This window comes from Mytilus trossulus, chromosome 11 (assembly GCF_036588685.1).
Source record: "Mytilus trossulus isolate FHL-02 chromosome 11, PNRI_Mtr1.1.1.hap1, whole genome shotgun sequence".
Lineage (NCBI taxonomy): Eukaryota > Metazoa > Mollusca > Bivalvia > Mytilida > Mytilidae > Mytilus > Mytilus trossulus.
Window position 1 is genome coordinate 11795657 of NC_086383.1, and position 60948 is coordinate 11856604.

General features: G+C 31.8%; 1 protein-coding gene across 1 annotated transcript; it reads left to right on the plus strand.

Moving 5' to 3' along the window:
- Positions 1 to 22550: 22550 nt before the first annotated feature.
- Positions 22551 to 60548, plus strand: LOC134689726 (fibrinogen C domain-containing protein 1-like). The gene is made up of 6 exons (XM_063549692.1): positions 22551 to 23050; positions 26375 to 26526; positions 27107 to 27203; positions 29594 to 29758; positions 30382 to 30554; positions 60021 to 60548. Exons 1-6 carry the CDS (start codon positions 22612 to 22614, stop codon positions 60546 to 60548), a joined length of 1554 nt encoding a protein of 517 aa, XP_063405762.1. The 5' UTR covers positions 22551 to 22611.
- Positions 60549 to 60948: the final 400 nt, after the last annotated feature.

Below are 60948 nucleotides of genomic sequence, written 5' to 3' on the forward strand. Positions count from 1 at the left end.
ACATTTTATGATCGTGTTGAAATTGCTTTCATCGTTATAAAAGCACATTAAACAAAAGACTGTGAAAGCTGCCAAAAATATCGGCTATATCTTGTCTGATTACAGCATAGCTTAATGTTCATGTTTATATATCAAACACAATTGAAAAGTAGATGTATAACAATACGAAGGCATAACATTAAGATATATCTCGCGAAGTTATTTCATCTTTTCAGCAAAACAGCTTATATCAGAACGTACACCACAAATTTGATATTCACAGATAGGATATAACAAATTTGCAATGAAGGTGACGGGAAAATTAATTTTATTTGTGTTGATAATTATATTGTTGACGACAGTCACTATTATTGATTGTAAACCCTGTACACAGTCCGATTCCGAATGCAAACAAGTGAGAATGCCATTATTATCAAATAACATACAAGCCCCACTTGTAGCGGAACTTGACATAACCTCAATGAATAAGCAATTAAAAGCTTATATTGATGATGATATCCAATCTACATTTTCTGAGGAGGTTAGGGACATGGTGAAAAATGAGCAAAAACAATTGAAGACATCCATGATAGAAGATTACTATGCCAAACTGAACGATTCAAAGGAAGAATATGACAAAAAGATGTCGAATATAGTTCATAATCTTGAGGGCAAACAAGCAAAGATACATCTAGAAATTTCTGAAGTTTACAAAAATTTGACTAAAAGTGAATCCAATTTTAATACGGAAATAACAGATTTGTTAAGTGGGATTGAACACAAACATGAAACATTGAAATTGACAATGATTTCAGAATATTTATCCAAGCTTCAAGAATCACAAAACAGTAACAATAACAAAATAAATGATCTTGCAAGCGACCTTAAATCTCAATTTGTGACTTTATCACAAGATTTCAAAGAGGAATTAGCAAAGGTTTCTTCTTATTTGAAAACTCAAAAAAGGGAATTAGATGAATGGAAGACAAATCTTACTGACTCGCTAAATGGTAAGACTGTTTAACAACATTTAACCCCTTCATTATGTTTTTATTTTCACAATGTCGAGGTATAAAGCAGACCTATGTTTATTTGACTGCTTTGTAGATTAGATTAGAAGCGTAATATAGTAGCAATATGACAATAAGTCAGTCGCAATATAACGGATAATGGGGTCTAGAAGATAAGGGAAAGCATGATGTCTTTTCAGGTCTTTAAAAAAAAATATTCTAGCGCCATGCACTGTTGAGTCTTTGGTTAAAGAAACGCACTTCAGGTGTTTCAAATTAAAAGCCTGGTGTCTTTGATTAGATATTAATATTAGAATAAAATTGGTTCTTTTTGAATGATTGATTGATTTTTGTTTACGTATGCGTGTGGTCTATTAAGTGATACCTGAACGAAAAACACAAGGTTTTTTGTTCTACGACGACATACTGAATTTTGTGTATATACTGGTTACAAGATTAAATACTTAATGTTGAATGCTATACCCCTATTTTTACATGTGTTCCTTTCATGTGTGTTTGTTTTGTTCACATACTGTTGTCAACATGATGGAATCGTATGCGACTGTTATTCAAGTTAGATGTTGACCAGCTATTAATTCAGGTTTAATCCATCATTTACTACATCATGTACATGAAGAAATGCCTGTACCTATTCAGTAATATGACAGTTGTTTGACATTCGTTTGATGTGTTTGATCTTTTGATTTTGCCATGTTATAAGGAACTACCATTCAAAAAATAAATTGTCATTATCTAATTGTTTTTCCCCAAAAAAAGGCGATGACAGATTAATTATCGATGAAATATACGACATCATACCAACGCCATACAAATCATAATTTAAGGGCAGATTTTGAAATTGCATAATGTTGCAGGAAAAGAGTCAATTATATCGTTGGTTAGGTCCTTCCATGAAATATTCAGTATGTCATCGAAATAAAGAAATATTAAAGAGCAAATGGTTATTTTCGGGTGTACATTATTTCACTTCGAAAGTATGTATCAGTTTTTATCACTTTCTGTATTCGAACATGTTTTGGTCGCCTTCACGATTTGGTTGAGTATTATGAGTGCCCGTTTTACACATGGTTATGGATATGCTCTAATTGTCGTTATTTTGATCCATTTAGCTAAGACTGCATTTTACTTATGCGTACCACTCGATCATTCTTCTTACTTTTAGAAATTGCAACAGGCGCCGAATACGGAGTAGGAAATGTTTACTCTTCGGGACCACCTAGTTTCACTCAGTTTTTCTAATATTTTGCATTGTATATGTTTAAGGCAAGTCATTGGTCAGATATGGTCTTCATAGATTTTGTGTGAAATGACGTCTTATTTACCATATATCTGAAATATTCCATGGATCTGCCAGTGATGATTACCAATTTTATTAGCTGTTAGTCAAAAGACGAGATTTTGCATGCAATTTTGGGACATGTATGATAAATTGTATTATTCATATGGAGTAAAAGATTGAGAGCGCTTCTGTGCTATGTACCAGTACGACAAATAAGTTAGGAGAATGATGTGTCGACATTTATTCGTCAACAAATTAATGCACTGACATATTTTATGGATGCGAATTATTTGCATGAACAGATCCATACTTAAAAAATGTGAGATACAATACAAATATGGGTGATCATAGATGTGTAGATTTTGCCATCAAGACATAAGTTGTCTCATCGGCACTCGGACCACATATTCTTATTAAAATGACTTCACAACAAAAAAAAAGAGGTATAACATGTTCAAGTAAATTTAATCTACATTTTCATTCGAAAATAAGACATAATATATTTTTGTTTGTGTTATTATTACTTTATCAAGCAATTATTTAAACACAGATTCTTATGAAGAGAAAATAAGATACAAAGATTGCACAGAGATGAAAAATGATAGCTATCGGACGCTTGAAAGTGGTGTGTTCAACGTTTACCCAGACGGCAGAAAATCTGTCAAGGCCTATTGTGATATGTCTACAGACGGAGGAGGATGGACAGTACGTCATACTTTTATTTTTATTATTGTAGTTGAGATGAAAACGTAATGTTTAAGAATCAGAAAGTATAAAAATATAAATTTGCTCAAGTTGTACCAAGAAACTCGACATTTTTTATAACAATTTTGTTTACGATCTTGTATATTACATTTTGTAGCATATCACATTTCATATCAAAACACAAATCACATTGAATGTATAAGAGAATCAGTTCGTCGACGTCTTTACCAGTTCAACCGAAGTATAATTACTCCTTTAACAAAAAAGGTTGTCATCCTTCATTATAAACATTTCCCTTATTGAAGTGTTTTGCTAATCCTTCGAACAAACAGTATAAACGTAAACACTAAAATATTATAAAATCCGGTTTTATATCAATATTGAATACCTTATATATGCAAATTTGTTTCTATGTATCAGTTTAAAAAAAACATGTTTCAATACAGCAAGTGAAATTCTTTATAACTTTTATATGATATTTCACATTTCGTATATATTTATGTTATTTAGATTATTCAGAAAAGATTTGATGGATCAGTTGACTTTAATCAGAACTGGTTGGAATGTGAAAACGGATTCGGTAGCGTTCAAGGAGAATTCTGGTTTGGTATGTACTTTAAATTGTCATAGTTTCGCCTCGTTACAATATTTCTGTTTATATTATGTGATTGTTAAAAAATTAAATACATATTTTGAAGAAAAATTGACTGTAGTAATATTGCATATATTCAAAATAGTAGTTTGTTTTTCAACTAAAATATTATATGATATCAGCTTCATAATTACACACATAGGACACTGAAAATAATGATTGACAAGTACACTATGTTGATCTATACCATTGTAATTTGGTTTGTTGAGAAATAAAGATATAAGCTTTTGTTGATTATTTTGTGGTTCTATCTTGGTATTATGCACATTCAATTGTGTATAAAACACTCACATTTTTCTCTTAAAAATGTGTTTAAAGCCTGCAGAAAGCTAAACAAAAATCCATCTTATGTTAACATAATCATTTATTTAAACATTCACGAGAGACTATTCCTAATGCTGCAAGCGGACTTTCGAGTGAAGTCAACCTTGTGAAATCGAAAAAAAATCACAATCATAACAAACATGTTGATTGTATTTTTCAGTTAATAAGTCAATTGATCACTGATGAATTAGAATTAGATAAAGACATTTTTAAGAGTGCTGCAAATAAGTTCAATTTCTTTTCATGATTAAAAAATGGAAATTAAATATATATATATGTATTGCTTCACATCACGGTACGGAGCTATTAGTTTCAGTCGACATACACGCCATCTTGAAATATTTACTTACCATAATCACATTCTGATTGGTTTATTATTGATGCGATTGAACTATGGCGATAGCTATTGGACTAAATGAGATAAAGAATTACATACTTTTCTCGTCTCCGAATAAAACATCAAATGTCAGAAATTTAACTATGTGTATTACAGTTCAGATCAACTGTCATTAATTCATGTTAGATTCACTGTGCATATTTTGCACATTGAAATTCAGCATTGAAATATCAATTATTAACGCGTGTTTATTTGCTTTGTGAATCTGCAATATACACCATTGTTTAGCTAAACAATGTTCCTATAGAATTTAACAAATGCATTATCTATATTCTTTAACTTCCACAAATCTAGTCAAACCTCCAGAGAAGCAGAGTCATTTTTGTAAAATTGTTTTCAAAAGGTTAAGTGCACCTTTTTTTAAACGCATGGGTGTATTACGCACTCTTAAAGTAAATCTAATCCATACATGTACTAATCAATATCGATAAGATCCACATTTCCAATACTTAGTCAACAACCACACCTACACATAAAACATTGAACTAGGATAGAGCGAAGCACGACTCAGCTTTTTATAAAGCTCAAACTATTTCTCACAATCTTACTCGACATTTACTTTTCAAGAACTGTTGATTTGATTATGTAATCAATCATTTGTTCTCACTTTGTCATTGTCAAAATTCAGTTATGCCGTCCAATTTTCTATCTTTCCTCTAAAATTGTTTTGTGACGTCATGAAAACAAGTGACTATGTCTGATGACGTCATTAAAAAGAATACATATTTTTGAAGATCATTCAAAAAGAAGGATTATGGTGTTCTGTATAGCGTCTAAAAATTATAAACAAGCAGTTTTCAACGCCACAATCCCTGTAATACTATTTTATCCACTCTCGACAGTTACATTTGGTAAAAATATTTGAAAAGCTCAGCGAGCCTCACGTTTTAAAGTTTAACATTTAACTGTCTGTAATTGATACTGATCATATAACATTAAAACCCAGTAAAAACATAGGATCAGGGAAGTCGTACACACATAATTTGGAACTTGAAAAAAGGAAACTAATTTCGAAGGAACAAGCTAAAAAATAAACCGATGTCGGGTACATGTATCATGTTGATGTATTTCCAGAAAAACCGGATGTATGTATATACCACACATATTCAACAAACACAATCAAGTTAAATATTCAGATCTCAAATGTTTTATCGAATAAACAATTATGAGGTTGACTCATGTTATACATTCAAATTGTAAAGCAAATACTTGTTGTATCTAGTTAATTCTATATCTTATTGTAGTTTATCGAATAATAGCCGGATAATGCAACTGTCGATCAAACCGACATTTGTTACGTAAGAATGAACTTCGAATAACACTAAAAGATTTGCATCGCATTGTAAAACAAAGCAATCAGAAAAAGAGGTTCAACAAGTCGGGTTTATACTCGAAATGAAACCTATAGTTATATAATTCATAAAAGGTTTTTGCTTAAAAATATGAAATATTTGTTAAAAGAAAAATTAATAGCGAGCGGTTTTCATATCTAACACAAACATGTATTTTCCATTTTTTGTTTCAAATAACATGCAATTGAGATGATGATAGTTAATGTTGGTGATGACCATGGATTGTTGTTCAAACGACAATATAAAAAAAGAAGATGTGGTATAATTGCAAATATGACAACCATCAACAAAAGACCAAAATGACACAAACGTTAACAACTATAGGTCACCGTACGGCCTTCAACAATGAGCAAAGCCCATACCGCATAGTCAGCTATAAAAGGCCCCGATGAGACAATGTAAAAAATTCAAACGAGAAAACTAACGGCCTCATTTATGTAAAAAAAATGAACAAAAAACAAGTATGTAATTATGACGACTTCAGTATGTATATTAAAGAAATATATCCTGTTGAACTTACTTTAAATAAAGCTAATACTAACAATGATCACTGCCCTTTCCTCTATCTATATATATATATATATATATATATCACTTACGGAAAGCTGAATACTAAAATTTATGATAAAAGAGATGATTTTTCATTTCCTATCGTTAATTATCCATTTTTAGATGGTGACGTACCCTTGTCACCATCTTACGGTGTTGATATATCTCAACATGTACGATTCGCTCGTGTATGTAACACTGTTTTAGATTTTAACGAGAGAAATTTATGTATTACTGAAAAATTATTACACCAGGGTTTTCAATATCACTAGTAAAAACATTTACTAAATTTTAGCACAGGTATAAAGACATCATTCGTAAATATAGCTCAACATGCAGCCTTCTTATACGTTCAGGTATTTCAAATCAAATTTTTTATGGAAATATTCTTTATCAAGCACAAAAGTGCAGGTATTCCCCTCAGAAACTAACAAAACCTTTGAATAGACTTATTAAGAAGGGATATAGTTACGATACTCTTGTCAAGTCATTAAAGATTGCATATTTTGGCGTAAATATTGAGTCAGTGATAGGGTCTTTGCATCGGAACTAAACACATTTATTAAAAAACAGTTGTTGGCATCACACGGGTTATGTTCTTCTCATATATGTTATGATGGTATGATACTAAACCCCTAACGGGAAGGATTGTGCATATGATGAAATCATAATCTTTCAGTCTGTTTAATTTAAGTCTGTAGCTGGCATGTCAGTTAACTGCTAGTAGTCTGTTGTTATTTATGTAGTTTTGTCATTTTGTTTATTTTCTCTGGTAATATAGTCATCAGACTCGGATTTTGATGTGCGTTTTGTTATGCGTTTACTTTTCTACATTGGCTAGAGGTAAAGGGGGAGGGTTAAGATCTCACAAACATGTTTAACTCCGCCGCAAGTCAGGAGCAATTGGCCTTTGTTAGTCTTGTATAACTTAAAGTTTAGTTTCGTGTGTACAATTAGGAAATTAGTGTGGCGTTCATTATCACTGAACTAGTATATATTTGTTTAGGGGCCATCTGAAAGACCTCCGGGTGCGGGAATTTCTCGCTACATTGAAGAACGGTTGGTGACCTTCTGCTGTTGTTTTTTATTAATTTTTCTATTTTTTTTGGTCGGGTTGATGTCTCTTTGACAAATTCCCCATTTCCATTCTCCATTTTTTATAACACATAAACAAACGACAACCACTGAATTACAGGCTCCTGACTTGGGACAGGCACATACATAAATATTGTGGCGGGGTTAAACATGTTAGCGGGATCTCAACCCTCCACCTTGACCTGGGACAGTAGTATAACAGTACAACATGAGAGCGAACTATAAAAATCAGTTGAAAAAAAGGCTTAACTCATCAGATAGACAAAAAATACAAGTGGACGTGGCCGGGTACTTATACATCCCGACACAAAAAAAACACAATTAACAGATCTGAGAGTACTCGCAGTTATCTGGCAGCTAGTTCAAAGCCACTAACAACTAATAAAAAACATGCTTCTAAGACTAAAGTTATATGATTTGAATAATTGATTTTAAATGACAGAGCAGCAGGAACTAATTCTCCTTCCGGACCATCCGAGATTATCCCGGTTTCATAAATATTGTTGTTGTTATTATCAATTTTTCTACGACGTGTCTTCTAGACCTGGTCATTTTATCTCCTTTTTTTTTGCCTTTCGTTGACATGTTTTGTTGACAAAACGTTCTGTATGTCCTTTTGGTATTGTCTGCGTCTTTTCTTTATGTACTAATGAACAATGTATTTCTTGTTTACTATAGGAAACAATTACGTGCATATCTTGACAGCCAGTGGAACATACGAACTGAGAATAGATATGATTGACACAAATAACAGCAAGACATATGCTGTATACAAAATTTTCAGTATTGGAGACGCTGCTTCAAAGTACAGATTGAGAGTTGCTGATTATTCAGGAAACGCAGGTATAGTAATTCTAACATCAATATTTTATATTACAATAAATTCAATATGTTCATGTCGTTTCTATATATTATCAGGAATAATTACTTGGAATCAAAGGTTTGAATTACATCACTTTCTGTGTTTTCTGTTTTTAAGAATGTTGTATGTAATTACAATTTTTTTATTATCTTACAGGGGATCGGTTGAAACACCATAATGGATCTAGGTTTAGTGCTAAAGATCAGGACAATGACTTAGATAGTTATCATTGTGCCTCTCTTCATCATGGTCCTTGGTGGTATAAAGGGTGTTATTCTACAAACCTTAACCTGCCCTTTGGAGGATTATTTTGGCATAGTAGAGTAGTAAGATCTGTCATGATGATCAGGAAAATATAAATTGTGATTTTCCAACTATAAATGATAATATAAAGCTTTATTATGTGTATGTTTACATTATGAAGTCAGCAATATGGATTATACATGCATGAGACATCATTTAACAACAAGAATAACCATAAACAAATATGTTTTATCATCTTTTAATTAATGTCATCAACACATATCTTTTTGAAGATGTAACATCTTATTTGTCAGTTATTTTTTTATTTTTTTTGAAATAATATCGCGTGCACTCCTGTTAGATTTAAAACATGAAAATATAATTTGTAGGAATGCCGATTTACATGTTAGATTTAAACTAATCACATGAGACAAATGAACGACCCTGAAAATAAACACACCATCAGAAACGAAAAGGAACATCGCCGCACAAAAAGAACATACATATTACAGGACCACAGTACAGATAAAAGCGCAATTACTGTCCATATGAATACACACAATGTCTCGATAATTTACATTGCCGAAATTTACACGGATATTGTCGAGGAGAAAATTAACAACTTTGACATGTTTAATCATCTCATCAAAGTTTGAGTCATTATATTTGACATTAATATTCATCGTTTTTCACACACAAAAAAACAGAGGGGTTGTCGGGCCATTAACAGCTGCATATGTGGTACGGTTTTTACTTATTGTTGAAGGCCGTAAGATGACATTTATTTTTTTTATTTTATTTGTTGATTGGTCTTTTGTGAAAAGTTGTCTCATTCGAAATCATACTATTATTTTTTATGGTTATTCATGTTATCATGATTTGCATCATGATATGAAATTATCTAAAATATCAAAACAGTGTGATATATTCCTATGTGTTAAGTTAGGTGGATTGCTATTTCAACGGTCAGCTGGTATTAAGATTGTTTCTTACAATTCAGTTTCGGACTATTGTGGTTCAATGTGATTTTGTCTGTGTTTAGCGACTTCGTTTTATGCTTTGATACTGGTCAATGTGTCTTGAAACCATACTGTATTTGTCATTGTTTTAGTGGTTTTATTTTCAATTTGACCGATATGCAGACTAACCATATAATAGAGAATGAAAATGAGATGTGTCAAAGAGAAAACATTCATACCAAATTGCTTAAACTAGCCTTATGCAAACAATGGGTCTTCAATGTATCAAGAAAGTATTCATTCGGAGCTAGACATCAGCTGGCTTACAAACAATAATGTATACTAGTTCAGCAAAAACAAACTCCAAATCGTTCAAAATACACCATTCTCATTCTCAAAATTGTCAAAATTACAAAACCACAAAACACTGACATACTATATTGTAAGAAAAAGCATAAACAAACATTAATCTGTTCTGATTTTCATATTGAACAATCAACCTGTTCTGATTTTTTTCTCTATATCCCTGATGCTCACCATGTCCAGAAACCCGGTTCCACTCTTTAATACATTTTCTGATGTTTTGTTTTCTTCATTGATAAGATATTCTCATCGGTATGCTACTGTTGCCTATATCTCAATAAGTGTACATGATATTTCAGTGATTGCCTTTCATATCTTGATTTCCATCATAGAGGGTTGAGTCTAAGGGTTCCTAATAGTATCTACAATGCCTTATATTCAAAGGTTCTGATTCCTTCGGGCAAGGTAGAGCCGAACTATATTTCGCTATTAGTTTAATATCCATTTTGATCATCTTGCTTTTCGGTACTTATAGTTTTTAAGCTATGAAATTGACATTCTGGATAATATAAAGCATTTAGTCATCAAAAAAACTGATTAAGTAACATTCATTGATCGGTTCTTGAAAATCCATGCTGTAGTATATTCTGTTCATTAGGGTATCATCAACCAAGTAATCAACACGTCGGTGTTTGTTGAAATGAAAATCAATTAAATAAAATTGAGAATGGAAATTGGGAATGTATCAAAGAGACAACAACCCGACCATAGAACAAAACAACAGCAGAAGGTCATTTTTTTTTTAATTTCCTGTTTTCGAAAGAACATATTATGGATGTTATTATCTCATGCAAATGTAACAATAGCTGTATTTGGTACAACTTTTTAAAGTCGTACTTTTCTGGCTTTGTATCTAGTTTGATTTGAGCGTCATTCATAAATCATATGTAGACGGAACTCGCGTCTGACATATTCAGTAAAAAGCCTGGTACCTTTAATAACAATTTACACCACAAGGTCGATGCGAGTGCTGTTGAACGTTTCATCTTCGAAAGACCAAAACCAGTAGTAAGCAAGTGTGTGTTGATATACATTATATGTCCATTATTATAAATATCCTGCTCACAAAAGTTTATTTGGTTTTGGATAAACCTATGATTTTCTTATCCAAAGCATATATTAATTTAGACGTATTTGGCACAACTTTTTGGAATGCTACTTCTCAATGCTCTTCAACTTTGTGTAACGTGTTTGGCTTATGAACTATATGCTCGTATCCGTTTTCACAGAATCTGCGATACTCCACTATCAATCTTTTGCTTAACTCCAAAACCTAACTACAACTTGGAGGCTTTTCTAAAAAACTGCAAGACCAACTTTGAAACTTTGAAACTTAATAAAGAAATAGTATAAAAAAGAAGATGTGGTATGATTGCCAATGAGACAACTATCCACAAAAGACCAATATGACACAAACATTAACAACTATAGGTCACCGTACGGCCTTCAACAATGAGCAAAGCAGATACCGCATAGTCAGCTATAAAAGACTCCGATAAGACAATGTAAAACAATTCAAACGAGAAAACTAACGGCCTTATTAATGTAAAAAAATGAACGAAAAACAAATATGCAACACATAAACAAATGAAAACTACTGAATTACAGGCTCCTGACTTGGGACAGACACATACATAAATAATGTGGCGGGGTTAAACATGTTAGCAGGATCCCAACCCTCCCCTAACCTGGGACAGTGGTATAACAGTACAACATAAGAACGAACTATAAAAATCAGTTGAAAAAGGCTTAACTGATCAGAAAGACAAAACTATTTACACTAAAAATTTTGTAACAAAAAGTAGTCTGAAAAATATAACCTCAATTTATCCTTGATCATTTTACCGACTTCAAGGTCCTGACTGATTTGACAAACAATTATAATATAAACACTCAACCACTATTAACTATGAACAAGCTTTAAAAATCCTCGGTTTCAGAAACACCTAGTTTTGAGACACCTATTCCTGAAACGACTAGTCTCTGAAGCATCTAGTTACTGAGACAACTAGTTTTGAAACATCTCCGGAGCACTAAAGTATCCAGACTATTATAGACTTCCTGTTCGAGAGACTACGACCATTCCCGAGGGAAATTATTGAATCGGAAAAAACCGATAGCTTCTAATAATTGTAATACTGCGTCCCATAACGATGAAGGATCAAAGTATGATTTTATATGTAGTTTTCGTTACCGCATTGTTCAAACGGGTAATTTAATATACTGTGGATTCATTTCGTTTCGTAGGTATCAATTTTCGTGGATAGAGAAAAAAAGACGTTTCGTGGTATACGTAAATTCGTGGATCGCTGATTACAAAAAAAATCAGATACGTAATTCGTCGATTTCTTTTTGATTTAGGAGATCATATAACCTCCTTAGTGTGATCAAAAGTAAAACAGTTCATTGAAAAAGTTTTGAAACGTCAAAATCCTCGCTTGGTCATTTTAGGTTAAAGTGTTCATTGAAAACTTCTATTACAATAATAGACAAAGACAACTAATTATTTGTTTGTTTTACAATTTATAAATGCTTTTTGGGATTCTATAGGGCAATCAAAACTTTATGATTGAAAGCTCATTTCCCTAATCACGATATGATAAAGAGTCATATAAGTAAAAGGTGTGAAAATAAATGTTCCTGTCATAAACAATATTACCTACGGGCAATATCCTGGTACTTAATCCTTTTGATTTTTTTTTCACTAATAAACCAAACTATGACACGGTTATTAACAACTTGCAGTTATTTTCCATAAACAGTTTTAATCAATTTTAAAAAGTAAATTACCACAGATATTCGATATATTTATAATTGATTTAATTAAAATACTTGTATCTATGTGTAGTGCACTCTGATGTCGTATATAATCATGTTTACCCGAGTAGTTTAGATATATCAGTCTAAAATACAACAGGTTTCAAATAAGTTAACGGTTACACTTTTATTTTGATTCAAAACATCACGAAAATTATGATCAACTTACCTTTTAAATTAGACAAACTGTCTAAGGATTGTGAATTAAATTTATCCAAATCACAAAGATGATGATGGCAAAACGATGCACATTTATCTAATATTAAACAACACTATCGGACGGAAGTGAAATATTCTCCGGTAAACATGAAATCATTTAAAATATTGTAATATTATAATGTAACATCAATTTACTTTTATTAGATATTCTCCCTGGATACCTAATAACTAATATATCAGGGATACTTAGTGCAATGCTGTACACTAAGTAAATTGTTAACAGCAATAGAGTGCAATAAAGTATATTATCCACGTTAAAAAAAAAAAAAAAAAAATACTTGTATCTTCTTTCAATAAAAAGCACGTGTTATGTTACAATGTTTATCACTAGTCAACACTATACTAGAACTGCATAACATAACCGGAAATAAACATCCGATTCAATAAACATTTATCGGGATTATTCTTCGTTGAATTCTTAAATTCGCGGTTCGCTGTGACCCACGAAACCCACGAAAATTGGTATACCACGAATAAAAATTAAATCCACAGTAGATTATAATTCAACAATAAACTATAAATATTGCCTTATGCCTAAACTGAATGTTTGTTACATTTGTACTGCTTTGGCTATATAACTATTTTGATCTGATCGTCATTGATCGATGAGCTCAGTACAGACGAAACGCGCGTCTAACTTTTTAAGTTATAAGCCTATTACCTGTGATAACTAAACATGTTCTCAACTATTATTCTTTTGTTATCCTATATTATAGTCACATAATGCGACCGATTCGAACCTTCATTTGTTTCCTAGTATTTTCAAGATGGTTCTTACATCGTAACAAATCATAGCTTCGCATTTGCTAATTTAATTTATATTTTGTTTATTCTGTTACATGTGTCAGTATAAATCATTTGAGTTAAACAAAGGATATCACATGCCAGTGTAGTAGGATTCCCTTCCATATTCAGAGCACCAAATAACACCCCATTTTTTTAAAGTTTATTCTTGTTAATTTAATATGTTTTGTGGTTTTGCTGGACATTTTATTTGTAAAGAACATTTTATTTCTAACAACAACCGTAAAAACCCTATTTCTCGTATAAAATATATCAAACAGAAGTGAAAGAACTCGCCAAGGAATTTGTGTGTTGTTTTATTGCCAATAAGTTTTCTAATAATATCATTATTGTTTGTTGTAAATTTTACATTGAGGTTCTGCAACAGGTAATCACGAATCACCAACATTCCAATTAAACGCGCGTCGGGCGTAATAAATTATAAGCCTGGTACATTTGATAACTTTTCCAACAGACTCTATTTTCGGAAAATGACATCGGTAACAAACAAAAACTTTTGCTGCCTGACGGACTGACGGATTTATATATCTGGTGGTAATAAATAGATACAATATACTGCTGTTGCCCGACGGTCTGGTTTCGTTGTTCTTATGATAATTAATATAGAATGAAGGACTTTTTGGTTTTTTTATTCTGACTTTAACACAGTAAAATATCAGGTGACTATGAAGAGCGAGCCTTATATTTTCCATGATAAAGTCAGTATCCAAAACAAAAAATCCTTTATTCTGTTTATCGGGAATTCAAAAAATAAAATAAATAACCATAACAACCGGCGTACCACACTTGACTTCACAGGCTGATTACGTTATTTGAAATTTTATGACAGTGCAGTTAACATGGCGTTCTCTTGCACATAGTATTGTGAAGGAATTATTGCATGTGTTTCATTAATATTCTGCTTTGGACATAACTCTTACAATGCCAAATATGACGGAGGCATACCGGTCAGTCAATTTTCTTTTGTTTTTTTATGTTTTTGATGTCATACCACCAATTAAAAGTCCCTATCTGTTCAACCAAATTTTGCAAATTTCAGAGCTTTCTAAATATTTTACCTTAAGTTTAACTTCATAGAAATTAGGTATATCCTGAATCGTACAGATGTCACCTTTCTGCATGCCAATTTTCAGCATACATTCAAAATCATATAAGAGAGAAAAGAGCTTCCGAAAGGAGGTACCACTCAAAATAACCTCTGGCTTCTGGAAATCTTAAATTAGTATACGATGGAGCGCATTAATCCTCAATTTTTAATGCAAACTCATAGACAGGTAAATTTTGACTCAAAATGGTCTTAATATATTTCTCTTTTAACAAAAGTTTCTTTTCTGCAAATTTGTTGGTTAGTTTAGGTGATGATGACATCAAATGCACTATTTTTTGTCCGAGGAGACCTATTTTCACATACGTTCTAAATTTGTAGGAGTAATTTGTGGTATGAAACCTAAAGAGACATTTTTTTTCCCATTCAAAATTGATTAAACTCTGTTTTTATCTTTATATAGGAGTTATGAGTAAAATTCCAAGATTATTTTTTTTTCGATGAGCGGTTATTTTGAAGTAATAAAAGACTTTAAATCTAAAATTTCTTCACACAAAGTCTCTAAGCATTTATTGCAGTACTTAAACCTCTAATTACTTAAGCCAAAAAAAATATCAATTAAATTTTATTTCAATTTAAATTTGAATTTTTTGAGAAAAAAAATTGAAATTTGTCTTTTTTAATGAAATAAATAGGTTTCAGACTCTTAACTTTGGCAAAAGGCAACAAACAACAAAATTCAACAGTAATTTTATTCAAACATATTTTAGAAATCTTATTAATTTATGTCCCCAGGTCACATCTTTATCAGCAGGTATAATATCTTTGGATTTACAACTTCCACAGGGGGTGTAAAAAATAGCTATAAATAGTAAAATGTATCCAATTTCCTGTTTCTAAATGCATATCAAATTATAATCATGTATTTTAATAGCTTTCATAGCTAAAAATCTAAGCTTTAATTGTAGTTTAGGCAAATCTGTTGCAAGAAAATGGCTCGAAAGAGGAAGGCTCTATCTAAAAAAAAATTGGCTTTCAGAAAGGACACATCCCACCTGCCAAGGGTAAGAAATTAAAGTTTGAACCTAAAATTGAACCTGAACCTTTTATTCGGCGCCCATAATCTGTTTTGCAGTCTAGAGTTTCACATAAAAGTTCTAAAGTCCTTGAAGTTCATGATGTTGAGCAATCTGCCTGTCCTCCTATGCTGCTGCGGCCGCGTCCCAAATTTCCTGAACAGATTGATGAATATTTGGATCCAACAGTCCCCGATCCTGATAATCATACATATAAACAATATGTTCCATCTCTAGTGAGTGTTATGTGGAATTCTGCAATTAAAAAACATGCATTGGAGTATAATGGTTGTGATGGTGACCTAGATGTTGACTCCCATGCAGCCCAAAAATGGGGATTTGCATGGAAAGAGAGATTAAAATGTGTAAAATGTGGTTTTGTTGGTCAATTTCACAAAAAAAAATTTGAGGTAAATTCCCATGCACCTAGTAAAAAGGCTGCAACCATTTATATGGGCATACAGACAGGTTTAATGACTACAACTACTTCGAACAAGAGTTTTCGAGATATCACTCTCACATGTAATGTTATTCCCGCAAATTTATCAGGTATGCAAAAGCTGGCCAATAAAGTTGGATCAGTTATTGTAAATTTTAACCGACAAGACATGAAAGATATAAGGGAAAGTCTTGTCGCTGAAAATGAAATGGTCGGTTATGCTAACCCTGTCTTAGTAAATGTTAAACGGATGGGCGATACAACAACCCAATATATAATAATGATGTCACTGCGTTCCAAACTGGAACCCAAGTTGTACAAACAATGGTTGAGAATAATACTAGAGGAAAACAAATTGTTATTGTCTATACTGGTAATAAGCTTTGCCAAGTTGCATCAAAGTTAAAAAATAAAGGCATTGAGGTATTGTGTCCAGATCATGCGGGACATTGTTCGGCAAATTTAGCAGAAGATTCAGTAATCGGAAATGAAACTGAATATGCTAGACAATGCACAATTGAACTAAATGATAACCTTAAAATTGCTCATGTTACTACTGATGGTGACAACAAAGCTGTGAATGGTATTACAAATGCCCAATGTTCACATGTTTAAGTCCTTCGAGATGTGAGACGTCTTGGAAATAGCATGAAAAGGGCCGTACAAAACAGTACCTTTAGTTTGTCTATGTTCTCTGGTAAAAATAAAAGAAATCTGAAACACCGATTTGGGTTGGACCTTAAGGCACGGTGTACTGCAGAACTAACCTACGCACATACATGTAATTTCCTGTTTCTAAATGCATATCAAATTATAATCATGTATTTTAATAGCTTTCATAGCTAAAAAACTAAGCTTTAATTGTAGTTTAGGCAAATCTGTTGCAAGAAAATGGCTCGAAAGAGGAAGGCTCTATCTAAAAAAAAATTGGCTTTCAGAAAGGACACATCCCACCTGCCAAGGGTAAGAAATTAAAGTTTGAACCTAAAATTGAACCTGAACCTTTTATTCGGCGCCCATAATCTGTTTTGCAGTCTAGAGTTTCACATAAAAGTTCTAAAGTCCTTGAAGTTCATGATGTTGAGCAATCTGCCTGTCCTCCTATGCTGCTGCGGCCACGTCCCAAATTTCCTGAACAGATTGATGAATATTTGGATCCAACAGTCCCCGATCCTGATAATCATACATATAAACAATATGTTCCATCTCTAGTGAGTGTTATGTGGAATTCTGCAATTAAAAAACATGCATTGGAGTATAATGGTTGTGATGGTGACCTAGATTTTGACTCCCATGCAGCCCAAAAATGGGGATTTGCATGGAAAGAGAGATTAAAATGTGTAAAATGTGGTTTTGTTGGTCAATTTCACAAAAAAAAAATTGAGGTAAATTCCCATGCACCTAGTAAAAAGGCTGCAACCATTAATATGGGCATACAGACAGGTTTAATGACTACAAATACTTCGAACAAGAGTTTTCGAGATATCACTCTCACATGTAATGTTATTCCCGCAAATTTATCAGGTATGCAAAAGCTGGCCAATAAAGTTGGATCAGTTATTGTAAATTTTAACCGACAAGACATGAAAGATATAAGGGAAAGTCTTGTCGCTGAAAATGAAATGGTCGGTTATGCTAACCCTGTCTTAGTAAATGTTAAACGGATGGGCGATACAACAACCCAATATATAATAATGATGTCACTGCGTTCCAAACTGGAACCCAAGTTGTACAAACAATGGTTGAGAATAATACTAGAGGAAAACAAATTGTTATTGTCTATACTGGTAATAAGCTTTGCCAAGTTGCATCAAAGTTAAAAAATAAAGGCATTGAGGTATTGTGTCCAGATCATGCGGGACATTGTTCGGCAAATTTAGCAGAAGATTCAGTAATCGGAAATGAAACTGAATATGCTAGACAATGCACAATTGAACTAAATGATAACCTTAAAATTGCTCATGTTACTACTGATGGTGACAACAAAGCTGTGAATGGTATTACAAATGCCCAATGTTCACATGTTTAAGTCCTTCGAGATGTGAGACGTCTTGGAAATAGCATGAAAAGGGCCGTACAAAACAGTACCTTTAGTTTGTCTATGTTCTCTGGTAAAAATAAAAGAAATCTGAAACACCGATTTGGGTTGGACCTTAAGGCACGGTGTACTGCAGAACTAACCTACGCACATACATGTAAAGTGAATTATTTGCAGTGAAAAGTCGTATGCCAGTAGTAATAAAGGCAATTGTGTAATGCTCCAGTGGTGGTTGTGGTTTGTCGTGCCAAATCAATTCATATGTTTGTGCCGGTATGTCATCTGATCAATGGCAAAGGGGTTTTCTTCCAAATAAAGAGGCTCTAAAAATGACAAGTGATGATGAGGTTCTTGTTGAGAACTGCATCAATGTGATGTTAGGTCCAAAAAGTTTGGATCTTGTACGCTTTTTAACTTCGACTCAAAAATGTGAAGCATTTAATCGTACATTGCAAAGGTGCAATCCCAAAATGGTTACTCACAGTAGAAATTTCTCAGCTCGTGTTCACACAGCGGTCCACTTGATAAAACACAAATTTGGTAACTCTACCATACTCCGTACAAAGGTGCAGAGCTTACTCCTGGCTCATCTGTCATAAAGCACCTTAAACAAAACCAACATATTGATGTTTATAGCAGCAACAGAAAAATGTTAAAAGAAACAAAATGTCTCAGGACTTCAACACGTCAGAGAAAATTTGACCTGCATGCTGCAAAACATTACAAAATTCATTATCGCAGTGGGTTCAATCTGAGAAGATATAATAAAAATAGTAAAAATACATGATTTACATATGTGTGGTTTTCATTGTGATTATCTCCCTTTAATTGTTGATGTACTTTATAACTGTAGATATTGTATATATATTTAAAGTGTGTGCCTAAGGATTGTTTATTTTAACTGTTGTACCTTTTTAAAGCATGCAATCAGGGTATGGCAGATGTGTTGTACAGCGGACAGGATAAAGTCCACGGCATATGTGTCTGTCTTTGTTGACATGCTTGGGTTCATGTGATAGATGTTCATCATTGACACACCGATTATTATGACAAATGTGTGACACCTGCATGTTTGAAGGCATTTCAAAATTGTTTGTGTGAAGCATTAAAGCAAATCTATGGCTGTACATCGTCTTTTTCTGTTTATTCCTAGGAAAAGTCACGGTCAGTTTGGAATATGGTGCCTTCCCTCCCCCCAATTTGCACAAAAAACAGCCGAGTGCCCCATAGGCCTCATAATTCAAAAAAAGTCTTTGTTCTTGCTTTTCAATCCATTCATTGGTATTCATACTTGATTTAAATTCAAAGTAAAGGCAGAAAAATATACTTTTCAATGTCAAGGCTGCACGTGCGATTTCTCCTAAAGGTGTCATACCACCAATTAAAAGTCCCTATCTGTTCAACCAAATTTTGCAAATGTCACAGCTTTCTAAATATTTTACCTTAAGTTTAACTTCATAGAAACAAGGTATATCCTGAATTGTACAGATGTCACCTTTCTGCATGCCAATTTTCAGCATACATTCAAAATCATATAAGAAAGAAGAGAGCTTCCGAAAGGAGGTACTACTCAAAATAACCCCTGGTTTTCTGGAAATCTTAAATAAGTATACTATGGAGCGCGTTTATCCTCATTTTTTAATGCAAACTCATAGACAGGTAAATGTTGGCTCAAAATGGTCTTAATATAGTTCTCTTTTAACAAAAGTTTCATTTCTGCAAATTTGTTGGTTAGTTTAGGTGAACGATGACATCAAATGCACTATTTTTTGTCCGAGTAGACCTATTTTCACATACGTTCTAAATTTGAGGGAGTAATTGGTGGTATGACACCTTTTCAGAAAGCATTAGCATCCAAAATTAGAATGATACGATATGAATGAAATGAATCGGCAGATTTTTCATCGGTCATCATTTAAAGTTCTTTTTTTTTACAACAAATAAATATTCTTTATGTATATGTATGATGAGTTTATTTATTTTTCAAATTGCTTGTTACAACTTTACTTCATTGTCCAAGTTTCAATAAAGTATCCCTGTGGAATACTTTCTGAGTATCCAGGACAATACACAGAATATAATATCAATTAAATCATTTTTTTTTAACTTTATGAAAAATACATTTTGAGATACTGTTTTGTTCTCATTCATAATCTTTCGTAGCTCCTTTATAAACATAGCATACACATCTAAAAAATAAAGTTTTTGCTCGGATACATAGAAGGACTTGTAAATACGTAAACCTATTATTGTCAAGAAATAATCAAAACCGTTATACTCTTGATCTGATATTTTGAATCCAAATACTATATGTTTTGCTAATATTTTGTTCTGAAAATTCATTTTGACTAGAAGATAATGTACTTTCTCCCAAAAATATTTCAAAAATGAACATGTAATAAAGAAATGCAGATACTCTTTTTCTTTTGATTTATAAAAATTGCATTTATCGTTCTCAGATATTTTCCACTTTAATAGTAGCTGCTCTGTAGAAATAATATACTGAAGCAGTTTCCATCTGAAAACTATGAACTTATTTTCCTTTAAAATTTTAAATATAAAATCGTATACAAATGATATATATGGTACGTATTCTAATTTTGAATATCTTGACCAAGTGTTGATACCGTTTGGCTTTGTATATTGCTTATCTAGTAAATTTTTATAGAGTATTTTATTGTTGATATCTTTTGTTTCAATTTGATTGTGATGCCATCTTGATTTAACCTTACATATATTGATTATACTCTTAACGAAGTTTTCTTTTTTTTTTAAACTTGCATCCATTTTTCGTGGATTCAGGATATAAGTACCATTCTCTGTAAGAATCAGGCAATTTATGTAAAAATCGAAACATGATCAGAAAAAACCCACCGAGCTAATCATGCTATTTAATACTTACCATCATCCTGAGTTAAAAATTATTAGTCTTTCGTTTGTGTGTGTCTGGTATTATCAAATAACTCGGTTAGAAAATTGGTTAAAAAAATAGCAAATTACAGAGTTATCTCCCCTTATTCGTTAATTCCTTGTGCATTTCAACTAAATTGTATCTTATTTTACCACAACAGAACACGGAAATGAATGTTATTTTTGTGCATAACTACATATTATGAACTGAAATCATTGTCAAATTGGGTGGGTTTTTTTGGTCAAGTTTTCACCACTGCCTGATTCTTAGGCAGACTGACACTTTAACATCTTAAACTTTGCAATCCAGTTTGTTTTATTAATTTACTTTTTTAAAATAAAACTTTCGGATAAATTTCCTTTACGATCGAATATGTCGTTACTATACACCAATCCACTTTTAACCCAGTTCGGGAAAAACAAGATGAAATATATTTATTTCCCCAAATAATCTGTTTTCTAATATTAAAACAGTGATTAGAAAATGTTGATAAACCTGTTTTAACCCAATTTGAAATAACTTGTAAATAAAAATCTATAAAATAAAATTAAACAGACCTATGAAAAATCCAACTGCACGTGTTGGCTTAATCTATTTATATCTATTCATTAGTATATTCATGTTTACATCGCTTAAATGGCCATTTGCGGTCAACTCGGTATTTAATTAGATTGAGTCTAGACTAAAATATACACGAAACGAAACTACATATTATTGACCCTATGCTCTGTAAACTGTTTATTTCACACTTTGGATTAATGTTTCACATTGTTATAAATAAAATATGAGAATTTGAGTCAAATCGGTGACCATGAATTTGACAGGTAGTGCCCCTTTAAGTTACTATTTACAAATTATCAAGGTACATATTATATCATTGAAAAACACACTCTTATCAGTAGGTGTTTCCCCTTTGGATCGATCGTTTGGTGTAAACCTTAGATGCGTTTGATGATTCAAAATTTAATCGTTTGATATCCTATTAGCCGTTTGTATCATTTTCTTTTTTTATAGATATTATAATAACAATTGTTGTTGTTTTTTTACTATTATTTTTCATGCCTTTATGCTTATTAGAAAATTACAAATTTATGTAATGTGCAATATAGATATAATGTTTATTTATGTATGGAGAAGTCAGAACTAAGTTAACAACATTGTGTCTAATCCATTTGGTTTGTACAATAAAGTATGTGTTAAGTAATTTTATTAATATTTTAAAGTGTTCTCAGTGCAACATGTTCAAGGGCGCCCATAAAAAGAGGAAATGAGTAACAATAAGCATTGTGTAAGTTCAGATTTCTCATATATTTATATGAGGACAAAATATAATACAATGCATTAAGTGTAATATAATATTGCTCCTCCCTTTAAGTCATTAAACTATCGTTGGTTCATTTTGACACAAACATTTAAGTTGTCTACGTGTTCTTGAAATCTTGAATACATTTTCACAAGAAGACGTTTTTGAAATGGAATTCATAGTAGTACTGATATTATCTTCTTTGATATGTATCTGCAACGGTAATGTGTTTGGTCCTAGTACACAAAATTCTGTAGAGGCGGACAAAAGGGAGACAAGATACATCCAATCGGACATAAATGTGTTGAAAGACAATATGCATGAGCTACTTAAAAGAGTCATTGAAAACGAAAACGATATTTCTTCACTTAAAAGTGAAAATCAATATCTGACAAATAAACTTGAAAACGAACGGCGTCATTTTTCATGCGAAATCAACGAGTTACATGAAAACACTAACGAACAGCAACAAGATTTGACTGATACTAACACAGAGATTATTCACCTTAATCAAACTATAGAAGAACTGAGAAATGGTGTCGACAAGTTAGAAGAGTTACAAAGGCGAAGGTCCGAGGACACCATTACAGAATGTATTGACAAACCAGGTATGCTTTGTGATAAATTTGTGAGCTAGCATGATAAAAGAGGGCACTCTGATTATAATTCATTTATTGTTTTTGTACTGTCATGAATCACAATTTAAATGTATTTCCAACCGCAGCAACGCCCAGTTTAATTGCTGAATTCAACAACACTTACCGTTATCTTCATGATATTTTTTTCTAAATAAGCTGCTAAAATTTACCCAAAGAAACTTACCTCAAATAATTCAAATGTAAACGGTTATAACGGTCATGTCCTAGATTTAAATATTTTTTACTCTGGAAACTCCACTCTAATATTTACGACAAAAGGGACGATGTGTCGTTCCCTTTTGTTAATTTCTTTTTTATGGTGATGATTCTTTGGCACCATCTTACTCAATTGCTTTGCCCGTGTGTGTTGTGACGATTTTGATTTGAATGAACGTAATATATGTTTTTCTAGTAAATTAATAAGCCAGGGATTTAATACCCACAACTTACTTATAACCTCTACTAAATTTGTTCATAAATATAAAGATTTGGTTTTCAAGCTCGGTTGTACTTTTTTCATTTTTTTTTTCAAATATCAGCTATAACTGTGACAGGTGGACAATAAAAGCACACAAACGATTGCGGGAAATAGTTCACTCGATCATATATTCTCATTAATTTTTTTCTTTTAAATGATTGTCACTAAAAGAACGAATATTTTTAAATAGATGAGTTTCATTTTTTTCAACCAACTTTTTCATTAACGTTTGTAATATTTTGATTGGTTTTCAACTTTGATAGAATAAATTATGCTTAACTTTATAATGCTAAGGTAACTCTCAATCAATCATGTAAATATTACTTTGCTATTTTCTTTAATTTCAACAAGGATGCTAAAAAGATGATCTCTCTCGATAATTAACTTTCAAATGTTTGCTTTATATGTACAAACATGAGAAGATGTAATTGTATTCTCATTCGTAATGTCTTAACTCAATACCGACATGTGTTAGCAGTTAGAACTTTATGTACAAGTCATTCAATGTTATGTTTTACATTCGTGCATGCTACTTTTAACAAATATAAAAACGTAAATGCACTGGAGATCTACATATATTTTTTTGTGCACGTAAGGATCATATCCAAATGCATTACTTTCGATTGATGCAGAAACTTGTATTCTTAACTTTCATCACAATAAGGAATTAGGAAAGTAGTCAAAAGATAACTTACAAGGGGAAAACACCGAATTATTATGAAGTGTTTGATATATAATCTTCCACTTATTCTCTTATTTATTCTTAACTCTTTTATAGGCCCTTGAAATTATTTTCAAACAATATAAAGGATTAAATGGGTTGAGTCAATTAAAATTAGAAAGATTTACCATTTTCCTCACTATCAGTTTCGGTTTCAGTTTCGGTATCGGCTAATGGTGAATATGTCTAATACAGAATGTGTCATGGTTTAACTAGTTTGTTGGTGTCAAACCCTACCCTGCAAACATCGGAGTTGTTGAGTGATATATACAATGCGTTCATTTGAATGGTTGAAATGTTAGTCTTACAAATTTGCACCTACAAGAGTAGCTTTATGATTATATAGTGCTTTTAATAAACTGTGACTTTATTTTAGAATTGTAAAAGCAAGTAGCAAGTTATAATTATGCCAATTACATAGAAGTATTTTTCTATTTCCTCTTACCTCAGAATCAACATATGGTCGAGAAGATACTTACGCCATGTCAACTGTCTATGTATGCCCTTTCATAACAACATATGCACACTTTATTTCAAAATCTTGAAAAATAAACTTCAGTATCAAATTTATTTTACAAGAGTCATAATTTGTTATCCTGTTTGAATTCATTCCATGCAACAAAAAACATTTTGTTAATGTTACAGAAGTTTGGTATTCAAATCTTTTTTGTATACCATCTTTTCCGCAAGTTTATTGTGTTCTGTTTGGTATTAAATTAATAATCGAAAAGATCAACTTTGTTATATCTGGTGATCTGTTTAATTGGCAAACTGTAATGGCCATCGGTTGTATTTGAAATTTTAATTTTACACCAGACGTGCGTTTCGTTGCAAAAGACTCATCAGTGACGCTCCAATGAAAAATTTAAAAAGGGCCATCTATTAAAATGGCATGAAGGGAAAAATAATTCGAGCGAACTGATGAGTCTTTTGCTGATGGCGATCTATTTCCCGAGGGTATCACCAACCCAGTAGTCAGCACTTCTGTGTTGACTTGAGTATTCATTGATATTTTCATTATAATTATAAATTAACTGATAACAAAACTTAGAATTTTTGAAATACTAAGGACTTTCTACCTCAGGAATAGATAACGTTAGCTGTATTTGTCAAAACTTTTAGGATTTTTTATAACCTTAGCTGTATTTGGCAAAACTTTTAGGAATTTTTAATCCTCAATGCTCTTCAACTTCGTACTTTATTTGCCATTTTTAATATTTTTGATCGAGCGTCACTGCTGAGTCTTTTTTAGACGAACCGTGCGTCTGTCGTAAATATACAATTTCAATCCTGGTATCTATTATAAATTTATTTACAACCACTGGGTCGATGCCACTACTGGTGGAGATATATTTCCCCAAGGGTATCACCAACCCAGAAGTCAGCACTTCTGTGTTGACTTGACTTGTCATTGATATGTTCATAATTATAAATTAACTTATAACAAAACTTAGAATTTTTGACATACTAAGGATTTTCTACCTTAGTCTTTTGTAGACGATACGCGTATCTTTCTTAAATAAAAAAATTCCAATCCTGGTATATATGATGAGTTTATTTGAATGATTGATCAAATGTATTATTAATGTGCAGATATTGACACCAATACTAGATATAACAGATAACGAAGAGATGACAGAAATACGAAGTATGAAATTAAAAAGTAAAATCACAAAAATACTGAACTTAGAGGAAAATCATTTCGGAAATTACTAAATCATAATTACATGGCAAAATCAAATAACAAAACACATCAAATCGACAGAACAAGAACTGTCATATTCCTGACTTGATACAGGCATTTTCAAATGTAGAAAATGGTGGATAAAACCTGGTTTTATAGCGCTAACCCTCTCACTTTCATGACAGTCTCATCAAATTCCGTATATTTACAATGATGCGTTTACTAAACAGACACAATATATAAAATAGTAAAAAAATGGGTACAACAGTCATCAACGTGTACCAATTTTAAAAGCGTACGTTTTTTGTTCATATTTATTTTTCATTGTTTTTATTTCAAAAATACTACATTTTGTTTTAGCAACTAACCAATCATGATGCCATCGTGTGGTTTATTTTTTTTTAAATACAGAATCAAATCAAGAGAGAAACAATAGAGACTGCACAGATATACAAAATAACAGCAATCAGGCGCTGGAAAGTGGTGTGTACAACATATATCCCAACGGCACAAAGTCTGTCCAGGCTTATTGTGATATGTCTACAGACGGCGGAGGTTGGACAGTATGTCATACTTTGTGTCTAGTTTAGTATTTTACTTAACACGATTTATATAGTTACAAAGTCAGTTTTACAAAATAGAGACATGGATATTCTCACAATTTGTGCCAGGAAACTCAGCATGTAGACTACATTTTTGGTTTATAATCACAAATAATCAATTTCTCTACATATTAAATTCCATATCAAGCTACACATCATATTGAACAGTTTGTGAAAAATCGTTAGTCGACGTTCATACTAGTTCAACCGCAGTATAATCCTTCCTTTACCAATGAGCTTGTCGTCCTTCATTATAAACATTCCCCGTCTACAAATGTTTTAAAAGTGTTTGTTTTTCTAATCCTTCAAGAAAAACAGTAAAATCGTTGTTAACACTAAAATATTATAAAATCCTTATTGCGGTTCGCATTTCAAAGAAACTATAATGCTTAGTATACCAATAGTGATTACCTTATCTATGCAAATTTGTTTCAACTTAACAATTCAAAACAAACATGTGTTAACACATTAAGTGAAAATGATTGATGTATACCTATTATTATATAATATTTCACATTTCATATATATTCATGCTATTTAGGTTATTCAGAAAAGATTTGATGGATCAGTTGACTTTAATCAGAACTGGGTGGAATGTGAAAAAGGGTTTGGTAACATAACTGGAGAATTCTGGTTTGGTATGTACATTTAAATTTTCATAGTTTGACCTTGTTACAATAGTTCTTTTTCTATTATGTGATACACATTTCGCAGTGAAAAAAAATTAGTATTGCATGTATTCAAAATAGTAGTTTGTCAACTAAAATATTTTACGATTTCTTTTTTGAAAAAAAACAAACCATCTTTTATGGTAGGCTTTCAGATCAAATATTAATTATCAGTAACAAGATTAAGATACCAGCTTCATAATTTTATGCTTTATTTACTTACGGTAGTGTTTTCTTTTTATCTATTTACTGCATTAAAAGATCACACCGGAAATAATGCAATATGAATGATTTATACGTACAATATATTGATCGTTTTGTTGACCTATCAAGGTTTTATAACATGTTAACTTTTTTAATTGTGTACAACAAAACACTCACATGATTCTCTTACAAAAATATTAATTGTGATTTCTTTTATGTAATCAATCGTTTTATCTCAGTTTGTCATTTGTCGAAATCAATTATGACGTCCAAGTTTCTGTCTTTCCTTTGAAATTGTCATTGTGATGTCATGTAAAAAAGTGACCGTTATATAAAAAAGAACACATCTGTTTGCCGATCATTCATAAAGAGGTACTACAGTGTTCTGTATAGCGTATACAAACATAAGAGAAACAGTTTCCACCGCCACATCTTCTATAATACGATATTAATTCACTCTCGACAGTTTAAAGTTGAAAATTTAACTGTCTCGAATGGATACAGATTGTATCACATTTAATGTAGAGGTAGAATCTATATGTATAGTATATATAATAATGGTTTATTTTATATATACATATATAACAAATAAACAGTTAAAACATACGACCATGGAACTCGTACAATGACCATCTAGGACTTGAAAAAAGGAAAACTAATTTAGAAGCAACAATCTCAAACAAAAACCGATATCGGGTATTATGGTGTCAGACCACCAATTACTCCATCCAATTTAGAACGTATGTAAAAGTAGACTTACTCTGACAGAAAATAGTGCTTTTGCTGTCCTTGTTTACTTAAACTAACAAACAAATTTGCAGAAATGAAACATTTGGTGAAAGATAAATATATCTAGATCATTTTGAGCCAAAATTTACTTGTCTATGAGTTTGCATTAAAAATTGAGGATTAATGCGCTCCATAGTATGCTAATTTTAGATTTCCAGAAAATCAGGTTTTTGTTTTGGAGTACTTCTATTTAAAGGTCAGTTATTTTGTTAGAAGGCTTTAAAGGTATGCTGAAAATTGGCATGTAGAAAGCTGAAACATGTACAATTCAGGATATACCTGGTTTCTATGAAGTTAAACGTAAGGCAAAAATTTTAGAAAGCTGTGAAAATTGCAAAATTTGGTTGAACAGATAGGGATTTATAATTGGTGGTCTGACACCTATTATGTTGATATATTTCCAGAGCAACCGGATGTATACAATACATATTCAACAAACACAATCAAGTTAGATACTCAGATCTCAAATGTTTTATCGAAAAAACTGTTTGAGGTTGGACTCATGTTATACATTCAAATTGTTAAGCAAATACTCGTAATATCTAGTTAATTACATATATTATTCTATTATCGAATAATAGCCGAATAATGCAACTGCCGATCGAAACCAACATGTGTTACGTTAAAATCCAAAGAAGGCACGAACATCGAATAAAACCAAAAGATGCAGAGCAATTAGGCAAAGAGGTTCAACAACTCGACTTTATACTTGCTATGAAACCTATAGTTATCCAATTCATGAAAGATTTTTGCCTAAAAGAATAAAATATTTTTCAGAAAAAATTAATAGCAAACGGTTTTAATATCTAACACAAACATCGTTTTTCCAGTTTTTGTTTCAAATTAAATGGTATTCAGATGACGATAGTAAATATTACTGATCATAGATTATTGTTCAAACGTCAAGTTCGAAATTAAATTCTTACACTGGACAAAAATATGCAAATGTTAGATTAATCATGTTGTTTCCTGAGTCTTAAAAACGTTACGTAAATATCTAAGGGTAGGCAAGTTTGTTTTGCCTGATGGTTTACTAATTTGGTAAAGTCTAATGCCTACATAACAGAATCAAACACATTTGTCATTTCGTTTATACTACTAAACGCAAATGTTAGACACAAGGGAATAATGGATTTCAAATGACAGTGCAGCAAAATATACTTCCACTTCTGGAACCTCCGATATTATCCTGATTTCATGAGTATTGTTGTTATTATTATCAGTTTTTATTGGACCTGGTCATTTTATCGTTTTTTTTTTTTTGTCTTTGGTTGTCATGTTTCGTTGACAAAAAGTTCTGAATGTCCTATTGGTATAGTCTGTGTATTTTTCCTATTAATAAACACTGTATTTCTTGGTAAATGCAGGAAATAATTACGCGCATACCCTGACAGCCAGCAGAAAATACGAACTGAGAATAGATATGGTTGACACAAGTAATAACACGAAATATGCTGTATACAAACGTTTCAGTATTGGAGACGCTGCTTCTAAGTACAGGTTATTTGTCGGTGATTATGCAGGAAACGCAGGTAGAATAGTATTTACATCATTATTATACATAACATTAAATTCAATATCTTCGATCAACCAGTAAACCGATAAAATTAATCCCCTACAGAATTATAAAAGTGTTAACGTTATATAAAGATTATGTAAAACTAGATATAAGAAGATGTCACATCAGTCGTATAACTGCCAACGAGAAAACTTTACAAAAATATGTATATGACATGTAGATTAAGGAGATCTGTGATTTGCAACGTTCTCATTAATCGCGTGATTGTTTGTTGTTTGGTTGGGCTTTTTTTTGCTTAGCGTTTAGCTTTTTGTTACAAATCAAATAAACAAAGGTTAACAAATAGCAGAAACAGATGGTACTTTTTTACAGAGACGTGGCTACTCATCAGGTCAACCATTATTCTGACAGTTTAAAATATGCCCAATCTTACAATGAACAGTATTCAGTGGCAGCCATTTCATAAACGTACTTTGTCGACGAATAGTTTTTAACAGCATTACACACATGTCCATGTCATCTCTATATATCATCGAAATTATTACTTGGGATCAAAAGTTACATAATACCCACTCCTTGTGTTTTGTGTTATTAAGCTTTTTATATTTAAATCACAATTGTTTCATTTACTTTCAGTGGATTCGTTGAAATATCATGATAGACATAGATTTAGTGCTAAAGATCAGAACAATGACTTCCGTGGTAGTTCCAATTGTGCCTCTCATCATCTAGGACCTTGGTGGTATAATTTTAGATGTTATAGTGCAAACCTTAACCTACCTTTTGGAAAGATGGATTGGAGTGATACAGTATTAAAACGATCTGTCATGATGATCAGGAAAATATGAATTGTGATTCTCTTCGAATAAATGATTAAATGAAGATGTATTATGTTTATGTTATCATCATGAAGTAAGCGATATAATACATGCATGACATAGCAGGTAATAACAAGAATAACCATAACACATACGTTTTATCATCGTTAAATGAATTTCCTAAACACATATCTTTTTTAAGATGTAACATCTTATTTTTCATTTATTTTTAATTTTTTTTAAATAATATCGCGTGCACTCCTGTAAGATTTAAAACATGAAAATATAATTTTGAGAAAAGCCTATTCACATGTTTAATTTAAACTAATCACACCATACAAAGTTAAATACCTTGAATAAAAACACACCATCAGAAATAAAAAGTAACATCGCCTTACAGAAAGATTATACACATGACAAGAACAAAGTACAGATAAGAGCGCAATAAGTGCCCATATGAAGACAAAAAAAGTAAAATCACAAAAATACTGAACTTAGAGGAATATCAATTCGGAAATTCTATAATCAAATGAAAAAATCAAATAATAAAACACATCAAAAACGAATGGACAAGAACTGTCATATTCCTGACTTGGTACAGGCATATTCAAATGTAGAAAATGGTGGAAAACACATAATACACGGATAACTTATATTACAGAAAAGCACACGGATATTTTCGAGGAGAAAATTAAAAACTTTAATTAGCTCATCAAAGTTTGATTCATTGTATACGACATTAATATTCATCGTTTTTTTAATACAAAACGAAGTGGATTTCGGGGCCATTAACACCTGCCTATGTAGTACGGGTTTTAATTATTGTAGAAGGCCGTTAGGTGACCTTTATTTGATATTTGATTTGTTGATTGATTTCTTGTGGAAAGTTGTCTCACTGGAAATCAGTTGTATTCTTCATATTTATTCATGTTATCATGATTTGCACAATGATATGAAATTATCTAAAACAAATCCAATTATTTCATGTATTTGAAACATCAAAATAGTTTAGTATGATCATATTTTTGAGTTTAGTGAATTGCTATTCCAATGGTCAGTTGGAATAAAGATTGATTCTTACAATTCTTTTTTTGACTGTTGTGGTTTAATGTGATTATTGTCTGTGTTTTGCGACTTTGTTAATGTTTTGATACTGGTTAATATGTTTTAAACCATATCGTTTTTTGTTTTTTTTTCTTTTCTTTTCAATTTGAACAATGAAAGATATGCCGATTAATAATATGATAGAGAATGAAAACGGGAAATGTGTCAAAAAGACAAAAATTCGACCACAAATCCGAAAACAGCATACTGTCACCAATCTGTCTTCAGTTCATCAATAAAGTATACACCTAACTGACTCCAAACAATAATGTTTACTAGTTCAGCGAAAAAGGATGCAACAACAATCTCTGAAACGTACAAAATAAGATAAACATTCATATAGAACTATCAACTTGTACTGATTTTTTCTCTTTGTTCTTGATGCTCACCACGTCCCCAAACCCGGTATTCTTTTTACAGTTTCTCTAGTTTATTTATCTTCTCAATCCATGGATGAGATATTTTCATCGTTATGTTTATGTTGTGTAATTCTCACCAAGTGTATATGGATATTTAAGGGTGCCCTATATTGACTTCCTTCATAATGGGTTGCGTTCAATGATTCCTCATATGATCTAGAGTGTCTTCTTTTCGGAAGTTCTGACCCTTCAGTCAAAGGTGACTTTTATTTTTATTTTTATGCTTTGCTCTGTCATGAATAATATAACTACTGTTAAAATTTTATTTTCAATAAAACAAGAGAACAACGAACAATCAAACTGAAATTTAACTCAGATACGGAATGCAATCTGCAATATTCGCATAACTCAGTAACTAATTAAGGAGAGGACACTCTATTAAAGGTACGCTAACTTACCCAAAAGTCTTGATCATACTGAAATATATATACCCTCACCCCCCATTCCCCCACCCAGCCCTGAATAAATAATCATATCCCGTTTGTTTGAAATGGTGAAGGCGTTTTGGCCATTTAAAATCAGTCAAAAATCCTAGAAGCGTGACCATACTTACATCTTCAATTTACTACATGATCATCTGTCGTAATATTTGTTTTCATATTCATCTTCACTATCTTCTGCATATTTCACTATAAAATATGTAATGCAGCGCAAACTTGTATAAATGGTTACACCAGGAGAGACTTTTATTGACTCTATGGCAATGAAAATACATGTAAAGCAACACACTGGCATACGACCATTAGCAATAGGATATTTTTGGTATTGTACACCAGGTTCGTAATTACAAATGACTTATGATTATTTAAGGTGGTATGGGAGTCTAAAATAAAAATGATAGAATTTGTTCATACTTTGCCAAAACTTAGTATCTATTGATATATGTTGAAAAATATAATAAAAATGATAAGTCACCGTGCATTTTCTCAAGCTACAGAACGTGACAAAATGACAAATTTTGTATGTATTATACAGGAAATAACACCATTTTGTGATTAGAAACTAAACAAAATGATAGAATTGTTAAATACTTCAGGAAAAGATAGCTTTCAGACAATGCTTTGAGAATATCAAAAGAAAAGATATGGTCACCGTACGTTTTTTTCGGCTAAAATACAAAATAGGAAAATTTCATGTAGAATCCTTCAGAAAATGCACTGTTTTTTTTTAAACAACGAAAACTAATCAACATTTGCAAAAATATTAATATTTGTAAGTTATATTCTTATAAATTGGTTCTTTTAAATGAAAATAACATTAAATATCTGCATTCCCGCATCACATTTTGCTTACTTGATAGAAAATATGGACCTTTGGTTCTCTGTTTTTTACAATCCAAGATGGAGGAAGACACCTATACCACCTTAAACGCAGTAAATGCTTTTTCTATTTTACTTATTTGCAATATTTTCTTTTTATGAAGCTAACACAAGGACTTCATTTGAAAGTGAACTCTAATTCATATTTTCATATTCAACAAAATGAGTTTTTTATTTGCTGTAACTCGTTTAAAGCCTTTTTCTGTAACGAAAAATGAAAGTATGCTAGATACATTTACTTGAAATGTGAGGATATGATTGAAGCTTTAAACTTTCTGCTAGATAACATTTATGTACGTTTCGGCGATAAAGTGTATCGTCAGGTAGTAGGTATTCCTATGGCCACCAATTGTGCCCCTTTAATAGTAGATTTATTTCTATATTGCTATGAATCTCAGTTTATGACCAAACTTAGTAAAGACCCATCATTGTTATATTTGGTTGATACATTCAAAAATACCTACCGTTATCTGGATGATATTTGTACGTTGAATAATCCAGAGTTCTCTAAATATACTTCAGAAATTTACCCAAAAGAACTTACTTTAACTAAATCTAACATAAACAGCAGCAGTTGTCCTTTTGTAAATGTAGACATTTCAATTTCAAACGGGAAACTTCACACTAAAATTTACGACAAAAGAGACGATTTTTTATTTCCTATTGTTAATATTCCTTTTTTAGACGGCGATGTGCCTTTGGCTCCATCATACGGTGTTTATATATCCCAACTCGTTCGGTTTGCCCGTGTGTGTTCTGATATCATAGATTTTAACGAACATTATCAATGCATCACTGGGAAATTGTTGTGTCAAGGATTTCGATACCATAAATTACTTAAAAATTTTACTAAATTCTTTCATAGATACAAAGATTTGATTAGTAATTTTGGCTATACCTGTAAAAAACTTATCAAAAATGGTATTTCACATCTTAAATTTTATGGTAATATTGTACTTAAAGCGAGGAAATCACTTTGTGATCCTTGTAAACTCATCGAACCTTTAAACAAACTTATAAGAAAGGGTTATCGTACCAATATTGTAATTAGATCTCTGAATATAGTTTACATTGGCACTAATATCGATTTTGTCATTAGCAAATTAAAACATAACTAAATTTCATTATCTTTTGAGGCGAGATGTATAGAGACACAGACACGTTGATTTTTATCTGTATAGAAGTCGCTCCTCACTATCCTACTACATGTCGATACATTTATTTTTGGCATTGCACACGTCATGTCTTCTTTGACTGTTAATGACGTTAAAATACTAAATCCCTGGGATGTGTTTTAGTTGATTTTAGTCTCTGATGCATGATTTTTTTATTATTAATTGGTTTTGGCTTTTAACTAGCTGTCAGTAACTGCGAGTACTCTCAAATCGTATTTTCTTGTTAATTCGATCTGTTGATACTGTTTATAATGCTTTTTTGTTATTTTATATTTATATGGATCTTGTCTGTATACCAGCTTTGATTATTTGTAATATCTTCAATGTTTCCCTTATTCTTACTACATTTGTATAAACTTCGGTAAATAAAGATTTAAATTATTTTGTTTAAAACCGGTTTTTTTCTAAAGTGAATATTGATCAATATTTTCGAAGGGTTAAATATTTCTCCGTGGTGTCTTGCCATGGCTTTGTTTGAACTCGTTTGTTTGCTTTTTGGTCTTGAATGTTTGTCTCTAATATTTTATTAACCCTGCATTTGCATTCAGATATCGCAGATCAAATTTATTCGTTCATTGTGTATTAATATACGTTTTTTGATTGAGTTAAGTCTGCCAATTGATATTTTATCGTGTGTTTTTCTATGTTGTGATGTTATGCTATTGTTTCAGGAAAAAGGGAGAAGGTTTGGATCCATTAAAACGTTTAATCCCGCTGCAAATGTGTGCACCTGTCCTAAGTCAGGAATCTGATGTACAGTAGGTGTCGTTTGTTTATGTAATATATACGTGTTTCTCGTTTCTCGTTTTTTTATATAGATTAGACCGTTGGTGTTCCCGTTTGAATAGTTTTACACTAGTAATTTTGGGGCCCTTTATAGCTTGTTGTTCGGTGTGAGCCAAAGCTCCGTGTTGAATGCCGTACATTGACCTATAATGGTTTACTTTTTTTAAATTGTTATTTGGATGGAGAGTTGTTTCATTGGCACTCACACCACATCTTCCTATATCTATTAAAATTCACCTTATTTTTACTACTAAGTTAAATTCACTTCACTCGTGTCGTAAGACTGAAAAATATACAATTAAGATTAACACTTCAACAAAAACTCAAAAACAGTTATTAAGAATAAAAATATTCTTCATTATATTGTCAAGTAATTTCTTGTTCTCCTGGAATTTTTATTCACATTATATTACTGTGAGACAAATTAAAACATTATAACATTGTTCTTTTACATAATTCAGTCCTTCAACATGTTCAAATAATGGTGAATGTTCTACCCTCTTGTGTAATGCGATAAACACAAGCATTGAAGACCCATTGGTGGCCTTCGGCTGTTGTCTGCTCTATGGTCGGGTTATTGTCGCTTTGACACATTCCCCATTTCCTTTTCAATTTTCTGATATAAAAATCAACATTGTTTTAAAAAAACAATCTAATAACGTTAAAAAATAAAACAGCACTAGTCTACACATGGCGGTTGTTTGGGCTTCATAATATGGCATCTGCCTCTTTGTAGTTTATATGCAATCATGTCTACGATTAATGTATGTGGTGTGCACTTCTAGGTAATTGAAAAAATGGTCCGATGGTCCGAGTGCCCGAACATATGCAACTTGTATAGGCCTTAATGTAAATAATGAGCGCTATTGTCTGGAACTTTGCATGTAGACGGTTCTTTTTTAAGATCAACAATATGAGGTGAATCAATAGCATGCACAATAACAACTTTCACAAATAATTAAATAAGACGCCTGTCAAGGAGTGATACAAATTGAAACTATAAAATAATGCTTCACATATATAGAATAGTTATCAAAAGTACCAGGATTATAATTTTATACGCCAGACGCGCGTTTCGTCTACTTAAGACTCATCAGTGACGCTCAGATCAAAATAGTTAAAAAGCCAAACAAATACAAAGTTGAAGAGCATTGATGACCCAAAATTCCATAAAGTTGTGCCAAATACGGCTAAGGTAATCTACTCCTGGGGTCAGAAAATCCTTAGTTTTTCGAAAAATTCAAAGTTTTATAAACAGAAAATCTATAATGTGACCATATAATTGATATTCATGTCAACACTGAAGTGCTGACTACTGGGCTGGTGATACCCTCGGGGACGAAACGTCCACCAGCAGTGGCATCGACCCAGTGGGGGTCAATAGCCTTTCTTAAAATAGTAACATCGAGTCATTATCATTTCAAAAATAGTAACATCGAGCCAATATCATTTCTTAAAATAGTAACATCGAGCCACTATCCTTTCAAAAAATAGTAACATCGAACCAATATCATTTCAAAAATAGTAACATCGGGCCGATATCATTTCCAAATATAGTAACATCGAGCCAATATCATTTCTAAAAATAGTAAAATCGAGCCAAAATGATTTCCAAAAATAGTAACATCGGGCCAATATCATTTCAAAAAATAGTAACATCGGGCCAATATCATTTCTAAAAAAAGTAACATCGGGCCAATATCATTTTCATTATTATTTCTTTAGATAGTAAGACCGAGCCAATATTATTTCAAAAGATAGTAACATCGAGCCAATGTCTTTTTCAAAAATAATAACATCGAGCCAATTTCATTTCTAAAAATAGTAACATCGAGCCACTATAATTTCCAAAAATAGTAACATCGAGCCAATATCATTTCCAAAAATAGTAACATCGGGCCAATATCCTTGCCAAAAAAAGTAACATAGAGCCACTATCATTTCCAAAAAAGTAACATCGAGCCAATATCCTTTCTTAAAATAGTAATATCGAGTCGTTATCATTTCCAAAAATAGTAACATCGAGCCAATATCATTTAAAAAAAATAGTAACATCGAGCCAATATCATTTCCAAAAAACGTAACATCGGGCCAATATCATTTCTAAAAATAGTAACATCGAGTAACTATTATTTTTCAAAAAATGTAACATCGAGCCAAATCATTTCCAAAAATAGTAACATCGGGCCAATATCATTTCCAAATATAGTAAACTCGAGACAATAACAATTTTAAAAATAGAAACATCGAGCCAAAATCATTTCCAAAAATATAAACATTGAGCCAATATCCTTTCAAAAAATAGTAACATCGGGGCAATATCATTTCCAAATATAGAAACATCGAGCCAACATCATTTCTAAAAATAGTAACATCGCGACAAAATGATTTCAAAAAATATTAACATCGAGCCAATATCATTTTTAAATATAGTGACATCGGGCCAATATCATTTTCAATATTATTTCTAACGATAGAAACATCGAGCCAATATCGTTTTCAAAAATAGTAAAACCGAGGCAATATCATTTACAATAATAGTATTATCGAGCCAATATTATTTCGAAATATAATAACATCGAGCCAATATCATTTCTTAAACTGGTAACATCAAGCCAATATTGTTTCTGAAGATAGTAACATCGAGCCAATGTCTTTTAAAAAAAATAGTTACATCGAGCCAATATCATTTCCAAAAATAGTAACATTGAACTATTATCATTTCTTAAAAAAAGTAACATCGAGTCAACATCATTTCTTTGAATAGTAGCATCCAGCCAATATCATTTCCGAAAAATAGTAACATTGAACTAATATCATTTCTAAAGATAGTCACATCGAGCCAATATCATTTATAAAAATAGTAACATCGAGCCAATATAGATTCCAAAAATAGTAACATCGAGCCAATATCACTTTCAAACTTGCAGTATTCACAAATGTATTATGTACATTAAAGCCATAAGAAACCTCTAATTAGAAACAAAATATGCATATGTTTTTTATAACTAAATGGATAGTTTTCATTATACTACGTATGTACATATACTTTTTTCTGAGGAAAATTCTTTAATTTGTCCACATTTAGAAGAATTTTACTTATTTTTAATTGCTTGCTTCCAGGAAGCAATTCGCCGATATATTTTCCGTATGCATAGTGACCCGAGCGTAACCCTCCTCGTAAAAATCCGGTGACCATAATACGGATTGAACTGACATTGAAATAAACAAATATCAGATTATACATGTTAAACACGTGCTCAATACCCATGCTTTTTGTGATTTGTTTACTATAAGGTGACAATCGGCAAAACTCGGCTTCAAAACATGGCATTTAATGAGCAGCCATATTTGTTAAATTATAACAAACAGAGGGGGAAAATGACGATTATATGATATATTTGCGAAAATAGTGCACAGAGGAAGTTTACGATGTATACATGCATTGGTTCAAGAATTGGACAAACATTATTTTTCAACTCTCACTCGTTTTATATGACTTTAAGTACGTTCGCTCAGGCAATACGTTCAAAACATCTTCTTCAGTTAATAAAATATGATCAGACCCATGTATAACCTATTGACCTCGTCAAAAATTTATAATTAATACATGCCTACTGGGTGCGCTTTCTTGATACAACTGTATTTTCTTAATCGTTCAGGTGCTAATCAATTATCCTTTTTATATATTATTATTATTCTATGTTTTTACTTTGAAAGAGATGCGAGGGTTACCAAATGGATAATCAACCTCGTATAGCGAACAAACTGAGAATGCCATATATAATAGAAAAAACGAACAAAAGATAAACAATACTCTTCAAAAAACAATATAGAGAGGGAAAAATAAATGAACAAATATTAACCACACTAAACACGGGGTTAATATCAGATGCTCCGGAAGGGTAAATGTAAATGTCCGCCAAGTGTTATCCATCCAATTCACAAGGATTTAAATAAAATAGTAAATTGTTCAAAATTATAGCATTTTATCAGATGCTAACTGAATGTTGTGATATTATGGTTGAAATAAATGTATTATATGGTTTTGAAAAACAGCTTCTTTTTGAAACAATCCCATTCAAGCTATTTTATTTTTAACATTAAAATAACTTTTTTAAGTTACTATTTACAAATTATATAGGTAAATATGATATCATTGAAAAACACACGCATACCAGTAGGTGTTTCCCCTTTGTATCGATCGTTGGTTAAAACTTTAGTTGTGGTTGATTTTTCAAAATTTAATCGTTTGATATCCATCTAGCTGTTATTGTTGCTGTTTTTTTTATTATTATTTTTCATGCCTTCATGCTTATTAGAAAAAATCAAAATTTATGTAATGTGCAATAGAAATAAAATGTATATCCATGTATATTATGGAGAAGTCAAAACTAAGTTAACAACCTTGTGTCTAATCCATTTGGTTTGTACAATAAAGTCTGTGTAAACTAACGTTATTAATACTTTAAAGTGTTCTTAGTGCAACATGTTTAAGGACGCCCTTAAAAAGAGGAAATGTCTTACAAAAAGCATTGTGTAGGTTCAGCTTTCTCATATATTTATATTTATCAGGACAAAATATAAAACAATGTAATTTATAGACTTGCATGATAAAATGGGCAACTTTAAATAAGTATTCATTATTTGTTTTTGTACTGTTAATAATCACAGCTTACATGTATGCCCAACATCAACAAAGACCAGTTAAAATTGCATTTAACTGATGAACACAACAACACTTACCGTTAATTTGATAAAAAAAATTTCGTTAAATAATCATGAATGTTCTAAATGTAGTGCCGAAATATACCCAAAGAAACTTACTTCAAAAAAATCAAACGTGAACCGTTAAAACTATCCTTTCCTAGATTTAAATATTTAAGTTTTTCACGGGGGACTCCACATTTACAAACAGAGGTACGATTTCGTGTCCCCTATTGTTAATTTTCATTAGTTTTTTAACTGTGATGCTTCTTTGGGACCATCTTACGGTGTTTTTCACAACTCAATCGCTATGCAATGCAGTGTCTGTTGTGACGTTTCGGTTTTTATGAACGTAAACTATGTATTACTGGTGAATTCATGGATTTCGTTACCTCAACTTACTTGATTCCTTTACTGAATTCCTCAATAGATATAAAGAATTACTTTCTGAAGTTTGTTTGTACCTGTAAAAAAACTTATTTCAAACGGGAAAGCACATGTTCATTTTAACAATTTTTGAAATATCGGCTATAGTGGTGACAAGTGGACGAAAATAGTACACAAATGACTGCGGGGGAAAAATTCACTCGAACATATTTTCTCATCCCATTTTTTTTTTCAAAATTACTGTCACAAAAGGATCGAATATTTTCATTCAGTTGAGTTTCAATTCATAACAGACCTTTTCATTAACGTTTGTCATATTTTTATTGACTTTCAAATGCCAAGATAAATTGTTAAACATTGTCATGTCGGAGCCTTTTATATGCAGTATGGGGTTCGCTCATTGTAGAAGACCGTACGGCGACCTATAATTGTTTTAAATTTCTATGTCATTTTGGTCTCTTGTAGAGAGTAGTCTTATTGGCAATCATACCATATCTTCTTTTTTTATATTAGAACTTGAGATACTGCAGTAGTCATTCAATCTTAGGTTTTACTGACGGTGTCATTTCTCGATTCTAACATATTTACTGATGGCGGATTCGTATGGCGGGTGATGAAGGCATAGCAGGAGAGCTAACCATGCCGACGTAACCGGTCTTGCGTCTTATGGAGTTCGAACGATCACAACACATTGTGCGTGTCATCAATTGTTGTCTACGTAATCAATATATGATACTTGAACATTAGTAATATACTGCTGCTTGTATTTCTTCATCTACAAGAGTTGATCAAAATTCAATTGACAGTAATTGTTTGACATACCTTAGTTTGAATGGGGTATCACGTGGTCTATTTTAAAGTCAATTGACACCTGTATTATTGTACGTGGAAAAAAATGGCGACGACGTTAATCTAATTTTACTGATTTGTAATCAGAAAATGGTATATAATTGTTTTTTCTTAACGTAATTAATTGTCTGCTATATCAATTTACCTTTTCCATGAACCACATGAGGCGAGGTCAAAGATATACCATCAAACAAGCCGCCTCGTCTCAAACAACATATACAATTTATGCTGGCAACAAAAACGAGTTTTTTGCATTATACTTTTAACGAATATAAAAACTTAAATACACTGGAGATGTACATCTTATTTTTGTGTGCACGTAAGGATCACGTCCGAATCAGCACTTTCGATTTATTCAGAAACTGGTATACATAATTTTGATCACAATACGGAAGTAGGAAAAGCCATAAGTCAAAAGATAACTTTAAAGGGGAAACACCAAATTAGTCTGAAGTGTTTGATATACAATCTTCCATTTATTCTCTTATTTCGTCTTAAGTTCTGGGCAGGCCCAGCTTCCCGGGATAGAAAGTCCATTTGAATTTCGAACATTCAAAGGTTTGTGACTCGCAGTTATCTGACAGCTAGTTCATAGCCACTAACAACTAATAAAAAAATCATGCATCTAAGGCTAAACTACCAATCCGTACACATCCATTATCCAATGGATATAGTTTAAAGACGTCATAAACAGCCAGAATAAAAAACATGACCTCGTGCAATGCCAAGTTACAGGTATCGACAGATTGTAGATCCATGAATATGTCAATGTATATAACATACTAGTAATATTTTTTTAGCTTTTGATTTCCTGATAACAAAATCAATATTTATATCAAACAAAAACAATTTTCAATGATCTTATTACAGTCTTGAATAGGTAACATTTTAGAAGAAGTATATTCGAAGGAGCGACAAGTTTACATGGATCATTTCTAAATTTCCGGACACGGTTAACAACATTTCCGTAAAAATGAGGATGTGCTATCCTGTTTGAAATAAGTTTTCTACAGGTACAACCAAACTTCAAAACCAAATCTTTATATCCATGGAAAAATTTAGTAAAGAGTTTAAGTAATTTATGGTAACGATATCCATGGTTTAATAATTTACCAGTAATACATAGGTCGTTCGTTAAAATCAAAAACGTTTAACAGACACGGGCATAATGAACAAGTTGTCAAATATAAACACCGTAAGATGGTGCCAAAGGAACATCACCATCTAAAAATCGAAAATTAACAATAGGGAACGAAAAATCGTCTCATTTGTCGTAAATTTTAGTGTGGAGTTTCCCGTTTAAAACCGAAATATCTAACTCCAGGAAAGGACAGTTTTTACCAAATAAATTTGATCTATTTAAAGTAAGTTCCTTGGGGTAAATTTCAGCAGTATATTGAGAAAATTTGATTTATTCAGAAACTGGTATACATAATTTTGATCACAATACGGAAGTAGGAAAAGCCATAAGTCAAAAGATAACTTTAAGGGGGAAACACCAAATTAGTCTGAAGTGTTTGATATACAATCTTCCATTTATTCTCTTATTTCGTCTTAAGTTCTGGGTAGGCCCAGCTTCCCGGGATAAAACGTCCCTTTGAATTTCGAACATTCAAAGGTTTGTGACTCGCAGTTATCTGACAGCTAGTTCAAAGCCACTAACAACTAATAAAAAAATCATGCATCTAAGGCTAAACTACCAATCCGTTCACATCCATTATCCAATGGATATAGTTTAAAGACGTCATAAACAGCCAGAATAAAAAAACATGACCTCGTGCAATGCCAAGTTACAGGTATCGACAGATTGTAGATCCATGAATATGTATATGTATATAACATACTAGTAATATTTTGTTAGCTTTTGATTTACTGATAACAAAATCAATATTTATATCAAACAAAAACAATATTCAATGATCTTATTACAGTGTTGAATAGATAACATTTTAGAAGAAGTATATAAGAAGGAGCGACAAGTGTACATGAATCATTTCTAAATTTCCGGACACGGTTAACAACATTTCCGTAAATATGAGAATGTGCTATCCTGTTTGAAATAAGTTTTCTACAGGTACAACCAAACTTCAAAACCAAATCTTTATATCCATGGAAAAATTTAGTAAAGGTTTAAAGTAATTTATGGTAACGATATCCATGGTTTAATAATTTACCAGTAATGCATAGGTCGTTCGTTAAAATCAGAAACGTCTAACAGACACGGGTATAATGAACAAGTTGTCAAATATAAACACCGTAAGATGGTGCCAAAAGAACATCACCATCTAAAAATGGAAAATTAACAATAGGGAACGAAAAATCGTCTCATTTGTCGTAAATTTTAGTGTGGAGTTTCCCGTTTAAAACCGAAATATCTCACTCCAGGAAAGGACAGTTTTTACCAAATAAATTTGATCTATTTAAAGTAAGTTCCTTGGGGTAAATTTCAGCAGTATATTGAGAAAATTCTTGATTATTTAAGGAAAAAATCTCATCAAGATAACGGTAAGTGTTGTTGAATTTATCAATTAAATGCAATTTCGACGGGTCTTTACTGAGTTATGTCTGTGATTTGTAACAGTACAAAACAAGTCTGCTATTAAACATGTTAAAAGGGCACAATTAGTGCCTATGGGGATACCTACAACCTGTCGATAAACTTTGTTGTCGAAACGTACATAAATATTATCAAGGAGAAAATCAACAGCTTTAATCATCTCATCACATCTCCAGTAAGTAGATCTAGCATATTTACCTTTCTCATTAGAGAAGAAGGCTTTAACTGAGTTGCAGCAAATATATCTACATTCAGCTTTACCAAACGACCATTTAATTAAATAGAAAAACTTTTGTTTAATAAGATAGTGTGGAAGTGTAGTGTAAAGAGTAGAAAAATCAAAACTATTAACATAATCAAAAGGACCATCAAAAGCACGTAATTTATCGAAAACATCCAAAGAATTTTTTACACTCCAAAAATGGTTTTTACCACTATGTTCATATATTTTATTACAATAGTTTTATGTTAATCTCTTTGACAGTAGTTAATGAACTAGTTAAGAGCACTGAAAGATTAGCTGTAGAACACTTACTAGAGGCCGAGATCAAACGATATTGAAATAGTTTTTTCTATTAATTTCATCAAAGCATCCAAATTTCGTCCACATCAAACTGCACAAATCACTCTTAGTCCTGAATCTTCTTCTGTTGATAGTAGAATTAGCAAGCACTAGTAGTGTAATGTAATATTAAGGGCTAGAGTTATAGCTCTAAAGAACATTGTAAATATCAGTTTCTTGTATACACTTTATGAATGGTTCTCTGAATCTTATTTCCCTACAAAGATATGACACAAGTTCAGACAACTGCTTTATTAATTGGAGACAAACTTTATGTATTTAAAGAATTACTGCATACATTTACTCTTTTAATTGTTTGGTATTTGACTGTAGGGAGCATAAGTTTTGATTAGACAGTTAAAAAAAGTATCTTGATTTGTTCCTTTGGTTATTCTTGTAGTTGAGTTGCTGTCTCATTGGCATATACCCACATCTCTTCAAACAGTGTAAGATCCATGTAATGATCTTAAAAAAAGGTTCATACGAAAGCTTAAATCAAAAAGGTTATTGTGTATAAATAAAGTGCTTTATTACATTGGTAGCAATGATTTATATTAATTTCCCAGTTAAATAAAAACCGATAATTTCACATGTGAAATAAACGTGGTTATTTCACCCTCTGACGTCAAACAACAATAAGCGTTGTCAAGACGTCGATAACGTCGAATCAAAACAAATTGTGAATGCGTAGGGAAAAATATAGTTCCTAACATTTTCTATATTAATTTCATAGAAAAAGCCTTTTGCCAATGTAATAAAAAGAATAACTTAATAAATATTCAAATATAGAAAAATATTCAACTCGTGACAGAACAACACTGATAATTAACTCATACACTACGCGCATTAATGAATTAATGTGTTGTTGGGTCACACGTTTGATTTTTTTTTTATTTAAATTCTTCGATTAGTTATTCTATATTCCACTGAAAGAAATTACAAAAATGCATTGAACTAAGTTTAAACATTATATTTTTCAGAAAAATATGTTTAAATAAAAAAGTTAAGACTAAAATTATACTCAAATGTGTTTTTATGAAAACTTAAGACAAGACCATATACATATACATTAGTTTCTTAAAGCTTTTTAAAAAGTCTTGAGGCATTGAAAATCTCCTCTCCTTTGACAAATGAAATTATTCTCCTTTAGTTGTCCATAGAACCGTGGTAAATTTTGCAAATCCATCATGTTACAAAGAAGTGTTAGATAATACAATAATGGAATAATCATTAGTTAAAAACTATTAAATTTTACGAGTAACAATTTTTCATTATAAAAGGTTAATCTTAAAAAAGCATGCGATGAACAATGGTTCTAGATTTGTTTTAATTTGCAGGGTTGCAAAATAATGAATAATAGCTTACAGCCATAATATTGATAGCAATCATTAAAAAATGAAATTATATTCACTCATTGCCAAATATGGTTTTGGTTAGAACAAACAAAAAATTACTACGGTAACCTATCTTTCATTGATAAGATCCTCATAATATCTGGCAATTTTCTATGATCTGAAATAACAAAAAATCACTGACCAGTGAGTTGTGGGATGCATGCTTGCAGACTATACAGTACTTGAACATCTTTTTTCCCTGATGGTACTACAAAAAAACCTGCTGGTCCTCACTATAATGATCTATAATTTCTATAAAAAAGCCATATATCAGTCCTTTAACATATTTGATTGTCAAATCTTGGGACCACCACTTTATAGAGGAGTCTGTGCTTGATCACATTATGAATGATTAAATCAGCTTGTAAATGAAATAAACTACATGTACATGTTGTTTTGGAAATTCTATTGGTTATTTCAAAGTCAGTTTAGAATAAACATTTATAGATTCATCATATCATTACATTTATCAAATAAAGGCAACATGCAGTTGTATACCGCCGTTCAAACAATTTCCATATTCAGCACTCATCACTTTGCTACATTCCATTTGTTTTAACTTCTCTCTAAGATGTGCAAAATTGATCTGAAATAAATATTTAATCTTTCAATGACAAAATTGTAACTTTAATGCTAAAGGAGACTGTAAATAACAAACAGACGTATCTACAAAAAAGTAATGCAGTTCTTAATATATTATGAAGTATTTGAAAGTATATTTACAAATGCACAAAACTTCAAATATAATTACCTAGCTTTCTTCTTCCTCTGTTTGTTTTCATCTAGTTTTACCGCAAAGGAACGATCAGTCTAGAAACATTCCGAAAATATCTAACTCTTGTGTTTGCATATTTGTACACGCCCTCAAATAACAATCATTCGAACCGATTGGATCCAGACTCTAAAAATGCATACGGAGCGTCTGGATAATCCAGACTAATGAATCACAAAAACAGAGTAGGTGTGTTCGATAAGAATTTTTTTTTGTCTTTCAAGTTAGATGATGTAAATGTATATTTTCGAAAAATTATAATTTTTTGTGTGTGATAATTAGGGTTCATTGTCTTCAACCACTAAAAAGATCTAGTCTGCCCCTCCACGAAATATTTAATTTTTATTTTTTTGAAATGTTTATGAATTTTCGATAATTCCACCTAACAACCGATCAGACAATAGTTTTAAGTTGAATCAATGCAGACAAGATCATTAACTGATGCTCATTTATTAGCTAGTTGATACATTTGTCTTTTAAAATACAACTGACAAATAAGGATCGTTATGGTGCAATGTGGATAAATTTATTGGTTTCAAAGAGCAAAATTGGCAGCGCGTCATCCCTACAATGGCTTCCATTTCTACGATTGTGAAAATGAACTGGCGTAATAGGGAGATAATTTTGACGAAGTAGAATCCTGACTGATATGTACTAGATGATGTTTGTAATAATGATAATAATAATCATTCAACTAAATGTGTTTAAATAGTTTTAAGTATTAATTGTTTTGATGTTCTTAAAGAAACTGCTCCAGTTTAGTAGTGTCAGTGTCAAAGACGAAAAATATAGTTCAAGTGTAAAAATGCCGCATCATTGGTTTGTTATGGCTGCTTGAATCGAGTGTGACCAATCGAGTGGTTTCACCAAAACAACGTCGGTCTAAAACAATGCTCCAAAAACGACATACTGGATTTGTAGAAAATGTCATTGTAAATAAGAATTTCGAAAATTGTTTGCAATATTGTTAATATCAAATGAAGACTAAAAGACACCCGCGAAATCGCGGGCGTTCAGAGCGTGGTTGTATATGATGAGTTTTTGTAAAAAAAAAATATAATGAAAGGTATCAGAGGTCAAAGGTACTTGGGGACAGGACAATTGTCCTTCTATCCTCCTCTTTTTCTCCAAAATTTCCATTTTTTTGTTTTCTATTCAGGAAAGGTATCAAAAGTCATAGGTACTTTGGGACAGGGAAAATTTTGTTTCCACCCGTCCTCTTTTTTTCCCCATATTTTTCAATTTTTTAGTTTTCTATTAATTACAATATGAACATACATTTAGAATATTATGAACATTGGGAGTGTGTTTGTTTTTTACTATCAATTCTCAGTTTACTAATAAATCCACGTTGGTCATTGCTATATTATATTGACCCTCTGTATTTGAAATACTTGATGAATTGTTGATTTTTATAAAAAAAAAATATGCCTGGAGATGTCAGGAAAGGTATCAAAAGTCTTAGGTAGTTTTGTACAGGACAATTGTTTTTCAAGCCGGTCCTCCTTTTTCCCCTCCAAATTCCAAAAAAAAAAAAAATTTCAATGATGTTAGCGTTTACATCTGTATATTATGAACATTCATTTCTATTTATAAATAAGGTGTATTTGCATTTTACTTCAATTCCGAGTGTATTAATATCTATCCAATGCAGTCATTGACATATTACATAGACCCTTTCTATTTAATGAACTATGTGACCGTCGTAGATAGTAAACTTGAAAAGTATAACAGATCGCAAATTACACTTTATTTATGTATCAAAGTATACAGAAAAACGCAAACCGGATGTCTATTCTGACTTGAAATTACGTCCAATGACAGAACAATATCCGGACGTCTTTTTTTCGTTTCCTCCCAAAATAACCCAAACTGAATTATCATAAGAATGGACGACAAATGCGACTATGCATGGTACCTATAGGACACAGATGCATGATGAATAATTTATTGTGGAAAGAAGAGAAGCGACGACACACAAAATGAGGTCTTCTCGTTTAATAGATAGATTTTACAAATTGTATGCAATATTGTTAATATCAAATAAAGAATTTGAAAATTGTGTGCAATATTGTTAATATCAAATAAAAAAATTAAAAACTGTATGCAATAACTTATATATCAAATAAAAGTTTTCAAATTTTATTTTAATCAGGGACTTTCTATACTTGTACAGAGAGTCCCTGTTTTAATAGATATGTCTAATCCTATCGTACATTGTAGTATATTGATGACGATGTAACAATAGCGCAATGTTACCGTTGACTAACATATTATTGTTACATTCGTAATTAATCGGTTCCTTACCCAACCCCGCATTCCGGCAAATCCGCATTAACTTATGATTGTTACATTTCAATGTAACTGTAGCCAGTGCCGTTATCTTAAATGCAAAGAACTGACTATTATTTAAAAAGTAACTTTGCAGCATTCTGCGATAAGCCAAGGGTGATGATTTTTCCCAAAAACTATAGGAAAATGATTCAAAGTACTCGATATTTTTGTTTTGCATGATTTCTTTGGGTCTGTTTTTTTATGCTTTTCGTTATTTTGCGAAAAGGGGGGCTTCTTTTTCTTTCAGTGTATTTATTTTAGGGTTGTGTTTTTCTTTCTTTTTTCTATAATTTTAGTTGTTTTCATTGTAATTATTAAATTTATTATTATTACCTTTTTTGCTAGAGGTTTTGAAATTTCGTCGTAATTAGTTATCAAAGATACCAGGATTATCATTTAGTACGCCAGACGCGTGTTTCATCTACATAAGACTCATCAGTGACGCTCATATCAAAATATTTATACAGCCAAATAAGTACAAAGTTAAAGAGCATTTAGAATCCAACTTGAATTCCAAAAAGTTGTGCAAAATACAACGAAGGTAATCTATGCCTTGGATAAATTAATCCTTAGTTTTTCGAAAAATTCAAAGTTTTGTAAAAAGGAAATTTATAAAAATGACTCGTGACATTATTTAAATTAATGTCAACACCGAAATGTTAACTACTGAGCTGGTGATACACTCGTGGACGAAACGTCCACCAGCAGTGACATAAACCCAGTGGTGTAAATATTTATCAAAGATACCAGGATTATACTTTAGTACGTAAGCGGTACAAGTAACATAATTAGACCGGTTGTGCATATCTGGTTCGGAGTCACACCACTTATTATAGGTAATTTTGATATTAGTCTGGGACCCTATACTATGGACCAGTTCCCAGGCTTTCACGTTCGGAATGCCTTGAGCTATTTCTCTATTTTAGATAATGCACTTCTAGAAATTCTACTTTAAGAAAACTAGCGATGAAAATTTAAGAAAACTACTGACTGAATGTGAATCTCATTCTTTAAGATTGTTTACTTTGTAAAGGAATGATGTGAGTAACTTAATCTACATCTGATAATAACTGTCATTAACTTTTCTTTTGTCAATTAGGGAATTACGATGTACCAAAGGAGTGGTTTAACCAACATTAGTAGTACATTTACAGATATAATTTTTATCAGAGCCGGCTCAATAGCATATTTGCTATTTTGCCGGTGCCGGTCAAATAGCACAGTGTGAGTTCGTGGTCTAGTGGTTAAGACCGATTGCTACAGTGCTGAAGGTCCCGAGCTCGATTCTCAATCGGGGTGCTAAAAATATCAGTACATCAGAAGGGTAATTTTCACCCTCTCACACACATCTCTGGTACCCAGACAGGAGATTAAACCAGAATGGGTACTTTGGGGGACTCGGTTGGTCAAAGTTGTCCCAAACTTTGACCTGGCGATCAATCTTCTGATATCTCGTTGGTTTGTCTAATTCCACCTAGTGGCCCGGTGGTTCAGTCCGAGTAATTCGGCTTCCTCCACCATAATAACAGACTGCCCAGTGTCCTACACGCTCCCTTGGGCGGTGTTGGGTAGGGATTGTTCTGGTGGTGGGATAATATTGTAAAGAACACATCTCCATTAATCCTTAGGGAGTGTACAAGAATCCGATGTGGTTCAAAGTATGACGGGATACATAAGTACAGAGTCACGTCAAATGTATATCACAAAAAATAATCTTTGCAGTAAAAGTAATATTAATAAAAAAAAAATTGTCATTCAAAGTATGACAAGATACATATGTACAGAGTCACACCATAAAATAATTTAGTCGTTCAAAGTATGATTGAATACATAAGCACAGAGTCACGTCAAATAAATATCTCAAAAAACAGACTTAACAGTAAAAGTAATATCAATAAAGACAATTAAAAGAATTATATAACACGTTATTAAGATGATAAACAACGTCAATACGCAAATCTATACTTCAAGACTATCGTGTATTATTTGTAAAGTTGATTTGGAATATTTATCAACAAGTTCGTGGTACCTTCCGATGAACTATTTTAGAAATAGAACGAGACGTGCTTTGACATGCCACTGGTTCATCAACTTTCTGCTGGTGATGCTTTAAAAGTCTGAGTAGGAGCTGCAAGCTCTTGAATACCGAATAAGTTGGGAAATATATATTCCATATGCAGGTGTTGTTGGTATATTGCTACTAAGGCGGGGGAAATTGATACATTTTGTATCGTAGTTTCCGAGCAAGGTTTTTTTAAAGCTTTTATTTCTAGAGCTTTTATTTCTGAAAATTGCACAAAATCGTCATATTTTGACTAAATGTCCATAATTGGCTTATTCTAGAGAGTTTTATGTACTTTTATGAAAAGAACTGATTTATTTAGCATTAAATCTTTTCCCTATATATTTTAAATATATTAAACGACCACCTGCCTATCGCAACCGGTGACCACATTAATTTGTTTAAAACAAACACATGCACTGTTTGAAACAACCACAATTTACATGGACGAATCAGTGCAATTTTGAAAAAAAATGTAGTCGTGCTGCCATTTTGATTATACATTTTTACTTTCCCCTTGTTTAAACTCGGCCAATTGCATTGGGAGTGTATCTGATTGACAAGAGGATTGCAGATTGATGATTTTGCTGCATTCGGCAATCCTAGAGTGACAATTGATCACCAAAAGGTTCAATAAGACGGAGGTCTATTACTTAGCCCAAGATCGCTTTTTCAAGTTATAGCTAATTTTTTTAAAGTTCAATTCGTGATTGGAGTGAAATTTGTTATTCAAACAGAACTATTTGCAATTAGATGATTGTCTAAACAATTGTCAAAAATGACTATTATAAAATTGATTACAATTTATAATTAGCATGGCTAGAAAAATCATTTTTTCTTGACAGTTATATGGTTCAGTAATAAGGAACAGGTGATCAAATTATATTGAATAAAATGTATTTGAAAGTCCTTGCATAATAAGACAATTAATATGAAATCTTAAAGAAAATGTGAGAGCTCTGCACCCTGGGGTTTAAAATAAAAAGAAAACACAAAAAAGGCAAGGAACGATCTTAATTACACAATGAACAGTTCTCATTATTAGTCATTGTCAATATACATGCGAGACCAAACAGGGTTTTTTACTTACACTAGTATATTCAAAAGTTATAATGTACATAAATGCTTCGTTCTCTTCAAGTTGTTAAACATGGTTTCAAAGACCACCTATATTAAGAGACCACGTTTGACTTCTCCCTCGAGTGGTCTGTTAATGCAGGTTTGACTGTATCTGTGTTTCATACCAGTAACGAAGAAGTGGCTACTGGCATAGACTGGTGATACCCTAAGGGGCTAACAGTTCACTTAACCTTGAACAATACATCGTTATATTTCATTACAGATCATATGTTAGTCCAGTGAATGATGTCTAAAGGGAGGTACAAAAACAGCAGGGACAAATACAAGGAAGACGAAGAATATTTCAAGATAACCTTTTTATATAGGAAATTATCAAGTGTATTGTCAAGGTAGCAACTTTCTAGTCCATAACATGTATATAATTGTTAAGGTTTCAATTTCTCTCTTGGGGAAAAATCAAGAGATATTTTTGAACTATAAACCAAATTTGGTTTTTCATTCTACATGTATACAAAAATGATTTGGAATCTCTAGATTGAAGTTATGAGTCATTTTTTCAACTCAAAATATGTTAACAGATGATATTGATATTAATATGCATTAAGATGGATTTCTTTCCCATGCTGAGCAAATATATTAATCATCCATTTATAAATAATGTTACAAATTGATATAATAACCATATAATTATTATTCACATATATGCATTTTGTCAGATTTATTCATTGATTTTTGTTTTTATCATGTTTATTGTTGGTTAATTGTGTTTTTCTGTGAATCATTTGGTGATGTCTTTTTAGTCATATTTGTTTTTTCTAGATCTTAAGGTGAGAGGTACGTAAATGAACGCCTCTAGCGGAAAACGGGAAAATCAACGTGTGTTGCTATGAAAGTTATCTCCCGTACACCAGAAACAATATTTTCAAGATGTCGGAATATATTCCGCTTCGTCTGAATTATGGTCAATTTGGTGGAAGAGTATTAAATGCATCCCATCAAAATGTAACAAAAATTGAAGTTTGAAAAATGAAATATCTTGTAACAGTTAAACAGTGCTTCCCTTCCATGAAAATGAAAGTAACTTGGCATGTCATGACGGTCGGAGGGTGATTGAGTTGGGTTAACTAGCTGACCAACAATAACGCTTGCAAGAACTTCTATTCGCCATAATGTACAAAAATGAGTCTCGGAATTATTTTGTTTATACCTTTGGGTAACTGTCTATACATTAACTTACAGCTGGTAATCGGCACAGATCAGAGACTTAACTTGAAAATCGGGAATGTTGATGGGACGTGAAAACGAAATGTAGTATTGACAAGAATATCATAGAGTACATACATAACACACATACACTCCAATAATAATAAATTGAATCTTACACTATGTATTGTCATTTTATAAATTGAAATTCCATAGCAAATATAGTAATAGGCTAACATTAAGTCATTTGCATTCAAAGAAATAAATTTATTTCTCAAAACAAATGTGAAAACGTCTAGGACGTATTCAATCATCGACAAAAAAGAGGTTAATACTGATATTCGTGATTTGGCATTCCTGTTTTAAAAGCATGTTCTCATTTAAACATATTCTTTACAGTGCTTTCTTTCACGTCTGCCATTTGGTCTATAAATAGAATTTAAAAATGAAAGTACTAGTACTATTTTAAAACAAATTATTTATAGTAAAAAAGCAAAAGGTTCCTGTGTGACATAAAATTTGTGAAATATATAGTTGGAAATTACTTCAGACGGGTGAGCAAGAGAAATTTAAAGGAACAATAAACGTGAACGAGAATTGAAATGGGGATGGGGTCTTATGCACGGACAAACGGTAAGTAAAACGTACATGTCTTTAAAAGTATACGAAAAATAAAAACAAATAGTACACGTTGCTTTTCAGTCAATTTGAATTGAATTGAACATTGTGAATTACAAGCTTCCAATTTTGGATTCTCAATGCTCTTCAACTTTGTATTTATTTGGCTTTTTAACTATTTTGATCTGAGCGTCACTGATGAGTCTTATGTAGACGAAACACGCGTCTGGCGTATAAAATTATAATCCTGGTACTTTTGATAACCAATTCCAGCATGAAAATGCGGAAATGGAAAAATAGAGGTCAACTGCATAAAAATTACTCTTTATCGTCACTTCAAATTCAAAAAAATCAAATAATTAGCAAAGTACATATATAACACTGAAGATTTAAGAATTTCTGCGTGCATCAATCAATTCATTTTTATAATGCGCAAAATTTGTAACTGCAGTTATTTCGATTTCAGTTGATACTGTTTGTATACATGTGTAAATGCTGCTGTAATGATTTAGAATGAGTTTTTTTATTTTTGCTATACGTATTTCTTCTCAATTTTCGCAATAAATAAAACTTTGCAAAAAATTCTAAAGTACAAACAGGAATATTGTTGGTACACATTACGAGGTTCATAATGCCGATTTTAATAACATGTGACTAAACTAACCCAATTGTATCGATTTGCAAAGTTGTAGAATAAATGTGTAAAAACTATGAAGCGTTGAAAGTATTAAATTTTTGTATTGTGTGAAAATTTTCAAATGTAACCACATATGTGAATAGTCTAGAAACCAGCAATCATGTATATGCAAGTTTACGATATGGACTCAGCTACAGTAGAAAACATTACCATTATCGCCTATTGAAAAATAATTATAGATATTGAACAACATGATAATTTTAGTATACTCCCGCCAATGTTTAATTTTCTTGGTTAATGTTAGGTTTATATGACAATTGAAATAAAACTTTATATTTAGGACTGTCAACATAATATCAATGATTAGTAAAGAAGGCGATACATTTCAGCGTGTGCACTCTTGTATATTTGTATATGCATGACCTTCTGTAACTATCGGGAGAATAACCGTCTACTGTTGTGTTTTATAATGCACCCGCCGTAGCGGAGGGGGCAATTAATTTTATACTTGTCCGTCTGTCCGTCCGTCCGTGCCAAAAATTGGTTTCCGTTCTCGAACTTTAGTTTGCCTCCACCAAATGTGAGGAAACTTATACACAGTGCTAATTACGACAAAACACAGATCTGGTTTAAATTTTGGTGGCTGCACTTTTATCGTTCTAGAGTTATGCTCAATAACAAATTGCTACATTTTTCGTTTCCGTTCTCTACGTTTAGTTTGCCTCAACCATTTTCAACCAAATGTAATGAAACGTATACACAATGATTATAACCATAAAACTAAGAACAAGTTCAAATTTGGGTAGCCTTACTTTTACAGGTTTTTTTTAGGTTATGACACTTTATAACATATGCAAGTGGGGGCATCATCTGAGTCCCATGAACAAATTTCCCCATTTATTCAATATTGTTTTGGCCGTTTTTCGTTTTTCCCCCATTGCATTATCAGTATGTATAAGTTTGAATTTCACGTTGCATGGTATATTTAAAGTTTAAATTTTCCTTTGCGCGGTATATTTCGCTTCCCTTATTGTAAAGTAGCAAAATTGTGGTCGAAAATGTGAACATTGAATGTATATCGTCATTCGGAGAATCTTTTTTAATGCGAATCTTTTTATATTGTGTTCAATCATTCCAGAAATACGTTATAAATATGTAGGATCTCGTATAATAACTGAAAGAAACAACAATAGGTAATCAATCCTTTTTCAGATAGGATTATATGCACAATAGCGCATTTGTATAGCCAAACCAATTGTAATGAAGCGGGCGTTGTCTAAATACAATTCTGCTGATATAGCCTTAACGTTGCGTAATCCTTTCGGCGACGTCATGAATTTTCTTCTCTTTTCCCGTCAACAACACCCTTTCAACGGCTGATATATAAAAGGGGAGTTCGGTAACCCATGAAAAATATAAATCAAAAGAAAGGAAATAATACCGTAAAAACATTTGATTTTTATAGAAAAATCGTAGGATTGGTTTAAACTGCAGAATGACTTAGGCTTGAAATTTCTTATTTTTGTTTAAATTTGACGTTATGTCTATGTTATTTATGTTGTTTCCTTACCATTTTCAATTGTCTGGAACTCGGAAACTAGATCGGTGAGCAACTTATTTTTTTCGATTTTTCATTATCTTTTTATAAGTTCTACGTGTATACAATTTCTTTAAAAATCGCCGGACAAGCCATTTACGTACCTGTTACCTTAACGTATGATAAATATTGTTTTGTGGTAGCTTCTGTCAAGTTTTGTGCACAGTGAATTTTCTGTATGAGAACTATTTGCTAAAGCCAACCGTTGAAATATTACATTTTGCCTAAACCAAAAGAATATGCATTGTCCAGAAAAAAGCGTTCGTACATCACATTTTGTTACAGCCCCCAATTAATGATCATGGCTTGAAAACTGTGAAAACATTTCATTTTGTTTCTACCATCACATAATGATTGTCCAATCAGAATAGATGTGCTCTGATATTTCTACCGATAGATAATTTCTGAGGCCAGGTCCATCAAATTATAAACTGCATTTATTTTATCCCACTTGTTTGTACCCAGTTTCAGATAGATAGACATTTTCATTTAAAATCTATTAATCATTGATGTATTGCAACAATGTTTGATATTGTCGTGTTTGCAAGAAGTAAGAAGTGGAAATATCTTGGCGTTAAATTGAATTATAATATTTTTCTTCAATCTTTATATTTCTGAGGAGTGTTTTTGTTAACCTTTTTGTTGTATTTATTGTTATTGTTAAATCACATTGTTTTGAAGTGCCATTTGTATATCATCATTATTTGGTAAAACATATAATGCAGCCTCTATTATAAAAAGATCTTCCAGCCCAAAAAGGGCTAATTAGAATTTCTTTATATATAAGTATTGTTAATTAATTTTTGCTAATAGTGGTGTAAGATTCAAGAAAATTTTCATATTGTTGTGTGTTGTAATTTAATCAACAATAGCTGAAAATAATTATGTTTATTTGATAATATTTTATTTTTATTTTCTCATAATTTCGAAATGGTTTTAATGTGTTTTTTTTTTCATTATTTTTACAAGTCTGACAGGAACAGATTTATACATTTATTTATTTTAATGCTTATTTAATTATCAGTCCAACTACTCATAACCAGTTGCAAGAGTGTGTCTATCATTCTGTCCATTGCTTCTGCATAATTGTTTTGATATACAATACTAATGACTTAAAGATTAGATGAGTTTATGATTTTGAACCATGGGTTTTTTTAGTTTTACAGAATGTTTGTGTATATAATGTAAATATTTGTATATATGGTCAGCGGTAATTTTATTTGATAACTTTCTGTTGATAATTATAAATTAATAGTTCTTCATACAAGATGGTGTAGACAAGAAGCATCTATGAGTTTGTAGAAACACTTATAATACTATTCACTGTTTTTCTCAATAACATCAATATGAGATCATAACATTCTTCTTCTACTCAACAAAGACAGATGGTTTCTGGACTAATAACTTTAGTGTCAGGACAACTTTAGTATAAGTAAATAGAAATCAATAAAACACAATGTTTAAAACCACAAAAGGAAGCTTGGGATTGATTTTGAGTGTTATGATCCCTAAGGTTAAGGAATAAGGGGTCCAAAGGGGCCCCAAACAAGCATTTATCTAGTGTCAGGACAACTTTATTATTAGTAAATAGAAATCAATAAAATTTTAACACAATGTTTATAACCACTAAAGGAAGCTTGGGATTGATTTTGAGGGTTAGGGTCCCTAAGGTTAAGGAATTAAAAGGCCCAAAGGGGCCCCAAACAATCATGTATCTAGTGTCAGGACAATAAGTTGTGTATAAGTATTTCAATTGTTCTGATATTGTACCACAATTTTTAATATCATAAAAAGAAGGTTGTGATATATTTTGGGGGTTATGCGGCAAACAGTCTAGGAATAAAGGACAAAAAGGGGCCAAAATCAAGCATTTTTGTAGATTCAAGACAATAAATTGAAGTCCAGAATGGTTGTTGAATCACCTAAAACCAATACTTTATGAAATCTTCTCTGAAAATTGGAGTTATCTTTCTTTGTCCAGAATAGTAGTTGAATCAAATTAAGTCAATGCTATATAAAATATACAATGCAATATTCACTTTACTACCAACTGATTAAAGCAATCTTTACCATTCAGTGATTACAAGCACTTTGATTACCATTCTAGGGTTATGCCCCTTTACAAGTGGAAAAATTTAAGATTTTTTTAGTTTTTGTTCTCTTAACTTAAGTTGGTCTTAACTAAATTTAATGATATGTGTATATAATGCTTATTACCTCTTAACTCAGTTAATGTTCAATTTTTGGCAGCTTCACTTTAACAGTTTTAAAGTTATCTCCCTTTATAACGTTATATGCTAGCGGGGGCATCGTCTGTGTCCCTTTGGACACATTACCCATTTACTTTTATAGAAGTTACCATTTTTGGGATAAGGGAATCGGGGGGGGGGGGTGAAAAAAAATAGGGGGGGAGTACAATTTTTCTCATTTCAGATTTCAGAAATTAAAAAGAAAATTTCTTCAAATATTTATTTTTTGAGAGGATTAATATTCAACAGCATAGTGATCAATTGCTCAAAAGCAAAAACAAATATTTAAGTTCATTCGACCACATTTATTCTGTGTCAGAAACCTATGCTGTGTCAACTATAATGTATTTAACTGTAATCCAAATTCAGAGCTGTATTCAGCTTGAATGTTGTGTCCATACTTGCCCCAACCGTTCAAGGTTCAACCTCTGCGGTCATATAAAGCTGCGCCCTGCGGAGAATCTGGTTTTATTTGTGGTGTAAGATATTTTCTGTAGTGATGTCTACATTTCCAGGAATGCCTGTGATGGCCAGGAAGTCCAGACAAATAAGGTGTATTATCTTGCATTGATAGAAATATTGTTTTTTAGATTTAAATTTGCTCATTTATTATACCCCATGTAACGAAGTTGCGGAGGGTATAATGTTTGTGACCCGTCCGTCTGTCAGTCTGTCCGCCCGTCCGTCAGTCCATCCGTCCGTAAGTCCTGTTTCTTGTAATTTCAACTCCTCTCAAACCACAAAACAGAATTTTACGACACCTTTTTAGATGAAAAGGACATATTATGTAGTTGTGCATATCGACAGGAAATGATGATTTAATTTTATTTCTAGGAGTTACACCCCTTTGAATTAATTTACTTTATTGTACTACTGCAACAGTTTGTCATCGCAACTCCTCTGAAACTCCACAACAGAATTTCATGAAGCCTTTTGAGATAATAAGGACATACTATGTAGATGTGCATATCGACAGGAAATTACGATTCAATTGTATGTTTAGGAGTTGCATCTCTTTGAACATTGAACTTATTTGCTTAAAGGTACTACTTCAATAGGTTGTCATCTCAACTCCTCTGAAACCACACAACAGAATTTCATGAAATTTTGTAGATAATAAGTACATACTATGTAGATGTGCATATCGACAGGAAATTACGATTCATTTTATTTCTAGGAGTTACGCCCTTTTGAACTTATCTGCTTAAATGTACTTCGGTACTGGCATGAAAATACGGATCTTTTGTGTTATTAAAATTTGCTGTTACAAAATATTAGAAATTTTTATAAATTAAGGAATGTATCTCCCTCGTGCAAAGCTCTGATTCCTTTCACGGATTTTGCTATACTTTTTGGACCTTTTGGATTATAGCTCTTCATCTTTTATATAAGCTATTTTGGCCAAGAGCATCACTGAAGAGACATGTATTGTCGAAATGCGCATCTGGTGCAACAAAATGGGTACCTTTAATTTTATAAATACCACTAGGTCGATGCCTCTGCTGGTGGACTATTAGTCCCCGAGGGTATCACCAGCCCAGTAGCCAGTACATCGGTACTGGCATGAAAATACGGATTTTTTGTGTTATTAAAATTTGCTGTTACAAAATATTAGAAATTATCATAAAAATAAATGCCTGAAAAAGGGACACAAACAAGACAAATGCCAAAACGATTGGGTTTGTAGTGAATGTGGAAAAGAAGGGCATAAAGCAAAAGAATGCATAACTCCTAGTAAAGCAGCATCAGACAATGAAACTCCTGATAAAGCAGCATCAGACAGTGAAGCAAATAAAACAGTTGACCAGTCTGATTCTAGTGAGAGTGAAAGTGGGGAAGAGACTGACATTGGTGATCATGTTGATCACAGTGAAACCCCACTTTCACAGTCCATATTGCTACCTACAGAAGCAATAACAGCAACAACAACAGCTTCAGTAAAGTCATCACAGAAATTGATCCTGATTTACAGGAGAAAAAAAACAAGAAAAAAGAAAAACAAAGATAAAGCAAAAAACAAGCCAAAAGTTGAATCAAAGGGACCAATTGACAAATTCATTGTAAACCCTGAATCAACAACACCAGTACAAAAACAGGGAAAAAGACTAGCAACAACCCCTACAGATGAATATCACAACAGACAAACTGATTCAAGTAAATCTTTAAAGACATAGATACAAGAACAGTTACCATATACCATTTCCTTTCAAAATATATTATCCATACAACAATGCCTAAGTCAATGGACTCACTAATTTGTACTTGTACAAATATCTGTATATACTCCTTTATAAAAAAAAACAATTAAAAAAATACGTGGCAGTGTATGATACAATAACATTAGATTGTATATCTAACTCTGCACAAAACAAATAGAGCAAAAAATTCTATATAGATTGTTGTCAATATAATATGTATAGATCAATGAAACTAATCCTTTTTTTCATATCAAATAACTAGTATAGTTATATATGCATATGTAATTATTTGTGTTTCAATGTACCACAATATCAATATGTGCGCTATGTCGTATAATCCTGTAAACAGAAAAGCAATAGCTTTCTACTACATTTA

Coding starts and splice junctions, on each gene's coding strand:
- LOC134689726 (XM_063549692.1), top strand. CDS start 22,612: ATGGAATTCATAGTAGTACTGATATTATCTTCTTTGATATGTATCTGC. Junction 26,527..27,106: donor CAGACGGCGGAGGTTGGACA/GTATGTCATACT, acceptor CATGCTATTTAG/GTTATTCAGAAAAGATTTGA. Junction 27,204..29,593: donor AACTGGAGAATTCTGGTTTG/GTATGTACATTT, acceptor TGGTAAATGCAG/GAAATAATTACGCGCATACC.